Here is a 72,089-nt window from a genome sequence, read left to right on the forward strand (position 1 = left end):
TTGCTAATGTGGTGCCGGTGCCAAAGAAGGATGGCAAGGTGCGAATGTGTGTAGATTACTGAGACCTGAATAAAGCGAGTCCCAAAGATGACTTTCCACTCCCGCACATTGATGTTCTGGTAGATAACACCGCTCAACACAAGGTGTTCTCATTCATGGATGGATTCTCAGGTTACAACCAGATTAAGATGGCGCCTGAGGACATAGAGAAAACTACGTTTGTGACGCAATGGGGCACTTTCTGTTACAAAGTAATGCCATTCGGTCTAAAGAACGCCGGGGCAACGTACCAGCGTGCTATGGTGGTTTTGTTCCATGACATGATTCATCATGAGATAGAAGTATATGTGGATGACATGATAGCCAGATCTCATACTGAAGAGGAACATCTCGATCATTTATACAAACTATTCGAGAGGTTGAAGAAGTACAAGTTGAGATTGAATCCGAACAAATGCACTTGTGGAGTAAGATCCGGTAAACTCTTAGGCTTTATTGTCAGTGGTAAAGGAATTGAGGTTGACCCGGCTAAAGTGAGAGCTATTCAAGAAATGCCAGTTCCCCGTACGGAGAAAGAAGTCAAAGGTTTCTTGGGACGCTTGAACTACATTGCTCGATTTATCTCCCACTTGACCGCTACCTGCAAACCCATCTTCAAATTACTGAGGAAAAATCAAGAGATGACATGGAATGATGAATGCCAAGAAGCTTTTGACCAAATCAAGAACTACCTCCAGGAACCTCCAATTCTGATACCACCAGTTGAAGGAAGACCTCTAATCATGTATTTGACCGTGTTAGAAAATTCAATGGGGTGCGTATTGAGGCAACATGACGAGTCTGGTCGAAAAGAGCATGCCATATACTACCTTAGCAAAAAGTTTACCGACTGTGAAACAAGATACTCACTGCTCGAGAGAACTTGCTGTGCTTTGGCCTGGGCTGCTCGCCGACTAAGACAGTATATGTTGAATCATACCACTTTGTTGATTTCTAAGATGGATCCCATCAAATACATATTCGAGAAACCTGCCCTCTCCGGAAGAATAGCGAGATGGCAGATGATCTTAACAGAGTACGATATCCAGTATACTACCCAGAAAGCAATCAAAGGAAGCGTGCTAGCTGATCATCTGGCTCATCAAGCGGTGGACGATTACCAATCTATGAATTTTAAGTTTCCAGATGAGGATGTCATGCTTGTCACTGACCTAGACCGGATGAAGGACCCGAATGGGGATCCCGATGGACTATGGTTTTTGATGGGTCCTCTAATGCATTGGGCAATGGTGTTGGTGTGGTAATCATTTCTCCCGAGGGTTACCATACGCCTTTCACTGCTAGACTATGTTTTCATTGTACCAATAATATGGCTGAGTATGAAGCATGTATTTTGGGACTCAAGGCTGCTATAGACCGGCGGGTCAGATTTTTGAGTGTGTACGGAGACTCAGCATTAGTAATCAGTCAGATCAAAGGAGAATGGGATACTAAACATCCAAATCTCATCCCTTATCGAGAGCAGGTAATGACATTAATCCCATACTTTGAAGAGATTACATTTGAACATATTCCACGAGAAGAGAATCAGTTGGCAGACGCATTAGCTACCATGTCATCTATGTTCAGAGTCAGATGGGACGGTGAAGCTCCCAGGATTACCATTGAGCGACTAGATGAACCAGCATACTGTTATGAACTTAACACTGAGAAGGTACCGGAGAAACCTTGGTTCCACGACGTAAGAAGATATTTAGAAGCTCAGGAATACCCTGAAGGGGCATCCATCAATGACAGAAAATTCCTGAGGAAGTTCTCCGCTAAATTCTTTCTGAGTAACGGAGTATTATACAAACGTAATCATGATTCGACTCTGCTTCGCTGTGTGGATAAAAAGGAAGCAGAAAGGATTATGGAAGACATGCATGACGGTATTTTTGGGACTCATTCTAATGGACATACAATGGCCAAGAAGATTCTGAGATCAGGGTATTATTGGTCTACCATGGAAGCGGATTGCCACCATCACTCCAGAACCTGTCACAAGTGTCAGATCTATGCGGACAAAGTACATGTGCCTCCTGCTCCATTGAACGTGTTGACAGCTCCTTGGCCCTTTGCAATGTGGGGCATCGATATGATCGGAGAGATTAAACCTACGGCTTCTAATGGATATCGCTTCATTCTCGTCGCTATTGATTACTTCACGAAGTGGGTAGAGGCAGCCTCCTTCGCTTCTGTCACCAAGAATGTGGTGGCACGGTTCATCAAGAATAGCCTTATTTGTCGATATGGCATCCCTGAAAGAATTATCACTGACAATGGTACCAATTTGAATAACAAGATGATTACTGAACTCTGCACGCAGTTCAAAATAAAGCATCATAATTCCTCTCCGTACTGGCCAAAGATGAATGGCGCCGTGGAGGCTGCTAATAAGAACATCAAGAAGATCATACAAAAGATGACAGTAACGTACAAAGACTGGCATGAGATGTTACCGTTTGCTCTTCACGGTTATCGCACTTCAGTACGCACTTCGACAGGGGCAACTCCTTTCTCTTTAATCTACGGAATGGAAGCCGTTTTACCAGTGGAAGTTCAGATTCCCTTCTATAAGAATCATGAAAGAGGCGGGCTTAGACGAGGATGAATGGATTCAGACTCGGCTCGACCAAATAAACTTGATTGATGAGAAGAGACTTGCGGCTGTTTGTCACGGGCAGATATACCAGAAGCGCATGACCCAAGCATTTAACAAAAGGGTCAAGAGACAGGTGTATCAGGTAGGCGACTTGGTGATCAAGCGTATCACTCTACCACAAGGTGACCCCAGAGGCAAGTGGACTCCCACATACGAAGGACCATTTGTGGTTAAGAAGGTATTCTCCGGTGGAGCCATGATACTTGCTATAATGGATGGCGAGGACTTCCCGCATCCTGTGAACGCGGACATAGTTAAAAAATACTACGCATAAAAGAGACCCGCTAGGTCGACGTACCTAGGCAAAAGTAAGGGCATCCCGGCGAACCAAAAGGGTTCGGGCAAAAGTTAGGGATAAATATATAAAGACGTATACCCGGCAAGTCGAAAACCTGAAAAGGCGGCTTGGGCAAAAAGGGGTATCCCGGTGGACTGAAAACCTGAAAAGGCGGTCCAGGCAAAAATTAGGGATTAAAGCGTATGACTATGTCCCGTTCTCTGCCACCTTCACCCAAGTTCAAGGGGCTGAACAAGCCAATCACCTCTATCCGACAGCAGGAGATGAGATGCTTGAAGACATGATGACAGTAGTGGAATTAAAATAAATAGGACTTTCTCTGCATGGCTTTCTCTTTGTTGTCTTGACAATTTCCTCTTACTAGGATTTCTGTCTCCTTGTACACAAATTGCCTGTTTATAGGCCCTCTTTCAAAATCAATACAATTTTATCCCCAAAAAAGATGCTTTTGTTTTCACTTTTTCTGTTTTGATTGCATAAACGTCCATTGATTTAATTTGAATTGATATATGCATTTGAATATGATCAATGTTTACAAAAATACATGCCTAAAATAGAAATAGCGATTACTACAAGACTTCAGGACCAAGGAGAAGGTCTAACCATGCTTTCCAATGAATCCGTTGCTAATTCGATTCCCCGGCAACGCCAATTATTCCCCAGAAGAGGTCGGCACCACCATACCGAAAGGTCATCTCTTCCATCCCCAGCCAGGCTCTGTTGAGTGTTTCCACCATCAGACAGAAATCAAGTATCCCCCAGCTAAGGAAGGGCCATCAATACCAATGTCTCCGACCAGCAGACTGGGATCTATCTCCCCAGTAGAGTCCCCTGGAAGAATGTTTCAGACGCCTAATGCATTCATTACATCATTTCATATTACATACCTGCATACAACGCTCACATTTACTTCATTCCGCGTCATACACTTTACATCATTTCATGATATATACATGCATACACATGCATACCAGGTTCGCGAGCATAAAACATCTCATGCATCATGACAGTGCATAACACTAACTTTATTTTTCAGGTCAATTATCCTCCTGACATAGCCAAAACAAAGGTCCATTCAGACGGACATCCTCATCAATTACATTCAAAATTCAACTATATCCCTCAGATACTGCCTAGCGTACGGTATATTCCGAGGTGTAGTCTAGCCCCATCCCAGATATTCATTGCAAATACCGCATACACAAATACAGCCCAACGTACGGCTCATTCTGTAACTCCAATACGGTCTAACGTACGACCCATTTGGACCTCCAGCTCAGATACGATCTAGCGTACGATCCCTTCTGATCTTCAACAACTCAAGTATGGTTTAATGTACGACCAAGTTAAACCTCCATCTTCTCAGGTGCTACCTTCGGACAGGTACATTCCTGAATGGTAGTCTAGTATACGGCTACTCCCTTTCTCAGGTGCTACCTTCGGACAGGTACATTCCTGAATGGTAGTCTAGTATACGGCTACTCCCTTTCTCAGGTGCTACCTTCGGACAGGTACATTCCTGAATGGTAGTCTAGTATACGGCTACTCCTTTTCTCAGGTGCTACCTTCGGACAGGTACATTCCTGAATGGTAGTCTAGTATACGGCTACTCCCTTTCTCAGGTGCTACCTTCGGACAGGTACATTCCTGAATGGTAGTCTAGTATACGGCTACTCCCTTTCTCAGGTGCTACCTTCGGACAGGTACATTCCTGAATGGTAGTCTAGTATACGGCTACTCCCTTTCTCAGGTGCTACCTTCGGACAGGTACATTCCTGAATGGTAGTCTAGTATACGGCTACTCCCTTGCTCAGGTGCTACCTTCGGACAGGTACATTCCTGAATGGTAGTCTAGTATACGGCTACTCCTTTTCTCAGGTGCTACCTTCGGACAGGTACATTCCTGAATGGTAGTCTAGTATACGGCTACTCCCTTGCTCAGGTGCTACCTTCGGACAGGTACATTCCTGAATGGTAGTCTAGTATACGGCTACTCCCTTTCTCAGGTGCTACCTTCGGACAGGTACATTCCTGAATGGTAGTCTAGTATACGGCTACTCCCTTTCTCAGGTGCTACCTTCGGACAGGTACATTCCTGAATGGTAGTCTAGTATACGGCTACTCCCTTTCTCAGGTGCTACCTTCGGACAGGTACTTTCCTGAATGGTAGTCTAGTATACGGCTACTCCCTTGCTCAGGTGCTACCTTCGGACAGGTACATTCCTGAATGGTAGTCTAGTATACGGCTACTCCCTTTCTCAGGTGCTACCTTCGGACAGGTACATTCCTGAATGGTGGTCTGGCATACGACTACTCCCTTTTCAGCAGATTCAGCCTAACGGACGGCCCATTCTGCAACTCAGAGACGATCTAGCATACGATCCATTCTGATCTTTCATCCCCATCAAAGTCATCCGCCTAACAAACAACTCACTCTGGTATCCAGACACGGTCTAACATACGATCCATTCTGATCCCTTATCCCCAGCAGTATAGCATACTCTGACTCCCCAGCGAAGTCAACAGCATAATGGAGGGTTCACTATACGGTCTGATGTATGACCCGGTGTGACACCCATGTCTCTAGATATCGTCTAACGTACGACACAATCTGGAAATCTCCTCAGCAAGTTTCTTGGATGGCATCTTTAAGCCCATCTCCGTCAAGACAAATGGACAAGTGCAAATTTTTGGGGCATTCTAAGTGTTCAATAATCTTTCACCTCCAGACCACGAACGGCACATGCCATTCTACTCTCTCGGTTCGAGAATATTGAACAGGGGCAGCTGTCATACCCCAAAATTTGCCCGTTGGCATTACCAAACATTTTCCAAGACCCTCTGACTTGTTCTGCAAGGCACTGATATCAAATGGACAAAAGCCCACTCACAACAGGCCCAATCCACAGGCGGCCCAAAACAGCTGGCTCGCTAGGCGAGCAGCTTCTTCGCCTAGCGAACATTGCATCATGCCACTCGCCCAGCGAAGCGTTGGATCCAGGAAAAAGCCCAGACCTAGTTTGCTCGCTAGGCGAGCAATTCCTTCGCCTAGCGAAGCTTGCGAGAATTTGAATCTTTGGACCTCATTTTAAGCCCACTAGGTCACCATTACCACTACTATAAATACCTACTCCTCTGCCACGAAAAAGAACACACACAAACGGACAGAGACGGACACAGACACACAGAGACGGACGAAGACGGACGGAAACACGCATCCAGAGGGAGGAAACCCTAGCACCGAAACCCTGCTGATCCAAAGAGTTCAGAAGGCGGAAACCCTGAAGGCCGCTTACCCGCTCCGAAGCTACCGCCGCCCAACTCAATCTGGCTCGCCAATTCAAGGTTGCAACTCGATTTGCAAACAGGTTTGCATCATTATTATCGCTTTAGTTTCTTAATTGGCATATGATATCACTTTAGGGTCTTAATCTACATATGATTATCACTTTGTGTTCTTATTTTGCATGTGGTACCGCTTTAGTGTCTTAATTTGCATGTGATATCGTTTTGTACTCTCATTTGGCATATGGTACCACTTCATGTTCTTAATTTGTGGAGGATATTATAATTGAATTCATAAACATTTTGAAGTTTTGCATGAGAATTTAAATGTGCTTGAATATTGTGAAATTGAACCATATAATTATGTGTTGGATGCCATAAGCCATGCTGCAGGTTGAGGTCATAATGTTCTCAAATTTCAAACCCGTGGCCGCTCGCTAGCTCATCGCTAGGCGAGCCCGCAGCGAGCCTTCGCTGAGCCTTCGCTAGGCGAAGCAGAGGCGACCGGGCCAGGGGCTGCTTTGCCTTTTTGCTGCCCATTTCATGTTTACCTGATGATGATTCTGCATTATTTGGCTTAAAGTCCTGGCTGTTATATTTATCTTATGGTGCAATTTCCAATTGTATTTTACCTCGATGCTTTAATCCGTGTGTTCATGGTGTAAGGGCTAGCATACTTCCGAAGAAATAGCCGGCTAGGTACTCCGCTTTATGCATGGGAAGCCTTCATGGAGAGGGATTCTAAATTATTTCACTTGAATGTGAAGATTCATATTGATTGCCTAATTAATTTTAATGTAGTGATCCTTAATGTGTTGATTTTAATGTATCGATTTAATGCGGTATCACCATAATTACCTAATGAACTTAAAACATGGACTTTAAATAAATGATATCGGACCTCTCTTTATTACCCCACGATTACAATATTACGGTCATGTCCCGCGAATATGGGGATATCCTTAGCAAAGACCCTTCGGTAAAATCATCATAGTCCCTCGGACGTTGCCTTCGAAAGCACGATTTTGTTCCTCGATGACCCTTCGGTGTAGCCTACGGTTAAATGATGATAGTCCCTTCGAATGCTAAGGTATCCTCACAACTGTTGCCTTCAATGACCAGCCGATGACCCTACGATGACCCTTCTACATCCCCAGGATAAAACTACTTACTTCTCAATAGTAAGGACAGTTTTACCCCCATAAGAATAGGAAATGCCCGGAAAGACCTCGGACAGGTACAACCCTTAATTGCTCATTCATAACAAAAAAAATATACTATTCACACCTCACACATTTCAAACATCCTTTTTAGAAAATCACCACTTAGCATACATCCGTACTAGGATCATTGCCAAGTTATATTTTTCTAAACTATTTGCAAAATTAAACGAGATAATCACTTTGTATACATTCATGCTAGAATCATTACAAAGTTAAATTCTCATTTTCAAAACCTTTTTATACATTTTTCAACCACCTTTTTCAAACTAAAAAACATAAATGATTGAGCAATTAAGAGCCCATGGATAACCATGGATACAAAGGGTGCTTACCCCTTCCCTTTGTATAAAGTACCTCCCGAACCTAAGAATCTAAATTAAGGTCTTTCCTGTTCTTTTCCGCCTTTCCTTATGGGATAAAAGAAAAGTCGGTGGCGACTCTTGCTAACCGCGACATTGCGATTACAAATCCAATAAAGTCCAGTTCACCGTATGACAGTTAGTAACAAACTTTCTAATATAATTTCTAACCTTTCTAAATTTGGAAAGACATCTACGAATGAAGCATTCATCTTCTTCGCCTCATGTGTGCAGTTCCTCTTGTTAGAAACCTCATATATCATTTCAAGAGTACCCCACATTTCATTGATTATTGTTTCCCACAATTCAATATCAATACTTTGAATAAAAACTTTGAATCTAGCTTTCTTTAGTTCAAAATTAACACCATTGAGTGATGGATGTATGTTTAGGAAAATCTCTTGTTAAAAAAGGTTTTGGAATTCATCTTCCTCCTGAGACTATTAGTCTTTAAACATAAGTTAGACTTTGATGCCACTGGTTAAACTGTGGGTTTTAGAAAAATGATAGTTTGAAAACAAATTGTTAACATTTTAAGAGTTCAAAAATATTTTATAGTAACATATTAGAAATAGCATCAGAAAGTAAATATGCGGAAAATAAGATTAAGGGTAAGAGAAATAACACCAGAGAATTTTACAGGTTCAGCCAAGAATACCTAATGACATCTCCAAGATCTGACTTGAGAGTGAAGGTGATAAAAATACAAAATAATGGGTGGGGGTTAAAATGTGTATGTTAATTCTTTTTCTACTTTTGAAAACCAGCTTCAGAATCTGAACAAGTTTAGAGTCTGAACACAAAGTTAGTTTGTAGCGGAATGAATAACAATCAGAAGCAAGTAGAAAAGCAACACACAAAGTTTATCCTGGTTCCTCTTCTAAACTGAGATAGTCTAATCCCTTTTTCCAACAAGATATTTTTACTATAATTAAACTGATTACACTTTGCTCAAGCAAACTAGCAAGAGACTTCATCTGCTCAATCACACCTGAAAGAGACTTCCGCTTAAGCAATCCAGCAAGAGACTTCTGCTTAAGCACACAGGAAAGAGGCTTTCACTGCTCAAGAAAACTAGAAAGAGACTTCCACTGCTCAAGCAAACTAGCAAGAGACTTCCTCTACTTTAAACAAACAGTTTAGTAGAAATGATTACAACTATATTTTAATGTAAAATCAGAAGTATAGAAGTGTTACAACAACCACAATGATTCTTACCACTTAAGATTTCTAAGATATACAAAGATAAGAAATCTTAAGAGCTTGTGCAATAAACAGATAAAACTTTAGCTCAAAGTTTGTACTAAATACGTTCTGTTAGATTGTTTGATAGTTGTTAACCTTCCTTCAAATATCTAGCTCCTTTTTATAGAGGCAGAAAAAAAGTCATTTGAAAGTAGCTTGCACAAGTGATCTTTGAAAACCACAAGTTCCAAGAGAGAGACGTTGGAAGATGAATCCTGTTAAGATCTTCAACCAATGTGTAATAACATAGTCCACTACTTCTTTATCATACTAGGTATAAACCAGACGTTGGGGCAAACTAAAGAAGTCACATCAACTTTTCTTGAGCCTACACTAAGAGACTTTAGTTGACTTTTCCCATAAGTCTGATGTTGATAAGATAGGTCTGTGCTATGGAGACAAAGTACATACCAGAAGTTGAACACCTTAAGTTGAGGTCTCCAAAGTCTGAGCTATCACTAGAGGTAGGGTTACCATGATCGGATGATGTTCCTTCAAAAGCTTAACTACACGTTCAAAGTCATTAGATTATGATCCTTTAGAATCTGAGACATTCAGCTTCTCTACATATGCTTTCATCAGGGTCAATTCTGAGTTGAATTTAAGCTTATGATCCTGCACACTTGAACATATGTTAGTATATCCAATTGTTCTTTAAGTACTTTATTATCATCAAAACCCAAGGCATGTGAACAATTTTGTTCCAATAGAGAATATTGAGTAATGTTTAGGATCTTTTAGTAGGTTAATCTCTCGAACCCCTTAATACAAGGAAAAAGAAAGTTTCATGCTAACTTCCAATCAAACAAAGAACAACTGACTAAAGCGGTTAGTCTTCTTTCCAAACGGAAGACAAAAACGGTTAGTCTTCCTTCCAAATAAAAACTTGAAGCGTCTAGTCTCCAAGATAAAATGATATTTTATATGGAGTTATCTCGAACCAAACCGGAGTTTTGAACATTCTATCCTCTGAACCAAACCGAGGTATTGAACAGGCTAACCACGAACCAAGTTGAGATTTTAAACTAGGTTGATCTCGAACTGAACCAAGGTTTTGAACAAGCTAACCATGAATCATAGTGAGATTTTAAACAGGGACGGTCTCGAACCTAAGATGAGATTTTAAATCGGGTTGATCTCGAACAAAAGTAAGCTTTTACACATGAAGAACTTATGAACTGAAACAACGACTTAGGAAACTAAATCTCCAAACAAAGCTTTTAATTAGTTTAGATTTGAACCCAAACAAACACTCCATTTAAGGATAAATTATTCAACCAAAACAAAAACACTCCTTGGTGAATTTACAATAACACCATTTCCAGAATACAAAATTCCTCACCAATCACAAAGAAATTTTTGAAGCGCTATGACTAAATTAAAGTGAGAGAAAGTATAAAATATTTTTAGAGAGAGTGAGGAGTGAGATAGAAAACTCATGTTTCTGGATGTAAAAATGTGAAGGGAGTGGCCTTTATTTATAAGTTAGAGGTTGGTAAAAGAAAGTAAAGATCTTTGGGCCAAATAAATGTTCCAATCGATTAACGCCTAAGCCCAACCCAATGGGAGCCCTAAATAATTGATTGCAAAGGCTCAAATGGAAAGAATAGATTCAGAGACGCGACCCTTCATTATACTATCGCAATTGTTTATGGATAAATTTTGCACTCAAAAAATAGATTGGTTAAAAGTTCCAATCGATTAGACAGCTCAAAGACTTCTCCAAAACTATTATGACAAGTCCTGATCCATCTAGCACAATTTCAAAATATTTTTGGGATGTTTTCTATTGTTCCTTTGATTGGGTTATTTTTTTAGGCAACTTGTTGAGCAAGATGTATTGACATGTTTTATGATATCCTAGTCCAGGCGTTGTTCATACTGCTCATACCGAGTTTTGTTGTTTCGAGTAATTGGCTAATTTCCGTAGGAAACTTGTCGAGCAACATGTTCATCACATGTTGTATGACAACTTGGCGTGAGTTCTACACTGATTGGATTCCCATGCACTTCAGATTTGTTTCAAGATTTGTTCAGTCCAAGTTTCTGCTAAAGTTGTTTGACATAAAGATTTGTTTGTAAGCAACTTGTCGTGCAATATGTCTGCGACATATTATGTGACATCTTGGCGCACAGACTTCTCTTACTACACTAAATGTTTGCTTCAGCATTTGGTTAGAAAACCTGTATTAATTATGGTAAGATGAGAGTTCACTTTTGGAAGAAGCTTATTAATCCAAATCAATTTGGAAAAGATTCTATTCAAATAAGAAGATTTGATTTGATTGAACTTACATTAAAGAATAGATGAAAATTTGATTTGATTGGATTTATTTGATAATGCCTTGAAGGAAGATATGTTTAAGATTTAGTTTATTCAAGATAGACCTGATAATGGATATGCAAAGATATTGATTGAAGATTTGTTATTAGCCAGATCACCGACTTCGAATTGGTATTGAGCAATGTCCTCAATAGTGGACTCACTAGTGTCACCTGCAAATTTAGTAAACTCGGGAATTTTCCAACCTCTTGAGAGTTCAGTTTACAAGACATATTCAGATAACTTAGAAATAAGTTTTGGCATATGAAGACCAACATTAAGACCATTTTGAGTTAGGATTTTTTCAACCATATTGGTTATGTTATTTTGCCCCCCGTAATTGTTTTGTTTGGACTCTTTCAACTAGGTGATTTGCATCTTCGTTCCTGTTTACCAACACCCTATCTTCGACTACCTGATCGCTCGACTGGGTGAGTCGAGAATGGGATACAAACTGCAAGTGCACAGTTCTATCGCGTAGTTTTAAAAGATATCGATCCCACAGGGACTTATGAATCGATATACCGTTATCTAAAGTTACTACGTAAATCTAAGGTGAAGATGTTTGATTGTTTGGGGAAAAACTAAGAGCTAAACTAATGTCTAGATTAAATATTAATAAAACGGATATCGGTATGTAATTCGTCAAAACTAGGGAATCAAGTCTTTGTCGGTTTCTTGGTTTTAAAATGAATCGTTTCGGTTAACTTTATTGGTTAAAGGTTCTATCTCAAACTCTCGCTCTGTTGAATAAACCATGATTTTATATTAATGTTGCTGTCACTTATAATTAAGTCAAAAACCATATTTTGAAAACAATAAAGTTGCAGAAACTCTTTTCAAGAAAATACTGACCGTTTTAAACACCCTTATCTCAAACTCTCGCTCTGTTGACTTAGGTTATATAATTAAATCCAAATGCTTAACTCTCGTCCTCACATTCAATCTTTAAAAATACTTTTTGGAAAAGGTCAGAATTTAATTAACTCTAAAACTTGCTCTCGCCCTGATCTAGAATTAATGCCTAACTTACACTGTCCAGTTAAAATCTCAAACTCTCGCTCTATTGATTTTAACTTCTCTATGTCTTTTACTTTTGTAAAAAATCTTGTTATTAAACCTGTAAGTTGAGACCATAAAAAGATTGATTTTGATTTTAAGTTTAGATAAACCGACTCAGTCTCGATCCCTTATTCTGCTTACTTTACATACCGATACCTAGGCAAATTAGCCAGACATGCTAAATAAACAAGAATTTATATCATGCATAAACAGACTCATTCCAGGCAGGCAATATGAATAAACAATAGAATAAAACATACAAAATTAAATAGCAATTAAAGAACCTGAATGCGTAATACAATGGTCTTGAACACTCCACCACAAGCCGGTAGGATTTGTTCTTGGATTCTTCAACTAAACCGTAAAATAAATCAAGGAAATAAAACTCGAATATAACGTAAGGTTAAATCCGGTATAAAGCTGCACAGTAGTTTCCGGTGTAGAAACTATTATGCGAAAAATATCTAAAAGCTAAAAACGGGAAAGATAAATTGCAAGGGAAAAGGGAAAGTAAAGCTTGCAAAAGAAATAAATAAAATGAACAATGCTGGAAAGGAAGAAAAATAAGCAAAGGCGTGAAAGGAAAATTTGGCAGAGCTTTCGCAAAACTGAGCGTGCAAAAACTTGTGTCGACGGCAAAGAGAGGAGATGGCTATTTATAATAGCCTTGGTAACTGCCTTGCGTTTCCTACGAGTCTTCAGCATGGCTAAATACACGGCTTGAGAATAGGACACGAAATCCTCAACGTTACTTCCATTCTTCTGAGAGCGTAACTTGCGCCAAAAAGCTAGTGGACTGGTGTGACGCTCGTCACACCATGTGTGACGTCCGTCACAAGGCTACTTCGCGTGACGCTCGTCACAACCCTTGTGACGCCCGTCACAGGGGCAACTTGCGCTTCCTTTTGGGCTGGGCTTGGTCTTGGTTATTTGTTTTCTTTTTATTGCTTTTTACACCTCCTTTTCTTCCCTTTTTCACTTTTGCTTCAAAATGGGTACCTGATGTAAATAGAAAAGAAATACTGCATAATATCTGATAAAATGGGATAAATTAAAGTAAATGATAATATAATCTAATTAAATTAAGTCTTAAAATGTGATATAATTTCATGTTATCAAACTCCCCCATACTTAAATCTTTGCTTGTCCTCAAGCAAAATTCAGTATAGAACTTGTTAAAAGTTTTAGCCAGATGAAATTTCAAAGCACACCTCAATTCGTACTAGGTTGCGAATGGATTTTTGTTTAGGAGGATTTTGAGTTTAATCTTGACATCAACAACTACCGTTACAACTTAGATAACCCTACTTTTATGCCAATCAGTTATAAGTACCCTATGATAGCTATCCTGGTTCCTTTAGTCTTATTTTACCCGTTTTCATTCTAGCGAAATCACATTAAGCCCTTTATCTTTTCACGCACATAGGGGAGTAACCGGTTAGTGATTATGATCCGCTTTTAGCTAGAAGTTCTGGTACATAAGTCGGATAACTTCATTATTCAGTCCATTGCAAATTGCGGGGGATCGGACCGTAGTCCGCCCTACCGAGTTCAGTACCAGATTCCTACTGAACCAACTCATAATGGATCTTTCGTATTGTGCTTTTGCATGATCTGCAACCTTTAGATTAAATGATCTGGTAAGGATCACCTAATTTAATTAGTGCATTTCTTGATATCTTTATATATTTTAGGTTACTTTGGGGATCATTCACTTATATTCATCGGCTCTCCACGTAGTTTGCTATTAAGACGGTGCTGACTTCTGTATAAACTACTTGGGGTTGCCATAGAACTAAAAGTTCGAGGAATTGGTATAATAGGTACTTATCCTGATCTAACATATTGAGGTTCTCAGAGCGTTGTTACGGTAATGGTTTTGTTTTGATCTCACTCAAGTTTTATAAAGTAAGCAACCTTTATACTTATTGGGTGTGTTAAAATTTTTGTTATGGCTCAGGAAATTGAGGGGAATAGATAATAGAAAATTTTCACACTTAGGAACTTAACTTAAAATAAATATATATTATAATAATAATTTTTGTTTTTTTTTTTTTTTTCATAATAAGAAGGGGAAATAACAATGAAAGGGAAAATAACATACTTGAAAAAAAAAACTGAGAATGGAAAGAATATTGTTTCCCCCCCATACTTAAACTAAACATTGTCCTCAATGTTTTAAGGAAGTGAAATACAAGATGGAAAGGAAAAAAAAAGAGAAAATAACAACTAAGGCTGCCTTCCGCCTCTGGTTCTTGGACCTGGTGATCTTTGACGTATGTCTAAGTTGTCGAACCTGTTGAACAATTCAGTAAACCGCTGGTCGGTTATGGCATTCCGAGCGTCCTGTTGCTGTTGCATTTGACGCATCATCTGCATCATCTCTGTATTCTGTGCCTGCATACCATCGATAGCATCCATAATGTCATCGTTGGTCGCAGGCCTTCGTCGTCGACGAAGTTGGGAGGATGGGCCGGCTGCATTACTGGAAGGGTTTAGCGGGACTGATTGTTGTGTTGGCGGATGATCACCTTGTTCCATTTCTTCAAACTCATCTGTTTGCTGGTTTGTTTGTGAAGGCTCGGTGGTTTCAGGAGCGCTAAGATCGTAGAGGTGGCGGTCGGGGTTTGTGACATCAGTTAGGGTGGTATTGGGTAGCACAACACTCGGGACTGCTTGGTTGTTCACCATAAGATAATAGCCTCCGCCTACTCTGTTTTTAATCAGGCGGCTGGAGCGGCAATAGCTGATATCCATAGACAGGGGAGGTAGGGATTCTAAAGTTTGGAGTTTATCCCCTAGGTTCAGGCCAAGTGCTATGGAGGTTATTAATCCACCAATTATAAAGGGTTGCCGGCCTCTAGCACATAAGGTGCGGATATGATGAAAGAGAAAAGAGGCGGCGTTTACCTTAGTATCCGGTTCGAAAACGCACTGGAGGAAAAATAACTCCTTCGAGTTAACCTTACTGTTGTTTGGTCTTCCAAAAAGTGTGTTTTGCAGGATACGGAGAAAATAACGGATGGTGGGGTTATGGATGTGGGAGAGAAGGAGTTCTTCCCAGTTGTAGGTATTTATACCGGAAATTTTCTTAAAAAGATCGAAAACTAGAACTGTGTTCCAGTTTGAGGTTGGAGGGATTCTGGCATGCAGCAGACCTTCTGTGGGAAATTGTAGCATGGCACTCAATTGGCGTTGGGTTAGAGAGTACTCGGTGTTAAACATACGGAAGGTTGCCGTACCGGTTAGAAATTCACCTTCACCGGCGGGAGTGGTGTAGTCGTAAGAACTTAGGAATTCTAAGGTTAGGGAAGGGTAGGTGGGTTGGTTATGGGTGCAAAGGAAGGTTAAATCGGCTTTACGGAGCATCCACTCGATACCTTGGAGTAAGCCCAATTGTTGTAAACAAGTTAAATCGGGGTACCTGGTGGGAGCGACGCCTCGCTGTTGGAAACGCTCGAATTGCTCTTGCTGATAGTTGTCATCTCCGGATCGGAAGATGATATTTCCGAAATTTTGATTTCCCGCCATTGTGATGAATTTTTGAAGGGATGATTTGGAAAGGAAAAGAAGTGTGTTTGATATGAGAGAATTGTTTTGTGGTGAATGAAGGAGGTTTTGGTAGGTATTTATAGGAGAAGGGTTGGAAGGTAGAAAGAAAAAGTGGTTGAAAAGTAATTAAGTGTGGTAAATGAAAAATGAATGGGGAATGTAAAAAAAATCAAAGTGTAACGTTCGTCTCCAACGGCTCCTTAACGTTCACTTGTCTGAAGGGCGTTACGCTCGTCACAGGGGTGTGACGTTCGTAACAGGCGTTTTGCGTGCCGTTCGTCATGGAGTGTGTGACGCTCGTCACACCTCCTTTTTGGCAAGGCTTCAGTGGCGCTTCACAGAATTACTTTGGCGTATTTTAATGTTTTATTTTGCTTATGATCAGTTTAGTCTGCAGTTTTAATGCAATGTGCACGCTTACTTGCTTTGTATAATGATAATAGTAGGTAACAACAGTAGAACATAATAGCCATTGCATAATAAAATTAATTAAACAGCTTCAATAAAATTGATCATAAAGTATTACAGGGAAGGAAAATAATGAAATGAAACAGAAATAAACATGAATTCAAACAACATTAATGAAAAAAAATCTAGCCTAAAACTAAATAACTTAGAAAGAAATATAACTAAATTCCATCTATCTTCGGATCTCTGGCCGGAGGAGCAAAAGAGTTAACATGATGCCGTAACATACGTAACTGACTTGCCGTTCTGCTCATGCATTCTAGGATTTCAAGTCTCAAGTTATGGAAATCTTCCCTGAGGGCGTCTTGCTCTGACATCAAGGCTTCAATGACTGTTTTAATATCTGTTCCTGGCATATGATGTCGGAGATCAGGCATGACTGATTCTTCGGTCAGGACAGGCTGAGGAGGAGGATCAATATCATAGTAGCCGGAAGGTGTCTGAGGGTCAGACTCAGCAAGAGAGATATGGTCAACATAGTGCTCATAGTCGTCACAAATCTCATAATCCTGGATGGATTCAGTGGATCCAGCCGGAGTTGGGGTTTCATTCAGGTTATAGAGCCAGTTCCTTTGATTATGAACACTAGTTCTAGGATCGGGCATGGTGAATAGGCAGAGAACCTGGTTATCAATAATAAGCTCGAACTCATCAGACCCTATGTTTGCTATAAACATAGTGTTGAAGAGGAAGGGTATACTCATAGTAGTAATGCCACAAAAAGGGTTAAGGTCAAGCATAGGCTGACGTAGTCCAATAGCATTACCTATCATAGTGATCAAACCGCCTATTCTAATGGGTGCTCGCTCATCCTGGATAAGGTGGTCCAAATTAGCTAACATAAAAGTAGCACCGTTTACTGGACGGTTCTGGGAAGCACAAAATATGATGAAGAGTTCATCACGTGAAACTGAAGTACTATTTGGCTTCTTCCCAAATAAAGTGTGGGTCAGGATCTTATGGAAATAGCGAAAAGCCGGGTTATGTATGTTTCCAGAGAGAAACTCATGTTCTTCGGGCTCATCATTTCCAGTCAGCTTACCCCAAAAGTGTTCAAGCTCTCTATATTCAAAAAGTTCTTCCTGGCTTACAGTGAATGTATCAAAGGAGGTAGGAAAACCCAAAAGGTTGGTGAAGTCTCTAATATTAAATTGGTACTCCATATTGAACATTCTGAACTGGATAAAACCTCTGCTAATTCCTTTTCCATGGCTAGGTGGATAGATTAATGAACTAAGGAATTCTAGTGTGAGTCTCCGATAGGTGGTGAAATGTCTCAGGATAAGGGAGGTCTCCCATCCTATCTGATTCAGCAAAAACAGGACACTCTGTCTCAGTCCAAGGGCAGTCATAGCCCAATCATCAGCATATAAACTAGGTAGCATCTCTCTAGCGGCTAGTTCTTCAAACTTTCGTTTCTGAGCCATTCCTCTGAACTTGATACCCATACGATCAAAATGTCCCATCTGGTTAGTGTTAACTAGAGAAAAGAAACATGAGTTTAAGTCAGGATTTGGCCAAATGCCGAAAGAAGAAAAGAATTATTATTATTATATGTAGATATATTTTTTTCTTTTTGAATAAATCAATAATGAATACTAAATAGAAATTAAAAGAATAATTAAGAGAAAAATAGAGAAATGATAATAATAATAGAATAATAAAATAACAGATTAATTTGTGGGTTGTCTCCCACTAAGCGCTTTGTTTAAATGTCGCAAGCTCGACAAAGAAACTGTTAAATATAGTCTATGAGTCCTGGGGGCGTTTCGTCTAAGTGTAGAATTTGCGAATCCTCGTTGGTTTCCGCATAGTGATAATGTTTCAGACGTTGCCCGTTTACGGTGAACGGTTCTGTAGATTGTCCTTTTATTTCTACCGCTCCACTGGGAAAGATTTTAGTGATATGAAAAGGTCCTGACAATCTGGATCGTAGTTTTCCCGGGAATAACTTTAGTCTAGAGTTAAATAAAAGTACTGCGTCGCCTTGCTTGAAGACTTTCCTTGATATACGCTTGTCATGCCATTGTTTTGTTCTTTCTTTATAGATTTTGGCATTTTCATAGGCGTCTCTTCTGAGTTCCTCTAATTCGTTTATGTCAAGGATTCTCTTTTCACCGGCGGCTTTATAATTCAAATTTAAATTTCTAATAGCCCAATAGGCTTTATGTTCTAATTCTACCGGGAGGTGACAGGATTTTCCATAAATGAGCTTAAATGGGGTCGTCCCTATGGGAGTTTTATAAGCAGTTCGGTATGCCCATAAAGCTTCTGGTAATTTCAATGACCAATCTTTCCTTGAAGTGGCGACCGTTTTTTCTAGTATTTGCTTGATTTCTCTGTTAGATACTTCCACTTGTCCACTGGTTTGAGGGTGGTAAGGTGTTGCTATCCTATGTCTCACTCCATATTTAAGTAGTAGTTTTTCGAGTACCTTGGATATAAAGTGTGATCCACCATCACTGACTACTATTCTTGGGATGCCAAATCTCGGAAATATTATATTTTTAAAGAGTCTAGTTACTACTCGGGTGTCATTTGTTGGAGAAGCTATAGCTTCGATCCATTTTGATACGTAGTCAACTGCCACGAGTATGTATTTGTTACCGAAAGAGGATGGAAAGGGTCCCATGAAGTCTATCCCCCACACGTCAAAAATCTCTACTTCCAAAATACCTTTTTGTGGCATCTCGTCACGTCTAGATATGTTTCCCGTGCGTTGACATCTGTCACACTCCTTAATAGCCGCATGTACGTCCTTCCATATAGTTGGCCAATAAAAGCCAGCTTGTAGGATTTTAGAGCAGGTCTTGGATGTACTTGTGTGTCCACCATAAGGCGCAGAGTGACAGTGTTGGATTATATTTTCTACCTCTTCTTCGGGTATACATCGACGGAAAATACCATCGGGGCCTCTTTTGAAAAGTAAGGGATCATCCCAGTAATAGTGTTTTATGTCGTGGAAGAATCGTTTCTTCTGCTGGTAAGATAAAGTAGGTGGAACTATTCCGGCAGCTAAATAATTGACTAGATCAGCGTACCATGGTATGACAGATATAGCTAAGGTGGTTTCTACTTGCATGTCGGAGTTGTTCTCTTCCAAAGTAGCTATGAGTTTATCATACGAGAAATCATCATTAATGGATGTTCTTTCTGGTTCAAGGTTCTCAAGTCTAGAGAGGTGGTCTGCTACTACGTTTTCAGTTCCTTTCTTGTCCTTGATTTCTAAGTCGAATTCTTGTAGTAACAAGATCCATCTTAGGAGTCTAGGTTTAGCATCCTTTTTTGTTAAAAGGTACCTGATAGCAGCGTGATCAGTGTAAACTATTATTTTGGCTCCTACCAAGTAAGAACGAAATTTATCTAGCGCAAATACCACTGCTAGGAGTTCTTTCTCGGTTGTGGCATAATTCATCTGTGCTTCATCCAGGGTTCTGCTAGCGTAATATATAACGTGAAGCTTTTTATCCTTTCTTTGTCCTAAAACAGCACCTACAGCATAATCACTGGCATCGCACATTATTTCGAATGGTTCATTCCAGTCTGGTGTCTGCATAATGGGTGCGGAGATCAATGCTTGTTTAAGAGTTTGAAATGCTTTTAAACAGTTATCGTCGAATATGAATTCAGCATCTTTCATCAACAGTCCGGTTAAGGGTTTGGTTATCTTAGAGAAGTCTTTGATGAATCGTCGGTAAAAACCGGCGTGTCCTAGAAAGCTTCGTACTTCTCTCACGGTTCTTGGGGGTTGAAGATTTTCGATTACCTCTATTTTGGCTTTGTCTACTTCAATTCCTCTGTTCGAGATGATGTGTCCTAAAACAATTCCTTCTTGTACCATAAAGTGGCACTTTTCCCAATTAAGTACTAAGTTTACTTTTACACATCGCTCCAGAACTCTTTCCAGGTTTTCAAGGCATTCTTCGAAACTTTGTCCGTATACAGAAAAGTCATCCATAAATACTTCCATGATGTTTTCGAGAAAGTCGGCGAATATTGCCATCATGCATCTTTGAAAAGTTGCAGGGGCATTACACAGACCAAACGGCATTCGTCTATACGCGAAGGTACCAAAAGGGCATGTGAATGTTGTCTTTTCTTGGTCATCAGGGTGAATTGGTATTTGAAAGAAGCCTGAATAACCGTCTAAATAACAGAAATGTGAATGTTTAGCTAATCGTTCTAACATTTGGTCAATGAATGGTAAAGGGAAATGATCTTTTCGGGTTGCTTTGTTTAGTTTCCTATAATCAATGCACATTCTCCATCCCGATTCGATTCGTTTAGTTATAGTTTCTCCTTTTTCGTTTTCAATAACGGTTATGCCTCCTTTTTTGGGTACAACGTGTACAGGACTAACCCATTTGCTGTCAGATATAGGATATATAATACCTGCTTCTAATAACTTGGTTATTTCTTTCTTTACTACCTCACTTAGGATCGGATTTAGTCTTCTCTGGTGTTCCCTAGAGGTTTTACAGTCTTCTTCTAACATGATGCGGTGCATACAAATAGAAGGGCTTATTCCTTTAAGATCGGTGATGTGGTATCCTAGTGCAGTTGGATATTTTCTTAAGATATGTAGGAGTTTTTCTGTTTCGAGTCTTCCTAGATCTGCATTAACTATCACAGGTCGTTCAAGTTCTAAGTCTAGGAATTCATATCTCAGATTTTTGGGAAGTGTTTTCAAATCAGGGGTTGGTTTGTTAAGACACTGCGTAGGATCTGGTGTTATTGCTAGGCATTGTTTAGATTTGTCCTCTAAAAGATAGTCTGATGGTTTGACTTCTCCTGACTCTGCTTCTTTTATGCATTCATCGATGATATCCATGAAGTAACATGTATCTTCTATTGCAGGTGCTTTCAAGAATTGGGAAAGAATGAATTCAATTTTTTCTTCACCTACTTCGAAGGTGAGTCGTCCTCGTTTTACGTCTATGATTGCACCGGCAGTTGCTAAGAATGGTCTTCCTAGTATAATAGGTGTCGTATCATCTTCTCTAATGTCCATAATTGTGAAGTCAGTGGGAATGTAAAACTGACCTATGCGTACGGGAACGTTTTCAAGGATTCCTACAGGATATTTGATGGAACGATCTGCTAATTGCACAGACATTTTGGTCGGTCTTAATTCTCCCATCTCTAGTTTCTTACATATGGATAAGGGCATAACGCTAATTCCGGCTCCTAAATCGCATAAGGCTTTGTCGATGACAAATTTTCCTATGTGACAGGGTATAGAGAAGCTACCCGGATCCTTGAGTTTAGGGGGCATGTTTTGGATTATAGCGCTACATTCGGCAGGGAGTGTAACGGTTTCGCTATCCTCAAGTTTCCTCTTATTAGAAAGAATTTCTTTTAAGAATTTAGCATATGAGGGCATCTGCGTAATAGCTTCGGTAAACGGAATTGTAACGTTTAATTGTTTAAGGAGATCAACAAATTTTCTAAATTGGCCTACATCTTTGGTTTTAACAAGCCTTTGAGGGTAAGGTATAGGTGGTTTGTAAGGTGGTGGAGGTACATAAGGTTCCTTCTTTTTTAGGGTTTCCTTATTACTCTCTTCCTTTTCCTTAGGTTCACTTTCCTCAATGGATTTCTCAGGGTTTTGGTTTTCTATCCTTGGGTCAGACGGTCCTTCCACTTCCGTTCCACTTCTCAATATAATTGCATGAGCTTGGCTTCTCGGATTGGGTTGGGGCTGTCCAGGGAATGTACCAGTTGGTGCAGCAGTAGGTGCTTGTTGTTGAGCTACTTGAGATATTTGCGTTTCCAGCATTTTGTTATGGGTAGCCAGGGCATCTACTTTGCTAGCTAGTTGTTTAAGTTGTTCGCCAGTGTGTATGTTCTGGTTTAAGAAATCTTTATTGGTTTGTTGTTGGGAAGCTATAAAGTTTTCCATCATGATTTCCAAGTTGGATTTTCTAGGGGTATTATTGTTAGGATTCGGTTTCTGATATCCTGGAGGTATAGATGGGGCTTGATTTGGAGATTGTCCAGGTGCGTATAAAGCATTATTACTCTTATATGAGAAGTTTGGATGGTTCTTCCAATTTGGGTTATAGGTATTCGAATAGGGGCTTCCTTGAGCATAGTTTACTTGCTCTGTTTGGATTCCAGTCAAGAGTTGACATTCCGCAGGAGTGTGGCCTTGGATTCCACAGACCTCGCAATTCTGAGTTATAGCAACCACGGCTGCTGGAGGCGATACGTTTAAACTTTCAATCTTCTGGACCAAAGCATCCACTTTTGCATTGACGTGATCAAGGTTACTTATCTCGTACATGCCAGTTTTCGGTTGAGGTTTTTCCACTGTTGTTCGTTCGGTTCCCCACTGATAGTGGTTTTGGGCCATGCTCTCGATAAGCTGGTAAGCATCAGCATAAGGTTTGTTCATTAGTGCACCACCTGCAGCGGCGTCTATTGTTAACCTTGTATTGTATAAGAGACCATTATAAAATGTGTGAATTACTAACCAGTCTTCCAAACCATGGTGTGGGCAAAGTCTCATCATGTCTTTGTATCTTTCCCATGCTTCGAAAAGAGACTCGTTGTCTTTCTGTTTAAATCCGTTTATCTGGGCTCTTAACATAGCTGTTTTGCTTGGCGGAAAATATCGGGCAAGAAAAACTTTCTTCAACTCGTTCCATGTGGTGACTGAGTTGGAAGGAAGAGATTGAAGCCATCTTCTAGCGCTATCTCTTAATGAGAAAGGAAAAAGACGAAGTCGAATTGCCTCTGAAGTGACACCATTAGCTTTAACAGTATCAGCGTATTGGACAAATACGGATAAATGAAGGTTTGGATCTTCGGTAAGATTTCCAGAGAATTGGTTCTGTTGCACAGCCTGCAACAACGAAGGTTTAAGTTCAAAGTTGTTTGCTTCGATTGCGGGCGGAGCAATACTTGAATGCGGTTCATCTTGCGATGGAGCGGCGTAATCTCTAAGAGCACGAGCTGGTTCTGCCATCTCGGTTAAAGAAGGAAAATCTTTGAGATCAGGAAGGTCTATAGGAGGGAGATTATTTTCAGCACGATATTCCCGAATTCGTCGTAAGACTCGGAGATATAGTTCGATGTCGTTGATTCGTAAATAGAGCGGTTCGCCTTGAGAGCGAGTGCGTGGCATACAAATCAACGAAAGAAAGAAAATAGAAGAAAAAGAAACCTTAGTCTCTACAGCGTAACGGAAGAGTTACGATATCGATTGAATAAAAGTCCCCGGCAACGGCGCCAAAAACTTGATCGCTCGACTGGGTGAGTCGAGAATGGGATACAAACTGCAAGTGCACAGTTCTATCACGTAGTTTTAAAAGATATCGATCCCACAGGGACTTATGAATCGATATACCGTTATCTAAAGTTACTACGTAAATCTAAGGTGAAGATGTTTGATTGTTTGGGGAAAAACTAAGAGCTAAACTAATGTCTAGATTAAATATTAATAAAACGGATATCGGTATGTAATTCGTCAAAACTAGGGAATCAAGTCTTTGTCGGTTTCTTGGTTTTAAAATGAATCGTTTCGGTTAACTTTATTGGTTAAAGGTTCTATCTCAAACTCTCGCTCTGTTGAATAAACCATGATTTTATATTAATGTTGCTGTCACTTATAATTAAGTCAAAAACCATATTTTGAAAACAATAAAGTTGCAGAAACTCTTTTCAAGAAAATACTGACCGTTTTAAACACCCTTATCTCAAACTCTCGCTCTGTTGACTTAGGTTATATAATTAAATCCAAATGCTTAACTCTCGTCCTCACATTCAATCTTTAAAAATACTTTTTGGAAAAGGTCAGAATTTAATTAACTCTAAAACTTGCTCTCGCCCTGATCTAGAATTAATGCCTAACTTACACTGTCCAGTTAAAATCTCAAACTCTCGCTCTATTGATTTTAACTTCTCTATGTCTTTTACTTTTGTAAAAAATCTTGTTATTAAACCTGTAAGTTGAGACCATAAAAAGATTGATTTTGATTTTAAGTTTAGATAAACCGACTCAGTCTCGATCCCTTATTCTGCTTACTTTACATACCGATACCTAGGCAAATTAGCCAGACATGCTAAATAAACAAGAATTTATATCATGCATAAACAGACTCATTCCAGGCAGGCAATATGAATAAACAATAGAATAAAACATACAAAATTAAATAGCAATTAAAGAACCTGAATGCGTAATACAATGGTCTTGAACACTCCACCACAAGCCGGTAGGATTTGTTCTTGGATTCTTCAACTAAACCGTAAAATAAATCAAGGAAATAAAACTCGAATATAACGTAAGGTTAAATCCGGTATAAAGCTGCACAGTAGTTTCCGGTGTAGAAACTATTATGCGAAAAATATCTAAAAGCTAAAAACGGGAAAGATAAATTGCAAGGGAAAAGGGAAAGTAAAGCTTGCAAAAGAAATAAATAAAATGAACAATGCTGGAAAGGAAGAAAAATAAGCAAAGGCGTGAAAGGAAAATTTGGCAGAGCTTTCGCAAAACTGAGCGTGCAAAAACTTGTGTCGACGGCAAAGAGAGGAGATGGCTATTTATAATAGCCTTGGTAACTGCCTTGCGTTTCCTACGAGTCTTCAGCATGGCTAAATACACGGCTTGAGAATAGGACACGAAATCCTCAACGTTACTTCCATTCTTCTGAGAGCGTAACTTGCGCCAAAAAGCTAGTGGACTGGTGTGACGCTCGTCACACCATGTGTGACGTCCGTCACAAGGCTACTTCGCGTGACGCTCGTCACAACCCTTGTGACGCCCGTCACAGGGGCAACTTGCGCTTCCTTTTGGGCTGGGCTTGGTCTTGGTTATTTGTTTTCTTTTTATTGCTTTTTACACCTCCTTTTCTTCCCTTTTTCACTTTTGCTTCAAAATGGGTACCTGATGTAAATAGAAAAGAAATACTGCATAATATCTGATAAAATGGGATAAATTAAAGTAAATGATAATATAATCTAATTAAATTAAGTCTTAAAATGTGATATAATTTCATGTTATCACTACCCTGGATCTAGGTTGTTTGACTGGTTGGGGTGCAACTTGCTGTTGCACTTGGTTATTATGGACTAACTGAATTGGTGCTAGAGGAGCACTAGAGAAGTCAGCAATTTGACCCATTTGATGTGTTAATTGTTGGTAACTATGATTGGTACTTTGAATCAAAGGATTGAACACCGTACCAATTTGTCGAGTAAGCATGTTAATCATGCCATGGTTATTGTTATCCAGTTGTTACCTCACAGCCAAGCGAGAATTATTAGTTAAGAGTGGCATAACTTGAGGGATGTATCCCAATCCTCCCTGAGATTGACCCATTCGACCGTGTTTGTTTATAGCAGATCCTGATGTTATATTTGGATTGGAAGGATATGCAACATCCATTTCATTATTTGCGGACATTTATGCATTCGTCTGTAGGCCTACCATCATTGCAGTTAGCATGCCATATAGATATTCCCTACCTCTAGAGGAAGTGTAAAACTTGGAAGGAATGGACACCTAGTACCTCCTATAGTGGTTGGTGTAACCACATGAAGGAATGAAAACTAGTTTATTGTATTGGTGGTATCACATTTCTAGTGTCTCCATCAAAACTAGCGTCTAACTCACACCATGAGCAATTACTCCAACGGTTATTGAAGTGCTTGCACCTCCAACCGTCATTCCGATTGGTTGTTCTTTTGCATTTGGAGCGTTGTTATAGAAAAAAGGGACTCATTGAGGAGATGAATTCCTTGATGGTCTAGACATACTAACAAATTTTCAACTCCTCATACGCATAAACACTCAACCATTGACAATATTTAGATGTGAAGAACGAAAACAAACATAAAAGCACATACACTTTCTGCAAAAAAAATTTTTTTGCACAAAACGGTCTTACTAAGCGTGTCAAGTTGTTTACTGGTGTTTGTAGCAAACAATCACGAGTTTTAGTTCACTTGAGGGATCAAACACGAAAAATCCTATAGGACATTTTGTGTTAAACTTTTGAGAAAAGTGTACTAATCCTATAAGGTTTTTCAATGTAGAGATTCAAAGAAATGAATGACTAAATGCTTAAATGGACAAAGAAAATAAAGGAAAATATAACAATAAAACAATTGGATAAAAATGATTGAATTAAGAGTGGGACGCAAATTCATATATTTCCCACAAATTCTTTATTTATGTGACTTGGATGTGTGAATTCTAAAGAGATAAAATAAAATGTGAACCTTTATTAGAGAAACGAAATCTACTTATATACTATGTACATCAATAACCATCAACAACGATTATGTCTCCAGCATTCGACACATATCTTCTACGTCGGCGTTTCTCTTATGATATGTTTCCACATGTCTTTGGTTCTTGAGCCGCTCCAAACCGTTACTCTTGTCGAAAACGCCTTCAAGTTACCTGATCATATTTGTCTAAAACTCCACTTATCGAATTCGTAACTTGGTGTTGACAACATGTCTTAGCTACTTACACTTAGTATTTATACACACCTTGTATCTCGCATTCATGTAGAAAAGACTAAGTCGAAAATCTCAGGCTAACCGTTTTTCACCCTTCGAATGTCACCATTTGATACGTGGCATTCTCATGTGACTTCTTCTCTTAGCTCTCCTATTGATTCTTACATCCATAACTAATACTCTATGTTGGATAGTCAGGTTCTCTCCCGAAATAACATTGCAGTCCAAGAAAATTTTCCTATCAAATTTATGAATAAGAAAGACATTTATCTTGGAATATGTTACCCCACTCTTATGTCATAAGATGCTCATCTCTTTTTCTAAACCATGTATTATCTATAGTAAGATCAAAGGCCGACGAAAACTCCATGATGGATTTACACTCCACATTTACCTCCACGAGGTCATACCTCGTGTACACCCTCAAAACCTCTTGATACGCTCCCTACTTGTCCATTTAGCCCCTCCTAGAGAGCTTCTCTCCCTGGGGTATATCCTAAAGTAATCATTCTAAATCCTCCCAAAATTTTACTTTAAGGTGTTCTTCCAATCCAAACTGAGGTGCATAACCACTAATAATATTAAAGGTGTCTTGTTCCACTACAAATTTCAAGACTATGATTCAATCTCCTACTCTTTTGACATCCACGATATCTTTTTTCCACTCTTGTCCACAATAATCCCCGCCTCATTTCTCGATCTAACTTTTTAGGTGTACCAAAGCTTAAATCTCGCGTTCTCTAATTCCCTTGCATTTTCACCCGTCCACTTAGTTTCTTGTAGGCACATGAAATTGATCTTCCTTCTAACCACAATGTCCACTAAATTTTCCCGTGAGTGTGTGTATATTCCATGATCCAAAACCTACTCTCATGAACTAACTTCCTTACGGGATCGACCTAACATTCACGTTATTTCATAGTTGATTCATGTCATAGAGATTCGACAAAATTTTACGTTAACGGTTGACTGCCTAACACAATTCTCTTTTTTTATCCGGGTTTGGAATCGGCTATGCATAACAAAGCTAACCTAAACAATTGCATTTGAATAAATTTTATAAATCCATACAACTATGGTTATAAAAATACTCACAATCAAACTGCAAGACTCAGAATTTATATTTTATGGTGTATTCCAAACAAACTGCAAAACTAAGAATTTTGAATTCCCTGTAAATATGAGCAGCTCAAAGAAAGCCAAAAAAAATCAATTACAATCAAGCAAACAAACTAAAATTGGAAAGGAAGTAAATAAAAAAAAAAGGCTTAACTGATAATCCCATTCTTGTACAACTTTTCACTGCCTTCCACTGCAGAATGACTTAATACTGGCTGCCTTTTGAGTTGATCTCCTTCATCCAATGTCATAACAAGCCCAGCATTCCAATACCAAGGTTGAACATAAGGTGAATCACCAAATGAAGATGAATCAAGTATCACAGAACCCCAATCCTTAGTACCATTTTTTGCTTGCTTTAACCTTCTCCTCACCAACAAATTTCCCACGTCGTGTTTTTTCATTTCGGATACACTTTTCAGTATTGAAATACAAAGGAGAAGCATCAACACAGCGTCTTCTTCTGGCAATACTTCGACAACCATTAGCCTCCAATTAAGTAGAGCTGTTGCTTTTCCATCTTGGTTATCTTCTGTGAAACGTACTACCGTTAGAAAATCCTCATCCTCGTCCTCGTCCTCCATTTCTTCGCTTTTGTTCTTTGACTTTGTTTTCTTCACTTTATATTGCATTTGCCTCCCTTTCAATAACTTCACCTGCAAGTCATGATTAAAACTTATGTCAAGTTATTATGTAAGAAGGAAAAAATATCATACTTCATTTCCGAGTATATATTTAGGGACATCTCCACGCTACCGATGACTCTGGAGACGTTGAATTTGTCAAATTAAAAGTGAGACTTGATAATGATAGTGATGAATCCCACTGTATAATCAGTTCATCTTCTGTTGAAAAGCGCCACGCTGTTTTACATTGGTCTGTATGTTCCTTTGGTGTTGCAGTGGCCACAACTTTCTCTGTACTAGACAGAAACAAAAAACAAGAAAATATTTCAAATTTGCATGAACCAAATAGAGTAGTTTTCAAGTAGTAACATTTATATAAAACATACCAGGGGCTCTACCAATGGAACCAGCAACATAAGACCAAGATCCTTCGCGTATCTCTATTATCTTATCTTCCCATTTTACAGCTGAAGGAATTTCACCTCCTCTTCTCCAAAATCCTCCTCCTATCCTGCAGTTTAAACATTTGTATATGTGTAAACAGAAAGGCATCTCGATTCACAATACTAACTCTACCATCTACTCCTTCCGTTTCAATATGAACATCATTTTTACCTAATTCTAATAACAAAACACACCCTCCCTGCATGATCAAGAACTGTGCGAGACAACCAACGTCCTTCTTGTGGGCGATAACTATTCAGTTTTAGAAACACATCAGATATCATTGCCCCTGAATCATCCGTGACTCGATCAGGCACACATTTCAACAAGTATGGTGCTTGAACTGGTGGCGTTATTGATACAACGACATTCACCTGTTGACTAACTTCTTTTTCCAACGTTAGGGAATCCGCTCTCAATAAATCATTCCAGCGAAACGAAATGGTGTCTTGCCGGCTACTTCTTTTCAGACAGTTGCCACCACCATGACGGCGATATTCAAGCACAACTCCCTTAGTTCCAAACTCACAGTAAAGATTCCAGGCTTTTTTCCATGAATCAAAGGGGAAATTGGAGATGGCTTCATCTAACTTTAGCTCACTATGACACCTAATCATTCGGAGGCGTAAGAACTCACGGTTTGTATCCTTCTGCAATGCCTTTATTCTTGGCTTAGGCCTCACAAACACACACGCCTGCATTTTAAAAATTACATAAACTTCATGAATCTAGGCATAAGAAATCACTTTTTTTCCATGTTGTTTGCAGAAAACATTCAAAGTTGCAATTATAGTAAATGTATTAATTCCCTTAAATAGACTATTCTAAACTTAAAGAGTTTGATCAATAGGCCTTATGAGAGTAAAACACTACGAAACAAACCTCGAGTAATAACCGTGGAAGCAAGGACCTATATTTTGTATTGACATCTGTGTCTGATTCTTCCCACGAGACGGGGGACTTGATTGCAATAGCACCTTCCAATGTCAGAGGCACCTCTCCACCGGCTTTCTCATAAGGTTGATTGAAGGCTCTGTCCCATAATTTCTTGGTCTCTTCAAACTCCTTGTCCTTCACAGTTTCAGACAAAGTTGCAACCTTCTGCATATAACTCTCTAAAGCCAACGCTTTCAAATCTTCCATATATACCGTTGGGTAGCTCTGATGAGTCAACCACATCAACAAAATATCAGAAGTAGGTACCAAACGCGAAGAACATTCAGAAGCAAACCTTTGCATCATAAACAAGAACGCTTTATATCTCTGTCTCGCTGCTATCAAGTACACCAACTCAGACCTATACGGCTCCATAAACTTAGAACACAACAACCTTCGCTTCTCAACTTCCTTAAAAACATCATCCTCAGCAACCACGGTATCAGAATCCTGCGAATCAGAACTCGCTTCATTCTCAAAAGACTCAAAGGGGTATTTACTGTTCCATATTTCTCTGCATCGAAACAACGCATATTCTCTATTCTCTTCGTCATAGATAACCGCTCTACCAACGAGTTTCGAGAATCTTCTCTCACAATATTCTCTATAACTTACAGGGTTCAAAGTGTGACAGAACCAAATCCACTCAACATCAAACGGAGGAAGAATCATAGGAAGAGAAGAGTCAACCACCGTGAGATCAGAGATCAACGGCATCCATAAATCACGGTACCTACCAAAACGTGCCACCCTTAGACCATATTCATTTATTAATATTCATAAAAAAAAGGTGACTATACAAACCTTCGTATTGCTTCCACTGTAATATTTGTGTTGTGAAGCCATTGAGAATCGGCAACACTCTTCAAGAACTTGATATTACCTTTCGCTGCTGATACGAGATCGAGTTTGAGATTTATAGCGGCGATTTCTGGTATCTCGCCGAGACTTCTGGATGATGTGCTTGCGGATATTTCAGAATTCTCCGACATGGTTTTTTTGTATAGTACTAGTAGTTCAGTTGATCAAGTTATTTTTTTTGGTATTGGAGTGAGTTTGACGAAAGAGTTGTAGCGTTGAATAGAGAGAGAAACATCGTTGTTTTGTTTGTTTTTTTAATGAGGAAATCTTAGTAATAATGCAACTAACTGGTGAAATAAATTAATGAAGCAACGAGTTGGGTTCTTTTTGTTGGAACTTGGAAGAAAGAGAATAATAAAGTGAGAAGTAGAGAGGACAAGAATGCGACTTTCAGGATCAGATTCTCGCAGAGTTAAAAAAATTATGTTGGATAACCTTTACTTGATCTATGGGAGAACCCAGGGATTAGTCTTAAAGTTGTTGACAGCGTGAGGACACTTCCTATGTAGGAAGAGATGGTCCCGTATCAAAAGAATGAGACTCAGATTTAAGGTGGCTATGTTTAGACACATGTTAGGATCTTGTAGCTTACACCTGCCTAACATTGATGTGAAGTTGCATGTTAGGATAATACTCTATCGTAGCAATGCAATTTACAAGCAAAAGTAAAGTTATTACTAGTACCTCACTATTATTAAAATATATGTTTGATTTTTTTTTTTAAAATAACCATTTTTAAAAAAAATAATCAATAATTCAAAAAAAATACTAAAATAATTAGGTTTAGAAGAGGATGCGTCAGTTCAACTGGCGCATCCCCAAAACATTAAGAGGAGGCGCCAATAGCATTGACTCATACATTGGACTCCTCGTGAGGTGGCGCCAATGTTATTGGCGCATGCATTGTCCCTCATGAGGAGGCGTCAATTCTCCTGGCGCCTATGTGTGCCTTGTAGTGTGGGCGCCAATTCATCTGGCGCCTGCATGTTCTCTCATATGGACGTCAATCCCTCAGGCGCCTGCATGTCATGTACAATTGATGTTCAGTCTCTATAAATACCACGCCTTGGATGCAATATTTTTCACTCAAAATCATCTCCTAATACCATAATTTCTCTTTTCAACCACCATCACCTTCAAGTTTCTCTGTTTTAACAATGTCTGCATACATTCAGAAACGAAATGCTGATGTAATATTTTCCGCCGTTGCGGCTCCGGTACAGATTCGACTTTTGAACACAGATATGTTTGAACGTCTTAATTGGACGTTGTACAGTTGGTTAGAGGGAGAAATTGGAGAGGGTGAAAGGATTAGAAGAATATAATGGTTTGTGTCCACGTTCAACCAAAACGGAGAAGTGCGCGAATGGGTGGATATTAAGACCGACCAAGACGCTCGTAGGATGATGCATTACATGTTCATAATTGTTTTGATGGTTGTAATCGCGTATTTCTTGTATTGTATTTGTTATAATTATTTGTGTTATTGTTTATGTAATGGTACTTTCGTCACAGACGTCTAATATGAAATAAATTTAGTTTTTCATATATTGCAATAGAGGTACATGTGAATTTATCTGGTTGTGCTCGTTCCAACACTAGGACAGTTATTATGATTGTGACCTGGCTGACGGCATGAACTACATAGTCTAACCATTTTGTTCGCCGTGTCCATTTCGGTTCGAACCCGGGTGCTGTTTGGACAACCCTTTTTCTTCCTTCGCATAACTTCGTTGTGTCAGACGATGTCCCCTTGATATTCTAGCCAATAATCCTCTTTTGCCACTATAGAAAAACTAATTTTATAAATATTTGAAAGGCTAACGACTTTGTAAACTTCATATAGCAAGTAGGATGGATCTCTTCGAACCTTTAAGCATGTCGCAATTACATGGGAGCAGGAGGTACGAAAGGCTTGGAACTTTCCGCAGTCACACCAACCTCTATCTAGTTTGACTCTGTATTGTCCCATCGGCATACCCTCATTGTGATCCATGGACTCGGCAAAACTATACCAACCTTTAATGCGGTCAAAGACCGTAACCACATGTGTGTTTGCTTTGACAGCTTCATGTCTAATGAATTTCATTGAAGCATCACTGAACAACTGTCCAGATTGCAACACTGAACTCCATTTTGAGCGTCTGGTTTCAAACAGCACCCCTAGCCTGAAATATGTTGTCTGCACCAAAGCGGTTATAGGTAGGTTACGGTTGCTTTTGAAGATAGAGTTTATAGATTCCACAAGATTTGTTGTCATGTGGCCCCAACACTGACCGTTGTCGTATGCCCTAGTCCACTTTTCCAATGGAATACTATCGATCCACCGTACTGCATCTTCGCTTGACAATCTTATTTCCTCGTGGTAGTGTTTGAAAGAATGTTCTAATAATGTGTAACCTGCATTGACAACCTTCTTCCGCAACGTCTTATCTTAGATTTCCCGCATGAAATTTTGAGCAATATGTCTAATACAGAACAAATGCATTGAAGGAGGATTTTGCCAACCGTTATCAATGTTATTATATGCACTGATGATTGAAGGGTGCCTGTCGGAGATAAAACATAAGTTAGGTTGAGGTACAACGTGCAATCGGAGATTTCTTAGGAAAAAACTTCATCCCTCAGTAGTCTCCCCTTCAACTAGGGCAAAGGCGATTGGAAAAATGTTGTTATTCCCATCTTGTGCCACTGCCATCAGTAGCGTTCCTTTGTATTTTCCGTACAACCATGTACCATCAATTTGTATAATTGGTTTACAGAAAGAAAAACATATGATACGTGGTTGATACGCTCAGAAAAGACGGTGAAATATTCCATTTCCAACAGCACATGTACCGTCTGGTGTATACGCGGGCAATGTTTCCAACTTGACAATAGTCCCGGGAGCATATTGTTTTAGAGCCAACAGGTATTTTAGAAGTTGTTTGTAATACTCCTCCCAATTGCCAAACACTTTTTCAATAACCTTTGTCCTAGCTATCTATGCCTTCTCATATGATGGAGTGTACTCGTACTCTGCCCTAATATGCGAGATTATTATACTCACCTTTAATGACGGATTGTTGCCAATGACAGATAATATTTCATCGCATATTAGCTGAGAGCTTAATTTACGATGATCCTGCATTGGGTTTGTCAGCATGCATGTGTGATCTGGACCCGTTGATCCAATCTCCCAAGACTCGCTCCTCTTTCGGTACGAAGTTGACAACCTAAAAAGGCAGTGCTCATTCAGACAATAAACTTTATACCTCGATGCGTCAGTTCTGTCAACTCTGAAATCAGCTGATAATTGCATGTGGAATTTCTTAATGGCTTTTACACATTCCTCTTTTGTGCGAAATGTGTCTCCTTGTTTCAAAGATCATTGCATTTACACGTAAGGATTATACCATACATTTGATGAAGGTTCATCTGAACCCAAATTCAACCTTGTCATATGTTGGGGTGGACAATATACATGACTTGCTGGTATTGGCTCCTCTTCCTCATCAGCGTTCACCATTGAATCAACCATGATCTCGACTTCTTCTTCTTCGTCATCTGGACCATTCACCTCAGCTTGTTCGTCATCAGTCTCACAAAACACTTGTGACTGATCAATGAACTGAGACACCTGTTGTTGATATGGTAATATATACAACTCTATATCGTTGTAACCGGATTGTTCATGACTGACAAACATATGCTGAACATCGTCATCATCTCGAATCTTCTTCTGATAAAATTTAACCTGATTTTCTGCAAACCAAACCAGATTTTTGTAGATGGTTTGGCCCATATTAATGCACTGCAATTTCTTTTCTATTCTTTGTTTCATATGTGAAAATTTTGATCATCGATTTATTGTAAACCGAGTTACCTCTGTGTTTTGAAAACAAAAACCAAACAACTGATGATCAAACATTTCACCTTCAACATGGGCATTGATCATGTAATGTTGTGTGGAAGACATTTTGTTCAAATATTAAAAATCTAAGTTTCTTTACTGGAATTGAATGCATTTCTAAGTTGTTCATCTGCATAGCATAAATAGCGTTGCATTGATCACTTGATTTGTCTGTACAGACTTGACCATGCATGCAGTGAAAAGAATCCACATGCAGTGACAAGAGTGACAAGAACACATATGCACCTAGGGAATCCAGGAATCTCTAAGCCCTAATATTCCTAACAGGCGCTCATTCCCTAGGCGCCATAAAGCAACTTGGGCGCCAAGAGGAAGGGTGCCCCTTCACTTCAAATGAACTAAGGCGCCACTAGGAAGGGCGCCCCTTCCCATTCCCTACACTAAGGCACCAAGAGGAAGGGCGCCTCTTCCTTGCATATGAAGAATCACATGCAGGCGCGAAGAGGAAGGGCGTCTCTTCCTTTGCATGTGATTCTTCACATGCGCCTAGGACAAAGACAAAGCTAAGGGTAGTCTGCATTTTGTCATTCCATTGTCTTTTTTTTCCATTGCATGCAACCAATCCCATTATTCTTAGGTTGCAAACCTACTCACTCATTCATCTATAAATAGCCTTTCATATCAACAATATCAAATCATCTTCATCACTACTCATCTATATTCTTCTTTGTCACGCTATTTCTCTACCACACTCAAGCTCTACAACATCAAATCATGTCTTTGTTGACTATGGGTGATGAACACAGAGGAACACTCGAGAATATCTCGGCATTTGTATGTTATCTCTCTCTTTTTACTTATTCCGTTTTTTAGTCGTATACCTTTATTATCTATGTTTTTCTTACTTCTTATAGAGTTGTCTTTGTTGATTATGTATTTCTTCTTCTTATTACATTTCTTACTTTTTTGTTATTAGGATCTGAAGCGCCTTAGATGTTGTGTACATGAATATGTACCCCACAATCCTTTAATAGAACCACATATTAGAGGACGTGGAATTGGAAATCTACTCAACATTGTTTCGTACTCGGTGGACTACAAGTTAATTCTTGCTTTGTTGGAGAGGTGGAGACCCGAGAGTCACACATTTCACCTTCCGATTGGTGAGTGTATCGTCACACTTAAGGACATGTACATGTTGTCGGGTCTCCGTATAAATGGAAAGGCCGTGAATGGTAGAGTTAACCAAGACAACTCTATATGCAATGAATTATTGGATGCCCCTTTGTTAGACGACGAAATTGAGGGAGAAATATCCGGTCAAGCAATGGGACAAGGTATAAGTTTAAATACCTTAAACAATATTATGCCAGTATCGTATTGTCCGAAGATTCAACCGAGTACGAGAAAATAATAAAAGCTCGGTGTTATATTATGATTTTATTTGGTCATTTTTTGTTTCCAGAAAGTATAGGTAATTCTGTAAATATAATGTATCTACCTTTATTACGCAACATTAATAAGGTAAACATATATAGCTGGGGTTCAACTCTGTTGGCCCATCTATATAGTGCAATGTGTAAAACTGCAAAAAAGAATACCTGTACTTTTTTTTCATGTGAGTATTTGCTTCAAGCTTGGGGTTGGTCAAGAATGTTGTCGCTCGCCCCGATAAACGAGCCCCCATTTGTGTTCCCGTTTGCAACCAAGTAAGTCTAAAACTTTACCATTTAGTTAATTATATATTATAATTAACAGTAAATAATATTTTTAACCTAGGTGGTCAGTAAGGGGGATAAACTACAATAGGTGTCCGAAACACGCTATTGTAGTCTATCGCAATCTATTGGACCACATTGGACATGACGATGTAATACTCCTACACAACTATATTTTAATTTAAAAATACTTATCAAATTATTTTCCATCTAATCGTTTCGTATTGTTTTACAGTTTATCTGGAGGCCATATCTGGGTCTGGATCATGATGTGAACCATGACGATGCTGCAGTTTGGATAACGAAGACGCCGATTATCCGATTCACTACGGTGGAAATGCACCAAAATGACCGGGTCAAACTGCAGTTCGGCATGCTACAATAGATTCCAGAATCTCCCACGTGTTTGGGGGAATTGGCATCAAAAAAGGGTTGACACACAATGGGATCATTCTGACTGGAGAGACTTTGCAAAAGAGATGTGTCGTCAATTGAGGAATCGACGATAACACGTCTTAAACGAACCAGTCATCCATGGTGCAAGATCGACTCAACAATATATGGCATGGTTTAGGTCGGTAACAACTCAACAATTTGTATCTGAGCCGCGATATTTGATGGATCCACGCCAACTTGCTTCGTCATCGTACGCCCCACAACAATTCCCCACCCAACACCAATGTGAACCCACCCAAACCCAACAACCAACCACACAACATCAACCTACCACATACACATAACAACCAAACACCCAACCTCGCAACCCATTCATGCCATCCACCCAACAACCAACAATCCAACGTCGCAATCCATTCATACTGAAGGAGATTTGCCATCCAAGGCGCAGCGGAATATAAAAAATTTCTCCTTTAATGATCCTTACGAATGAGCATGATCAGTGATAGAATCGTTACCTCTTGTGGAGATTCAAACCTTTGGTGCAGATCTCTGACAATGATCAACCTTTGATACAGATCCACGGGGCGATCACGAACGTTGAACGATGACAATGTCTCTACTCAGTCCACACGAACGGATTCCTTCAATCGCAGTGCTAGCTGTTTGTGAGTGAAGGCTTTGAGTGAGAGAGAGAGAGATACGAAATTCCAACTCTTCAGTTGTGTTGTCAGGAGTATGAATTTCCTTACAAAGCTTCTGCACAAGAGCTCTATTTATAGAACCACTTGTGTGGGCTTCAAGCCAAAAAGCCCACTTAAGTGCATTTTGGCCTATATCTCATAATATGCCAAAATCACTTAAGTATTTGGTACCTTACCATATTTCGTATTCTGCTTAAGTACACCGTACCTTACGATGTTCCTCAATTATTCTATCTCTCATCAATCCGTCCTTTGTGTGTGACCCTATAGGTTTTCGCGGCGTTGGCAATTATATTAAATCATGCATTTAACATAATAAACAGTGAGCGGTATCTAGCAACACATCACTGCTACCCAAGTCACGAAAATGTCATGTGATCTGACAAAACCTCCTGTGATAATAATTATGTGTATAATTACCCCTTTGCCCTTATGTCTATATTGAACACAAGGTATAGACCGTGTCACCCTTGTCCAGTTCAATATTGGGCCCATAGACATTTATCCTGTTACGCAGGATTGGCAAATTCCATCTAGGACACTCATGTCCCTCAGCATGCTTCGTGGAGTACCCATCAACTGTCTTTATGGTCATCCAGTTACGGATAACGTTGGATCAGTAATAAAGCACTCAACTCTACATCTAGGATCCATAGTGGTTTCAGGTCGAAGAGTGGTATACACTATTATCACCATGAGAATAACTTATGACACTTTGCATAACTTTCTATATAGTATTCTCATAGCGGGTCAATCCGATATAAATATTACTCCTAATATTCATACCTATGTTTAAGACTTGATAACTCTTTATCCATGATCCATGAGATGTGATCATCAGTCTACAAACATAATAGTCTTAATGCTTTAATGTTATCCCACTTCACATTAAAGCTCGACTACGGATATTTTAAGAATAGTGTCCTTATGTTTAATGTGTTCTCATGATTAAGTCACACTTAATACATTAAACGGACTATCTATTCTAGGGACTTTATTAATCAACCATAATAAAGAAAATGCCTTTTATTATTAATAAATAATTCGATACAAGTACCAAAAGTATTGGCCTCTAGGGCTTACACCAACACATACCACCCACCCAAACATAATACTAAGAATCAAACCCCGCAACTACAACCGTCTATAGCCCAGATGATTCATATGGGTCATTCATCGTAGCCCCCCACCAATGACCACCCAAACATCCCATCAACATAAAACCCAACCATTGTTTAACTATAGTATGCCCCAGGAATCATTGCTTCGTTTCCAAAACGACTAAATGACCTAATTTGGGCAACTATACCGTCCCTAATCCACCCAACCTCAACAGCCTAACTACGATGACATGGGCACCGAACTCCATTACAGAAGCGTTGTTGGCCAGAGCCCCTCCGGATATTAGGAACAAATGATGACACATCTATCAAATACCGCTAGAACTTCCGCCAGACCTTCCCACCAGCCATCGCTCGATCAGGTTAGCACACAAAGACCTCAAACACCTCAATAAAATCGTGGGAGACCTCGGAGACAAACTAACATACCTGGATGTGGAACAGGGGGATGTTATAATCGGTTCGGTCATTAGTTTATTGTCAGTCCCAACGTAACCAATTATTACGTCATCAATAAATTTATTTTTTTCCATTACTATTTTTTATTTATTAAATAAACAAAATTAAAATTAAAAAAAACAAATTAAAAAAAATTACAATGGGTGTATGCGCCAGATGAATTGGCGCATACACCATGTATTGCACCTAGGCGCCAGGAGCATTGGCGCCTCCTCATGAGGGCCAATGCATGCGCCAATAGCATTGGCGCCTCCTCATGAGGAGTCGCGCCAATGCTATTGACGCCTCCTCTTAATGCTTTGGGGGTGCACCAATTCATCTGACGCATCCTCTTCTAAACCTGGTTATTTTGATATTTTTTTGAATTATTGGTTATTTTCGAAAAAAATTTGAAAAAAATGGTTATTTTAAAAAAATATCTTGTTCAAATTAATCATCCCTTACAATATCGAATTTAACCTACAATAGAAACATTAATATTAGAAAACTTGTTTTTTTAAGGTCGGTCCAAGAGTAAATTGAGCAAAGCAAAGACTTTTAGACGTCAAAATTTTAAGTTAAAAAAACTAAAAAATATTTTTGAAAAGTTTAATTTAGTTTTAAATATATAAATGAAATGTATTATATATATATATATATATATATATATATATATATATATATATATATATATATATATATATATATATATATATATATATATATATATATATATATATATATATATATATATATATATATATATATATATATATATATTAATATAGTTTAGATTTTTATTTGGTAAACGGACAATTGATAATGTCATTATATTTCACAAGTAATTCATATTATGTGTATATTTAAAAAGAAAAAAATTAACATGGTGTTTAAAGTAGATCTTGAAAAGACTTATGATCATGTTAATTGGGATTTCTTAGAATTTTGTTTTAAGTGAAATGAGTTTCCTCCCATCAATATAAAATTAACCATGCATTGTGTAACTAGCTCCTCTATGTTTATTCTTTGGAATAGGAGACGCCTACAAAATTTTGTTTCGACTAGAGGTTTACGGCAAGGTGAACCTCTTTCACTCTATCTCTTATTTATCTGCATGGAATTCTTGTCACAGACAATCATCATAGAAATCGATGAAGGCCATTGAAAACTTGTCAGGTTATCTCGTAATGGACCCCCTCTCTCGCATTTATTTTTTGTTGTTGATATTATTCTTTTCGTAAATATTTCAAACTCCCATGTATGGATCATTTATGATATTTTGAAACATTTTGTCATATTTTCTAGCCTTAAAGGGAATGTTTCTAAATCAAAAATATTCTTTTCCGCTACCACTGAGAGGACTAAAAGGATTTAATTGTCTTCAACATGGATATTAAGTAAACTCTTACTCTAGAGAAGTATTTCGGTTTCTCTGTGTTGCATGATATCTTTCTATGCAAGGACTTTGAGTTCCAAGAAAAAAAATCATCCAGAGATTAGCATATTGGCAACATAAATGGTTAAACAAGGCTGGTTGTTTGACTCTGGTAAAGATTGTCATGAACTTTATCCCAAACTATTATATGAAAATGGCTTGGCTACCTCAACTAACTTGTGATATTATTGATAGAATGGCCAAAAAAAATTTGTGGAAAGGTAATGCAAACTTTTTTGTGCATCTTGTTGGCTAGAATAAAATCACTATGTCCAAAAGGTTGGGTGGTCTTGGGATCTGAAAAGCAAGAGAGGTTAATACTTCTAAGTTGGGTAAGCTGGTTTGAGGTCTCCACCAAAATTGTGATTCCTATTAGTCCAAGTTTTGAAGCATAAGTACATTAATGAGGAAATGTTCCTCAATATGAAAAAGAACCAGAGTTAATCGGTGAACAAAGGTTACGGTATGCAACGGTGGACCTGAGCTTATGTTGCGGTGAAAGAGGGGTTAACTTATAAGATTAACACTCTAATGTTCAAGTCAGTATGAGAGAGAGATAAGTGAATGATATATGAATTTGAAATTGTGTCCCTGTAATTGGTGCATGTTTTATTTATATAGTGCACCGATTATAACAAATTATCATCTTTAAGGCGTGAAATATGGGGAGTCGCTGGATATATCTTGGCCCTATATATCATGCACTCTTCCCCATGGTAGTACGTCTACGTAGTAAGCGATTTTTATACAAATTATTGCTTTCTCTAGGTCGGGCCTACTGACTTTTTTAGTCGGTTCATAAAACTTTCCCCCAAGCTCTTTTCTTTACCTGTCAATGCGAGGTTTTTTATCGTATTTGGTCCTCGTCATCTTTGCATTTTCTTGAGACGTTGTTTTTTTCTTATTTGTCACTTGAAGAAAGTAGTGTCCATCATTAGTCAAAATCAAAAGAAGATACTTCTGCCTCCTGGGTTGACCTTATCTCTTCATCTACTATTTATATCTTTGTTCGAGAGGGTAGTCTGAATAACACCTTTATGGACGTAGGTCCTTCTTTGAATTGGGACGTATTGACCTCTGATGAAGATAAGAGAATTTGCAACGAATATGGTGAATGCGTCATTCTTTTCTATGAATGTATCTTCTCGACCCGTGTTTTCGATTGCCCTTCAACAAATTTGAAATAGAAGTTTTGAATCATTTGACGGTTTCCCCTTCACATCTACACCCCGCGAGTTAAGCGTATATTAAGATCTTCCAATATTGGTGTAAATGTCAAAGGGGAAAACCCTATATGTCCCTTTTCCTCCTTTTTTTCAAACTACAACATAGTTTTACGACCCAGACGTAGGGACATGGTTTGATTAACACGGTGCATGTTGTTCATAGCTTTGGAATGTTTTTGGAGAGTCTGAAGCACTTCAAAAAACGTTTCTTCTTAGTTGTTCCTTTTCATAAAGAGGCTCATGCAACAATGTGTAACGTAGGGACCGGGGTGGAAGACGGATGTATCAGCCAGTTTCCCAAATACTTGAACAAATGTCATTTTTTGATGGGGAATGGGTTGTACGTTTATAATACGGGCAATATATCTCAGAAGGAACTTTGTTTGAAGAGAATAATTGTTAATTTCGTCAAGGAGTTGGGTTATGTTAGGGTGTGACTCCTCGAGATGGGACTTCGTAGAAACGTCTCAAATGGCTTAGTGAAATGCGGTTGCTGATGGATGCTCGCACGAAGAAGGAAATGAAGGTTATTTTTGGTGATTTTTAGATATTTTTACCCCTCGTCGTCAATTCGATTGTCTGTAATGCTCTTACCTTTGGTAATTACTATTTTCATATTCAATGAAGAATGATGGAGCAATTCGCGAACTAAGAGTGGGAATCTGACCCACCTATGTAGTTACAGGTATTTCAAACACTTGGGTGCCAGTTAATGCTCCTTCTCCCTCGAGGTCTTCTTGAGGCATTGATGTGTGTTGAGTTCTCTGGCTCCTGCACTCTTCATGTGGAAGTCTAGCAATATAATTATCATGGGGGCGGAAAGGATCTTCATGTGAAATTACAACAATATAATTACCCTCGTAGGGCGACAAGGATTTTTTTTGGAAGTCCAACAATATGATTTAGTAGTAAAATCATAATAACTTGTTGCAAATACCATAATTTGTTATAAGGATTTTCGTAAACCGGTGATTTGCTCTACCACTTAGCTATAATAATATCTTAGATTAGTTGAGTTCCATATTCTAGGGATGAGCCATCCATTTAATTCGTCGAGCTTGTGAGCCCCATTAGGCAACTTTTGATATATATGATACAACCCCTCCCAGTTAAGTTGTAGCTTTCCGTAATAGGGGGACACTACGACTTATCGGAGTACTAAATCACCTTTATACATCTCTCTTCGAATTACCTTGGAGTTGTATCTCCTAGATGCTACCTGTTTTTCAGCGAACTCTCAGATGTGGGTGACATCTCTTGTTTTGTCCACTAGGTCGATATTACATTGGAGCCCTTCCTCGTTTTCATCTTTGTTGAAGTGGGAGCGTCACCATGTTGGTGTATCTATTTTGACTAGTAGCATGACGTCAGCCCCATATAATAATATAAAAGGAGTTTCCCTAGTGGTGGAATTAGGGGTAGTATGGTATTGTCGCATTACGCGAAAAACCGGCGGGAAAACGAAACAACAGAGCCGCCACCGTGCGTTATTTATCCCAAAGGAGGGAAAGGAAACGCTCGAAGTAAACCTGGAAAAGACATGGTCTCGCGACCAGAGATGCAAGGATCGGGAGTCGGTTATGCGAAGGGAAGGTATTAGCACCCCTACGCATCCGTCGTACTCGACGGGATCCACGCTCAGAAAGAATAGAAGAAAGGTTGCTAAATAACTGCTCAAACACTGCACACACACTGGACTGAAACACAGATGAAAGACGGAGGAAACGGGACTCGGCAGGATATCGCATCTTGGGCCTACGTAGTCTGTCAGACGCAGACATCAGAGTCGATGTAGTTCGGGACAGGGGAAACGTGCTCGCTAGGATGTCGCATCCTATGCATACGTATCTTCTCTAACCAGAGAAGAATCAGAGCACTCGTAGCTCGGCTAACGCACGCCAAACAAAACACAAACAGGAAACCGACTGCCAATCGCTGGACTTATGTCAGACTCCACACAAACAGGCAAACATGGAAACTGAATGCCAATCGTTGGACTTACATCAGACTCCGAACCAACAAACACACACAGGAAACCAACTGCCAATCGCTGGACTTACGTCAGACTCCAACAAGGAAGCAAACACAGGAAACCAACTGCCAATCGCTGGACTTACGTTAGACTCCAAACGCACACAAAGGGTTGAAAAAGAAAAAGGGCGCCCGGAGAGATCAACTCAATCTCCTGCCTACGTACCTCATCTGGTGTGAGGATCAGGGCGACGTAGTTCCCCTAAACAGGGAAAGAACTTCTGTCCTAACCAGAAACAAAGGGAGACACAAACTACTAGGGAGACTACGACTCGAGCCTAGAAGTTGTCATGCATGCGATCCCTATGTTAAGGTCTCTATCCTAACTTGCACAGGAAGCAAGCTAGCCTAAATAGCACAATCAAATAGACGAGCACAATAAAGCAAGCACACACTATATGCAAACAATTGGCTCATACAAGGTTGGGCTTTAGTCAAGGGGTCATGTCAACCTCGACAAACAAGCCACTGGAAAAGGGTATGATTAGCTCTTAACCCTAACATTGAGAGTTAGGGTGAAGTAGATGAAATAGGAAGTGAGGGTAAGACCTCACAGCTCTGATCCCTGGCCTGGGAGAGCTTGACTCAAGTAGAAGGTGTGGGAGTTCAGAATGTAGGAACTCTTCTCCACAGATGACTGACTCAACAGGATCTTGGGTTATTATCCACAATGCATCAACACAATGGTGTGAGCAAGGTAAATGACACACTGAATAGCAGGGGATGGATTGCACATCCCTTTTATCTGCCAATTGCCTCTTAAGAGGTCTTTACCTGCTTGGCATAACAGTAAACATTCACAAGCATTGCCTCTTAAGGAGGGCTTCAGACAGGTGCCTGCCCACATAACAGGACAGGTCTTCCAGACTACATGAAGTCAGAGAAGTTATACCTCAGTGGTTAAGCAACAAAGCAAAGCAAAGCAAAGTTCAAGTGAACTTAAAGCAACTTAGGTACCTGTGAAAAATCTAAACCAATCAGTTCAACTGTACAGACAAACAATCAACAGGCAATAACAAACAGACAGACAATGTTCACAATGTGCAAGCCACAAGGCAAACTCAAATGAGTTAGCATCAACCTACAAAACACACAAGTGTTAGTAATCAAGAGCAAACATCAATGCTCAAATGAGGAAGCATCATCAACTATGGACTTGGATGTTTAAACCTGAAATCAAAGCCCACATGTAAGCCACAAACCACTAGGTCAAAGCCTAGGGTCAAAGATGGAGAAAACAGTCAAAACAGAACCTCAAAATTGACACAAAGCAACTTCAAACATATATTGACATATCCTAAAAAGACTCATATCAAAATCATTAACCAAATGCATTTCATGATCAAGTGAAGTCAAAGGCATTTTCAAAGCATCCAAATGGTCAACATGAATGAAAAATCTCAATCAAAACAGAAATGATTCCAACAAATCTGGAAAAAATCATGAGCAATCTAGATATCCATAACATACATCACACAAAAAATTAGGAGCATTGGACATCATTAGGCATGGCAATCACATTGCATAAAACAGACAACCAAATGTGTGACACAAATTGTCACACCAAGTTAGCATAATCATAAAACAAAAATGAATCATGGGAAAAATCTCAAACCAAAGCCAAAATGTCACTCAACATGTCTAGAATCCATACACAAAATTTCAGAATCATTGGATAAGAAACAAGCATTTTATGATCAAATGAACAAGGCATGGTCAAACATGCATATGCATTCAAACACCCTAGGACAAATGATTTTTTCAGCCAAGCACAACTTGCAATTTAATGATCATAAAAAGTTAGACAGGATAAGGATCATATAGCAAAAAATTGGGATCAAATTGGTGCATTTTCCTATTTTATATGATTTTTGGAAGTGGATGAAAGATTTGAAAATTAAAATGGAGCCAAACATGGAAATAGGAGGGAAAGTGAGAAAAATAGCAAAGCATTTTGAAAAAGCCTTCGCTCAGTATCGAATCGAATCCATTTTTGAATTCCCAAGCACGCCACAACCAAAACGGCAGTGTATCAACACCAAAACCCTAAGTCTGGCGCGTTTTCAAATTTTCGTAGCTAATCATGATGTTCGTAGCAAAATGGTAGCGAAACCCTAGAAATTCTGGAAACAGCATGGTGTTCATGTGTGGAAGATGAAGATCATGAAGATCTTCATACGAATTTTCCAGATTTCAAAAAATGTTCCAGAATTCACGAATTTTTACACCAATCGGTTCATCATTCCACATACATTCAAGATCAAACATCAATTAACCATGGATCATCATATACAACTCAAATCGAAGCGAAGAAAAAATTTCATCCAAACTTGAATTGAGCATAACTTTGTGTATAGTGCACCAAATCACTCAAAATTTGTACCAGAATCATCACCATTCAAGGATCTACAAGAACATCACAATAATTTGCAAAATTAAAGAGATCGAAAACTAACCTTCTTGATGAGCAGAACTTGGAATCACGTGATGCAAGGCTTGTAAGGCTTCCAATCTTCTCTAGGATGCTTGTAGAGATGAATACTGGTGAGATTGAAGCTCAATTGCACACGAATCCAGCTCAAATTGCAATTGCCATGGAATCTTCAAGCTTTGCACATGAACAAATATGGCACGGTTTGCTTTGAATTCACGTCCAGTTCTACTCAAAAACGCTTCATGAACATGAATCAATCAAGAGAAAATGTTCTTGTGTGAAGAAATTGAGAAAAAGTTTGAGAGAAGATTTTGGATAATTTCTTGAATCTAGATCTAAAATGAATGCTAATAGTGGAAACAGTTATGATTAACTATATATACCACATGCTAATCATGTTTAGGAACTGTTTAGGCCAAATGCAAATGAGATTAATCAATTTTGAGGTGTATGTGCAAAATGTGTCTTTCACCTCCCATGCATGAGAAGCACGTGAACAGTGCCAAATTCTGGCCCAAATCCATTTAATCAATGTCCATGCAAGCTTTGGAAATGATTTTGTATGCCCATGATCATCCAAAATGATGTTATGCAATTTTCTTCAAAAATCTTCATGAATAAGCACATGCCCATGCAAAGGAAATTTATGCCATGTAATGCTATGCTTGGAAAGTACATGTCATGAGGATCAAAATGCAAAAAGAACCACTCAATTTGGATCTTTGGTTGAAAAGTTACGCTCATTTGAATTTTGAAACACACTTTGCCATGATTGGACCATATCTCCTCAACCACACATGAGAAATTCATGATCTTGGACTTTTTGGAAATGGGAGAGAAAGATATTCAACTTTAATGTTGGACAAAATTTCATTTGAAGCTTTCTTGATGATGTAAACTTGAGTTGAAGTTGGTCCAAAACCTTTCCATTTTTGGAAAGTTCAAATTACAGGTCACTTGCTATTTTTGGAAAGTCTTGATCTGACTTCAAATTCTTCAATGTTGATACTTGAAATGTCAAATGAGACTTGTTTGAACATGAATGAAGCATCTCTAACCACTTCCCACCTTCAAATCCACAGTTGACTTTGCAGTTGACTTCTGTTGACTTTTATGGGCCTCAGATGACTTGCACATGCACTGATGAGTTCTGAGCCTTCAACACTTGGCCAAGCTACTTCAAAATGATCCTTGGGTCATGTGAACTCATTGTACCAACCCTAGGGCTTTGATCTCATGGAAAATGCTTTTGTTGCCTTGCATAGTTGAATCTCCTGACCAGTCTTGCCTGATGAGATGTAACATGCTATGCAATGACAATGCAATGTTAATGACCTAAAAATGAAATGTATGTACAAATGGTAGGTGCAAATTTGAGGTACTACAGGTATGACCATAATACTTCGTGCAATTGCTCGACCCACAAAACTCTAGCCTCAACTAGTTTCTTCTTGATCTCTTTCAATATTACCTTGTTGGCCGACTCTGCTTGTCCATTTTCCTGTGGGTGAACAACAAATACAAATATAGTTTGTACCTGGTTCTCTTTGGAGAAATCAATTATGGTGATACTGATGAACTGAGTTCCATTGTTGGAGACAATGATTCTTGGTAAATCGAACCTGCACATGATTTTATGCCAATAAAAGCGAAAGTATCTATCTACCATTATCTTGAACATAACATATGCTTTTATCCACTTTGTAAAATAGTTTACTTCGATGATCAAGATTTTTTGTATGCTTGAAGATATGGGAAAATGCCCTAAAATATCCACTCCCTATTGATAAAAAGGCCAAGGGGTTGATACAGAGTGGGGAAGCTCAGATGGCACATGGTGTTGTTACACTTGGATTTTCAGCTACTAGAAAGTCAGTAAAGAATGTCAACGAAAGATATTTACTGTGAGAAAGAATTAATGAAATTTCCTTAAAAGAGAATTAATGATAAGTTGTCGATATACCAACGACGAAGGGTCGACCGAGCTATCGACACAGTGAGACGTGGTTTGGAGGATTCTCAAGGATAAATCCCCCCTGTCATACGGTGAACTGACTTTTGTGTTTTTGCTTTAGAAAGCAAATGTCGCGGTTAGCAAGAGTCGCCACCGACTTTTCTTTTATCCCATGAGGAAAGGTGGAAAAGAACAGGAAAGACCTTAATTAGATTTTGGGTTCGGGAGGTACATTATACAAAGGGAAGGTGTTAGCACCCTTTGTATCCATGGTTATCCATGGGCTCTTAATTGCTTGATCACTTATGTTTGTCTGAAAAAATGTTTGTGAACTGCTTAGGAAATGTTTTGAATAGAGAGTTTAACTTTGTAATGATTCTTGTACGAATGTATACAAAGTGTTCATCTCGTTTAATTTTGAAAGCTGTTTAGAAAAATATAACTTGGCAATGATCCTAGTACGAATGTATGCCAAGTGGTGACTTTCTAATAGATATTTTGCAAATTTGTGGGGTGTGAAAAATGTTTTAGGTTGTGAGTCAACAATTAAGAGTTATACCTACCCAGGTCTTTATAGGTATTTCCTATCCTTGTGAGGGTAAAACTGTCCTTACTATTGAGAAGCAAGTAGTTTTATCCTTTGGATGTAAAAGGGACATCATAGGGTCATCGATTGGTCATTGAAGGCAATATTTGTAAGGATACCTTAGCATTCGAAGGGACGATCATCATTTAACCGCAGGCTACAACGACGGGACTTCGCGGGACAAAATCATATATTCGAAGGCGACATCCGAGGGACTATAATTTATCTTATAGGGACATCATGATTTAACCGACGGGTCTTTGCTAAGTGTATCCCTACATTTGCGGGACATGACCATAATACCGTAATACCGTAAGGCAACAAAGAGAGGTCCAAGATCACATATTCAAAGGCAATATTTTACAATCAATTAGGCGATTAGGGTGAATCCCCCACATTATAATCAATTAGGTAATTAGGTCCACATTAAAAATCAATTAAATAAATAGGATGAATCTCCACATTAAAATCAATTAGGTAATTAGGATGAATCTCCACATTAAAATCAATTAGGTAATTGTCGCATTACGCGAAAAACCGGCGGGAAAACAAGACAACAGAGCCGCCACCGTGCGTTATTTATCCCAAAAGAGGGAAAGGAAACGCTCAGAGTAAACCTGGAAAAAGCATGGTCTCGCGACCAAAGAGAATGGGATCGGGAGTCGGTTATGCGAAGGGAAGGTATTAGCACCCCTACGCATCCGTCGTACTCGACGGGATCCACGCACAATAGGAAGGAAAATGGTTGCTAAAACACTGCTCAAACACACACACACTAGCTGAAAGAGACATAAGAAAACAAACAAGACTGACTCGGCAGGATATCGCGTCCTGGGCTACTTAGTCTATCAAGCATAGACATCAGAGTCTAAGTAGTTCGGACTAGGGGAAAACATGCTCGCTAGGATGTCGCATCTTATGCATACGTATCTTCTTGGACTAAGAAGAATCAGAGCATTCGTAGCTCGGCTCACGCACGCCAAACAAAACCACACAAAGGCAAACGTGGAATCCGAATGCCAATCGCTGGACTTACATCAGATTCCGAACCAAACACACACCCACACTGGAAACCAGATGCCACTTGATGGACTTATACCGGACTCCAAGCACACAACAAGAGGATACGGAATGCCAATCGCTGGGCTTACATCCATCTCCTGACACCACCACAGGAAGAAGAAGGGTCTCGATTGCAACTAGGGCAAGAGAAGGGGAAGGTCTCAATCGCAACGAGGGCGAGAGAAAAGAATTAGTGTTAGTTGTTAGTCAAACTCGACAAGACATCGCATCTCGTGCCTACGTATCTCATCTAGACATGAGAATCAGAGTTGCCGTAGTTCGGCTAAACTATTCCTGTTGGTTTGTGTTTTTTAAGTGGACGACGTCACTACGCAATCTACCGGATGCTCGACCTTTGGAGACTTACTCACCTGTAGTAGAAGGAGTTGACGTATCCTTAAGAGGGGATAATGTTTATTTGTGTTTTAGGAAAGCTCAAGCAAGAAAGGAAGTCTTATACGAAGGAACCGTGCTACCTTAATTGACATGCAAACGAAACTACGCGGAGTCTAGCAAACCTAGGGGATACAATCACACCACACAAACATATACAGCATGAAGTAAACACACCAACAAGGGGGCTCAAACATCAAGGCTAGGCTTTAGTCGAGGGGTCATGTCAACCTCGACAAACAAGCCTCTGTATCGGGGTGAGGTTAGCTTTTAACCTTGACATTGAGAGTCAAGGTGAAGCTGATGAAAGGTGAGTGAAGATGAGACTTCACATCTCTTATCCCTGGTCAGGGAGAGCTTTAGACAATGAAGTGTGGGTCCAGAAAGTGGGAACCCTTCTACACTTGCGACACTGACTCAACTGATCTTGGGTTTTTACTCACTATGCATCAACACATATGGTGTGAGCAAGGTGAGTGACTCACAGAATAGTAGGAGATAGGCTACATATCTCTTTTGTCTACCAATTGCCTCATAGAGGTCTTTACCTGCTTGGGGACAAAAGTAAACAAGCACAAACATTGCCTCTTAAGGAGGACTTCAGACAGGTGCCTGGCCAAGTAACAGGCAAGGTCTTCCAGACTACATGGAGACAAGAGAGTCTACCTCAATGCTTAAGCAAAGCAAATCAAGCTAGTTCTCAAAGAACTAAAGCGACTATGGTACCTGAAATCAATCAAATATAATCAGCATCCCAATCACAAAGTCAAAACAGACAAATTATGAACCAACAGACAACACAATCAATCACATGTGCAAAGCACAAACTCAAATGAAATGAGTTGGCATCCTACAAAACAAACCAAGTTAGTTCATCACAATCAAATAAACCAAACTCAATCAACTTGAATTAAACTCTCCAAAGCATTTTGCTTCTTAACCTGAAAAAACAACTCAAAGGTGAGAAGTAAGACCACTAGGACAAGCCTAGGGTCAAAAGGAGGTGAAAAATTCAAAACAGCAAGTTAAAATTGATCAAAGTCAAGATTTAACAAATAAGAAGAACTTCCAGTTGGTTTCACATCGAAACTATGCACCAAATCCATTTCATATACAAAACATGTCAAACTAGGCAAGATTGAAACACATTAGAGCAAACAGAATGATCACAATCAAACCAATACCAAAATAGCTCAATAAATTCCCAGAAAATTCAAGCTTAAACAGAGCACATTCAATGAGCACCATATCAAATTTCATGCTATTTGGACCAGGGGAAGTATAGAAATTAAAATCAACAAATCATGGTATACAAAAACAAACCCAACCAAGGCCACAAATCATGTATCAATTTTAGGCAAGTGTAAAACAGAAATGGCATGATATAAATGAACCACTCCAAAGCCAAGATGAAGTTAAACATGTTAAGAAACAATCCACAAAATTTCAGCTTCATATGACAAGGTATGAGCATTTCACAAGCTATGTAAGTCGATCACTCAAGAAAAACCCTAAAATGACTAAACAGCAAACAAAAATACCAATCAAATAGGAAATGGATCAACAAATCCTACAAAAAATCCAGGTTAAACCTAACATACAGATGTAATCACATGCAAAAATTGAGAGCAAATGGCATTCACTAAGCATGGAAACAAAATTCAAGAACATGGCATAACATAGTGTGACGCACATTGTCACACTCAACTTGAGCACATCATATCTCTCTAACCAGGGACTCAAAATTAGCTAACTATATATCAAAATCACCAGGAAAGAGTCAAGAATGTGCATGTAAAATTTCACACATTTTGGATAAGGCATCATTATTTCATGAAGGAAATGGTAAAACATACACATGAAGCATACATGACCAAAGGCATTAGGCAAAGTCAAAACATCAGCCAGGCACAACTTTGACTATCATACCTAAAAAAAACTAGAGAAAATTTGGAGATGAACACAAAAATCCTCACTCAAATTGGATCATCCATGAATTAATTGTGATTTTTTGAAGTTTGGTGATGAAATGAAATAATTATTTAGTGATTTAAATGAATTAAAGTAGCAGCGTGGCAATTTCGTAATTAAACGGAGCCAGGGGCAAAACGCCCCGTTTCACTAAACGCAGTGGCGTCACGTGATTGGTCAGAAGCGGCGGTAAACACGAATTTGAAACGAAGGCATGGCAAAGCGAATCAAACGCGAAAACTGGACGTGTTCTGCAGCTTGTTCATCGCGTTCTTGATCAAAAATCATCACCATGACCAAACTTTCATGAAAATCAACATGCCATATATGGTTGGAACCGGCGTTCAGCAAGGATCACAAATATGAACATGAATTCGTCCAGAAATTTACACACAAAAAGATTCGATCGAAAGATGTTTTGACATACAAACTTTAGATCCAAATTTCTTGATGAATATTGGATGAAATCGCACGATTCAAACGTCATTCTACTCTATGTTCAATGCTCTACCTAAACCACATGTTGATTTCAAGAATCAAAAGATTCGAAATCTCACCTTATGATGAAGCAGTTCTTGATTATGGTGTTTTTGAAGCTCCAATGGCATAAACAGGTACTCTATGATGATGTAGAAGGTGTGTGTAGGTGAGAATTCAGCTCAACAATGCTCCAGTTTCGCGAAATCCCTAACTGTTATTGGACACGAGTTTGCTTCAACAGTGAGAATTCTCAATGATTTTCCACTTTCTTGCTTCAACAGTTCTTCTATTCTACCTGCAAGTGAAGATCAAAACCATAGAAAGCCAAAAGGATGATGAATTCTTGATGAAAGAGTGAAAAAAATGTGAAGGAAAATGGAGAAAATTGAGAGAATTTGTGAATTTTGGAGTTTGGATCTGAGAAAATGAAATGTGATTAGGAGTTTCTGTTACAATTATGCCTTTATACCATGTATTAATCCAAGTGTTAATCAAGTTTAGGCAAATTGGAAATGATTAGTGTAATGCACATGCTAAGCAAAGTGGCCAAAATGCCCTTTTCAATTGTAGCCAATGCATCAGTACAAAACTAGTTGGAGCAAGTCATATTTGATGTTTGTAATGTGTAGGAAAAGGTCCCAAGTGCAAATGACATGTAATTTTGAAAATCACCTTTTCACACCAAAAATGCAAATTAGTCCACTTGAAAAATGCCATTTTGCTATGATGATTTTTGATGAAATGTGATGATGCATCATGAAAGTACATGTCAAATGTGACTTGCTCAAAGAAGAATCACCCAATTTGGCCTTTCCATTCAAAAGTTATGGCACTTTGAATTTCAACATTTTCTGAAAAAGATTTGACCATATCTTGCCAACCACACATGAGAATTTCATGTTCTTGGACTTTTTGGAAAGGTGAGATAAAGATCTTCAACTTTCATGTTGGACAAAATTCCATTTGAAGCTTGTATGATGAAGTAATTTTGAGGAGAAAAACTTTCCATTTTGGGCAGTTGAAATTACAGGTCACCTGCCATTTTGGGAAACTTTTCCTCTGACTTTATTTTCTTCAACCTTGATCTTTGATATGTCAAATGAGACTTGTATGGACATGAGTGAAGCCTTTCAAACCATCTCCCACCTTCAAATCCATAAAATCAGGCACAGTTGACCATAGTTGACTTTCTAGGGTTTCAGATGAAATTCAGCTTGACTGATGACTTCTGAGCATCCAATCTTTGGCCAAACCACTTCACAATGATCACATACTCATATGAACTCGATAAACCAACCCTAGGGATTTGTTTCTTTGAGAAATGCACTTGCTTGCTTGATTTACTGATTCTCCTGACCAGTTGACCTAATCTGTCTGAGGACTTGCACTTGGGCAAATGGACAATGCAATGTTATGCAATGGACTTTGTTATGTTAATGACCTAATGATGAAAATATATGTACAATGGGTAGGGTGCAAATTTGAGGTGCTACAGCTACCCCTATTCAATCAACTGGGAACCCGAATGGATGAGAGCAACGGCTGTCAGAGTTTCAGGGTAAACAGGGATTGAATACCAAGAACCGTAGAAATTTGCCCACTGCTGGGAATTTTTTGTTTTCTTTCTCTTCAGAGGGTAAAGCCACATCCAGACATCGACACACGATGAATGGGATCAGAAATCATCTCAACTAGATGCCAACGGGCAACTAGGAAAAACTCAACGTTTACCAAGACCAACAGAGAGGTAGGTCAACTCTACTAGGGACGACCAGGAAAGGATACAACCATACGTCAGAGGACATAGTGGGAAAAACCCAACGTTTACCGAAACCAACGGAGAGGTAAATCAGCTGGGGACGACCAGGAAAAACTCTACTGGGGACGACCAGAAAAAACTCGACGTTTACCAAGACCAACGGAGAGGTAGCCAGACATCAACGGACGACGGATGAACTGGGAAGACTCGACCAGACGTCATCGGACGAAAGGGAGAAGCTCGACGTTTATCGACACCAACGGAGAAGGAGACCAGACATCAACGGACGATGGATGAACTGGGAAGACTCGACCATACGTCATCGGACGAAAGGGAAAAGCTCGACGTTTATCGACACCAACGGAGAAGGAGAATCAACTGGGGACGACCAGGAAAACTCGACCAGACGTCATCGGACGAAAGGGAGACAACAACCGGAAACCGAATAGGACGTCTATTGGGGATTCTGGCGGGGAATCGACCAGACATTAATGAATGACTGGGAAATAGGGTATACCATCAGACGTCAACGGACGAATGAGAAAAACTCGACGTTTATCGAAACCAACGGAGAGGTAAATCCGCATGGGGAAGGGTACAACTAGACGTCATCGGACGACTAGGAAAAACTCGACGTTTATCGACACCAACGGAGAGGAGGAAACTCTGAGGGGAACCCTATGGTATTACCAAATGATCTGTAGGGAATAAGCAACTAGACGTCATCGGACGACTAGGAAAAACTCGACGTTTATCGACACCAACGGAGAGGAGGACTTTCTGGGGATAATGAACACAACCAAATCATCAACGGATGACCGGGAAAAACTCGACGTTTATCGACACCAACGGAGAGGAGGATCAACTGGGGACGACCCTGTGGGGAAAGATATCAACTATACGCCAACGGACGCATAGGAAAAACTCGACGTTTATCGACACCAACGGAGAGGAGGACGACGTTACGAACATCGAAAGATGATGTTTACCGACATCAAAAGAAGACCAGACACTTACGCATGACTGGGAAATCACCTAAAGATGGTGTTTACCGACACCAAAAAAGACCAGACACTTACGCATGACTGGGAAAGCACCGAAAGATGGTGTTTACCGACACCAAAGAAACAACACACGCGGGTGCTGACAGGATACTGACATTTACATGTCCGGGCAAGGCTAAAAACTTGCAAGGGCCTCACTGGGGAGAATCAATCTTCCTTTCACCAACGGATGAGGAAATAAACCTCTGTGGGGGATTGTCAACACCAAACGTTGACCGAAGCAACTGTAGCAACCATGCCGTACCAATGAACAAAAGTCCGTTTTTGCCAGGGATTCGGTCTGATGGGTTTCGAACACATGAATGCATATGTTTGAATTTTTCTATGGCGTAATGCTCCATATTGAATGGAAATGCTATGCATTTTTGAGGATGCCATGATTACTACATGCAAAAATGCAAAAATGAACTCCGGCTGGGGAGCCAAAGGATCAGATACTCCAACTCTGTGGGGAGACTCTGTTTGAAGAATACTCTGCGGAGAGACTCTTATTGGGGGAGTGCCTTACGGAGAAAGCACCGACTTCTCACTCATGCTGGAGAGAACAACACTGTTGGGGAAAGAATAGACTCCGCTGGGGAACATCCTTCTCAGGACCCAATCCACTTGAGGATTCCACTCAAAGCAACCCTGCCACTCTGCTGAGGAACACCAGGCGACTACACTGGTGAAGATAAACCAAAGCGATTGCACAATACAACTTCGCTGGGGACATCAAACAAAGTAATTTGCTGAAGAGACTACTCGCTGGGGAGTAATAGAGCTTTGCCAGGGATAACCAGGCGACTTCACTGGGGAAACCGACCAATCCACAGGTAAGATACTCTGCTTTGGGGAATAACTGCTACTCCGCCGGGGACGACCCACTCCAAATCCTCACATAGGATAGACTCAGCTGGAGATATATATCCTTCTGCCACGGAAAAAACTCCTCAATCCACAGGTAGGATAACTGCTGGAGATATATTTCATTGAAACCCGCTCCACTCGGGGACTAGTTGGGGAAAACCTCTGTTGGGGATGAAACACTTCTCTGCTGAGGAAGAACCAAAATTCTGGCGGGTAAAAACACACATCAGACCCTGTGTCGGGAAGAAACATCCACAACCCTGCTGGGAAACAAGCGCTCCCGACCATGCTGGGGATGGCAATACTATTTCAAACCCGACTGCTGGGGAGAGAATAGACTCTGATAGCTCTCAAACTTGCTTGGAGAGAAAATGTCTGCTGGGGAAACGTCCTCACAGATGACAATCTGCAAAACAGCCACAATCAACATGCCCCGGGGATACATGGACAAGATACGCTCAAGTGTCCTCAACATTCAAAATGATTTTCAAATGTGTTATCTTTCTGCAAGTTATTGTTAAGCCTTCATGTTTTTATATGCAATGTTTATCAAAAATTCGGACGTTTTTGCAAACAAAACAGTAAAATAAAAACAAGAGAGCTATTTATCTGAATAACGACTTTTATTGATTGAAAATGTGCCTGAAAAGGCGAATACATTGGGAGGCAATTCCTAGAAAGAGGTAATTGCGCACAAAAAGGAAAAAATATATCCTAATGGCAATGTGAACACGGCATCCACTATTTCCCAATCCTGTTATAACTCACAGATCATCAGTTTTCCTCCCAACTCCTTGCTTTCTAAGAAGAATGACTGGTCCGATCACATCTTTCGAGATGGCAGACGACGAAGCGCGATGAAGTACAGATAACTCAGACTGTAGTCTTCGCTTTAATCCCTCTTTTGGCTGGATCGCCCTTTCGGGTTTTCAATCCACCGGGATACCCATTTTTGCCTAAGTCGCCCTCACGGGTTTTCGACTTACCGGGTGTACAAGTTCTTTTCATTTTTATCCCTAATTTTTGCCCGAACCTTTTCTTTCTGTTTTTTTGGTTCGCCGGGATGCCCTTTTTTGCCTGGACTCCTTTATTCTTTTTGTCCAGCGGGTCAATTTATGCGAAGTATTTTTTGACTACATCTGAGTTAACAGGGGACGGAAAATCTTCACCATCCATAGTTGTAAGCATCAAGGCTCCACCGGAGAAGACCTTCTTCACAACATACGGACCTTCATAATTAGGAGTCCACTTGCCTCTGTTATCTGTACCGGGAGGAAGGATCCTCTTCAGAACTAGATCACCAGTCTGAAATGTCCGAGGACGCACTTTCTGATCAAAGGCTCGCTTCATCCTTCTCTGATATAACTGCCCATGGCACACAGCTGCTAGCCGTCTCTCTTCGATAAGGCTTAACTCGTTAAACCTTGTTCGAATCCACTCGGCTTCGTCCAGCTTGACATCCAATAATACCCTCAGAGAAGGGATCTCCACTTCAACAGGTAGGATTGCTTCCATACCATACACAAGGGAGTACGGGGTTGCCCCGGTTGACGTACGTACTGAGGTACGGTACCCATGCAAAGCGAAAGGCAGCATCTCATGCCAATCCTTGTACATAACGACCATCTTCTGCACAATCTTCTTGATATTTTTATTAGACGCCTCTACAGCACCATTCATCTTTGGTCTGTAAGGAGAAGAATTGTGATGTTCAATCTTAAAATCTTTGCAAAGCTCTTTCATCATCTTGTTATTGAGATTCGAACCATTGTCAGTGATGATTCTTCCAGGAACTCCATAACGACAGATGATTTCTTTCTTGATGAACCGGGCAACCACTTGTTTGGTAACATTAGCATAGGAAGCTGCTTCCACCCATTTGGTGAAGTAGTCAATCGCAACCAGGATGAAGCGATGTCCATTCGAAGCAGTAGGCTCAATCTTCCCAATCATGTCAATGCCCCACATGGCAAACGGCCAAGGCGAGTTCATGACATTCAAAGGGCTTGGTGGTACATGCACCTTATCAGCATATATCTGGCACTTATGGCACTTCCGAGCGTACTTGAAACAATCGGATTCCATAGTCATCCAGTAATAACCGGCTCTCAACAGTTTCTTCGACATTGCATGACCACCAGCATGGGTACCAAACAAACCCTCATGCACTTCCTGCATCAACATGTCTGCTTCGTCTCTATCCACACATCTGAGCAAGACCATGTCAAAGTTCCTCTTGTACAGCACATCATCCTGATTTAGATAAAAGCTTCCAGCTAGCCTTCTCAGGGTTTTCTTGTCATTCTTCGACGCACCTTCAGGATACTACTGAGTCTTGAGGAAGTTCTTGATATCAAAATACCACGGTTTCTCATCAACCACCACAGACTCGGCTGCAAACACATACGCAGGCCTCTTAAGTCGATTCACCGCAACGTGTGGCACATGATTCCACCAATGAACTCTTATCATGGAAGATAAAGTAGCTAAAGCATCCACCATCTGATTCTCATCCCGCGGGACATGATACAACTTCACCTTCTTGAAGAACGTCAGTATTCTTCTGGTGTAATCTCTATACGGGATCAAATGTGGCTGGTTCGTATTCCAATCTCCATTGACCTGATTGATCACTAGAGCGGAATCTCCAAAGATGTCAAGCATTTTGATCCTCAAATCAATGGCTTCTTCTATCCCCATGATACAAGCCTCATACTCAGCTTCATTGTTGGTGACATCAAAAGTCAATCTGGTAGAAAAGGGTATATGAGCACCTTTCGGATTGATCAGCACTGCACCAACACCATTACCATTCACATTCACAGCCCCATCAAACATCAGTGTCCACTTGTCATCAGGATCCGGTCCTTCCTCGACAAGAGGCTCTTCACAATCTTTCATCTTAAGATACATGATGTCTTCATCAGGGAATTCAAACATCATAGGCTGATAATCATCGATCGGTTGTTCGGCGAGATAGTCTGACAAAACACTACCTTTGATAGCCTTCTGCGACGTGTACTGGATATCGTACTCTGTTAAGATCATCTGCCAACGGGCAACACGTCCGGTGAGAGCCGGCTTCTCAAAGATGTATTTCACTGAATCCATCTTAGAAATCAATAAGGTAGTATGGTTCAACATATACTGCCTCAGTCGGCGAGCAGCCCAGGCCAAAGCACAACAAGTTTTCTCAAGCTGTGAATATTTGATTTCACAGTCGGTAAACTTTTTGCTAAGGTAGTATATGGCATGCTCTTTTCGACCAGACTCGTCATGCTGTCCCAATACACACCCCATCGAGTTCTCGGTAACTGACAGGTACATTATCAAGGGTCTCCCTGGAACGGGAGGAATCAGGATTGGAGATTTCTGCAAATACTCTTTAATCTTGTCAAAAGCTTTCTGACAATCATCATTCCACCTGATTGCTTGATTCTTTCTGAGCAATTTGAATATTGGCTCACACGTGGCAGTTAGGTGAGATACAAACCTTGCAATGTAATTCAATCTCCCTAAAAACCCACGAACCTGCTTTTCTGTTTTCGGTTCAGGCATTTCTTGAATAGCTTTGACTTTTGCTGGATCAACCTCAATCCCTTTCTCACTGACAATGAAACCCAACAGCTTCCCTGATCTCACGCCAAACGTACACTTGTTTGGATTCAGCCTCAGTTTGAACTTGACCAATCTGTCAAACAACTTCTGCAAATTAACCAGGTGCTCCTCTTCTGTCTGCGACTTTGCAATCATATCATCCACGTACACTTCAATCTCTTTGTGCATCATGTCATGAAAGAGAGTCGTCATTGCCCTCTGATAGGTAGCACCGACATTCTTCAGCCCAAATGGCATCACCTTATAGCAGAACGTGCCCCAAGGTGTAATGAATGTCGTCTTTTCCATGTCCTCTGGCGCCATCTTAATCTGACTATAGCCCGAGAAACCATCCATGAAAGAGAATACCGAGGATTGAGCCGTATTATCCACCAATACATCAATGTGAGGTAATGGGAAATCATCTTTCGGACTCGCCCTGTTCAGATCCCGATAATCGACACACATTCTGACTTTGCCATCCTTCTTCGGCACGGGAACGATGTTGGCTACCCACGGTGGGTACGTTGTCACTGACAAGAAGCCCGCATCGAACTGCTTCTGAACCTCTTCCTTGATTTTCACTGCCATATCAGGACTCGTTCTACGAAGCTTCTGCTTGACCGAAGGACAATCATCTCTGAGAGGTAGTCTATGAACCACAATATCAGTATTCAGCCCCGACATATCTTGATAAGACCAGGAGAATATCTCCACATACTCTCTCAGCATCTCAATCAACCTGCTCTTGACCTCTGGTTTCAAAGCAGCCCCGATCCTGATATCTCTTCTGGCGTCCTCAGTACCCAGATTCACAATCTCCAACTCCTCCTGATGAGGTTGGATGACCCTCTCCTCCTGCTTCAACAATCTAGCCAATTCTTTCGGGAGTTCACTGTCTTCCTCACTCTCCTCTTCAGCTTGGTAGATGGGATTGTCGAAATCATACTGAGCCATAACAGATTTGTTCATAGTGGATGCCATAAGGTCACTTCTGCATGTTAATGCTTTATTTTAGAAAAAGGGTTCAAGAAAGTCACAAAAACAAAAACATTGCCATTTTTATTTTTTTGAAAAATGAAAAAACAAAAATAGAAAGACAGGGATCACAAAATTGTTTGCAAAACGTCCTTTATTAATGATAATCATTGAAAACATGAGGCCCTACAATGAACCACTACGTCTTGGGCAGAACGTAGGGTTTTGTGCAGAATGAAAAAACAAAAGAAAATTACTCTATCTGAAGAGTAACTTGGACTATATCCTCCGCAGTCCAGTTGTTGATCACTTCCCCCGGTGCACTCGGGCGAACCCAGCAGTCGAGATCAATGTCACTGTCACTGTCTTCAACATCAGCTGCGAAGACGTCACCGTGGTTCACCAGCCCTGCGCTGGTAAAGGTACTAGGACCTGCTGCACCCTGCTCTGCTCGGAGAGGCTCATATCCAATGCCAAACTTATCCTCCTTGACAGGCAAGTCCACCATCTTGCCCCAACCTTCAGCCTTACCGGAATCAACAACCTCCTTAGCCTGCTTGTAAGAAGTAATTGAAGCACCTGGCTTCCTCTGTTCGGCATACGCCACCTTCTCAAGAGCCACGGTCTCAAATTCCTGGCATAAAGTCTCGTGGATCTCGCCATCCACCTCGACATATTTGAACGAGGATAAATGACTCACCAAGATATCCTCTTCACCGCATACGGTCACAATCTGACCATTCCAGACGTATTTGAGCTTCTGGTGGAGAGTCGACGAGACCGCCCCTGCTGCATGAATCCATGGATGTCCCAGTAGGCAACTATAAGCAGGCTGGATGTCCATGACATAGAAGACGATGTCAAACTCCTCAGGACCTATCTTTATGGGCAAAGTGACTTCCCCAAACACAGAACGTTTGGATCCGTCAAAAGCACGAACTATAAGGTCACTAGGCGTCAGCACCACCCCTTCAACAGGTATCTTCTTCAAGATTTGCTTCGGCAGCACATTCAACGAAGACCCGGTGTCAACCAGTACGTGAGACAGTACAGCCCCCTTGCACTCCATAGTGATGTGCAAGGCCTTGTTATGATTCCTCCCCTCGGGCGTCAGATCAAGATCTGTAAACCCCACGCCATGTCGGGTACTCACGTTAGCAATTACACCCTCAAGTTGGTTGACTGAAATCTCCTGAGGTACATATGCCATATTCAGCATCTTCAGCAAGGCGTCTCGATGTGCCTCAGAGCACAGCAGCAGAGAAAGAATAGAGATTTTGGAGGGAGTTTGGTTGAGTTGATCCACAATTTTGTAATCACTCTTCTTAATGATGCGCATGAACTCCTCCACGTCCTTTTCGAACGAGCCACCAGGCACATTCGTTTGAGCAGGCGCTTCATCAACCACGGCCTGTTTGCCCTTAGCTCTAGTAGATGCCTCAGCATTGGCATCCCTCAACGGTTGAGGCGCAAACAACCGACCGCTGCGAGTAAAGCCTCCTGGACCACCCACATTGTCCACAACTGGACTCACAACCACAGGAGTTTTACTGACAGGCACATTAATCGTCACGGGCGCTTGATTTAAGGGTTTGACCCGGTTCTCAGCCCTTCTATTGCTTCGGTAGGCGTTATCATATGTCCAGGGAACAACATTACTATTCACAGCCCTTCTGACCGAAGCAACAATTGTTGTTGGAGTATTGCCAGAAACTGGTGCAGAAATGGTAACTGGATTACCACTTGTTGTAGACGCACTACCAACAGCCCTCGGCCCACGTCCTTCAGACGGTTTGAAAAATATCGTGACAGTAGACACTGCCCCACGATCTTTACTATCAGCTCGACCAAACTGGACACAGCCCTCATCAATCAGACGTTGAATACCAGCCCGCAACAATTCACAACCATCGTCTGACTCTACACAGCCCACACAGTCTTCATCACATCCCGGATGAACACCACTATTCAACATACGGCTCTTGACAACCAGCAACAAAGTCTGAATTTCCTCAACCCTGTCAACCAGATCTTCAGCTTCACTTTCAACACAATTTACCCGGTGAGCACCATGCGCCGGCATAGGATTGTTAACAACGTTAGGCACAGGAGAGAAATTGATCGCCTTGGAATCGATCAAATCCTAGACTTTGTGCTGAAAAGCCCGACACTTCTCAATATTATGCCCTGGTGCTCCAGAATGGAAATCGCACCGGACATTAGCATCATACCCAGGTGGCAAAACAGTTGGCGGAGCCATAGTTCTCAACTCAACGAACCCTAATCTGAGCAACTCAGGCAGTAGTTCAGCGTAGGTCATTGGCAAAGGATCAAAGCGTCGCTCGGGCATCCTTTGCCTTGGCTGATACGGATGTTGTGGCTGTTGTTGTTGTTGCTGTTGTCTCGGTTGTTGCGGAGGTTGACGTTGTTGAGGTGCAGGAATCGTCACTGCAGCAACCTGTCTGTAATGATTCTGATTTCTGTTCTGAGCCCGGCGGTGCTGAACAACATTAGTCTCTCCTTCTCTACGGCGAGGTGCCCCAGAGAAAGGTTTCTTGGATGAAGAGGAACCAACATCACTGATCTTCCCAGCCTTGATCAAGCTCTCAGTCCTCTCACCGCAGATCACAACATCGGAGAAGCTTCCAAATGGGAAACTCCCCATTCGGTCCATGAAAACACCCTGATGTGTGCCAATAAACATATCTGTCAACTCCCTTTCCAGCATAGGGGGTTGAACTCTTGCAGCAAGTTCACGCCACCTCTGGGCGTACTCTTTGAAGCTTTCATTATTTTTCTGGCACAGACTTTGCAGCTGAGTCCGGCTCGGTGCCATATCCATGTTGTGCTTGTACTGTCTGAGAAAAGCTTCTCCCAGATCCCTCCAACATCGGATAGAATCCCTTTTGAGCTCCATGTACCAATCCAAAGATGCCCCAGATAGACTATCTTGGAAAAAGTACATCCACATTTTATCGTCATCTGTATATGCCGAGATCTTCCGATAATATGCCTGCACATGAGTGTGAGGGCAAGAAGTACCGTTGTACTTGTCAAAGGTGGGTGCTTTGAATTTATGGGGAATTCTCAGACCTTCCACCAACCCCAGATTTGTTACGTCAAAACCAAGAGAGTTCTGACACTCCATTGCACGAATCTTCTCAGCCAGGGCGTCGACCTTACGATCCCTATCCTCAACTCTGACAGCATCCTCATCTTCACTCAGCAATGTGAACATGTCCTCTTGTCTGTCGACAAGCGGAGCTGGATGACGCACCGGAGCCCGGGTAGCTCTGGCGTTGACAGTCTCTGCAGCAAGAGGTTGTCCGTTGATTCTGATACCCCTGAGTTCATCTCCCACAGCATAGTCATGAACGGGAGCAACAACAACATTAATATTCTCGGGCACGGGAATACCAGCAGGTGAACCACGGTTAGACGCCTGAATAACCGTCTCTTGTCTCTGAACCAAAGCACGGAGCTCCTCCTGACCTTGAGCAACCCCTTGCATCATCGTCATGAACTGGGCCATGTTCGCCCTCATCTCAGCTAATTCAGTCTGAACCTGATCCATGCTTCTGCGTTGATTGAGTCTGGTAGAATACCGGTGTGGTCGCTGATCAGCTATCCTGTCTGACACAGGAACCAGAGTGAGAAGTCGGCACAAGAACACCTGTTATGCAATATGATATGAGTATGATGCTAATGCATATGATGCACATGAAATGCTCATTCTCAGGCATTCAAAGAGCCTAGTTCATCTTCGAAAGATGGCAACCTGCAGCAAAACAACACAGGAGATACAGAAACAGCATACAATTGAGCTCTGAGTACGGAGTGAAACAACAATCTCATCTATAAATGAGAAAGAGGATCATACAACAAAGATCCAAATATCCAACAAAGTACAACAAATGAATCCCACCCAACAAGCCTGGGGGTGATTCACAACATAAACATCAGAAAGTACAAGCTAAGACAAATGACTTCCAGGAATGAGTGTCTTCAAGTAGTGACATTGGTCTATCAACAGTTCACACTCTGAACATTCTGGCAAGGGAGTAATCCTCTCCTTCAACTGTCTTCTAAGCTCGACAACCTCTGACCCAAGTTGGGTCTCTGATGCAAGTCTCTGGTCGACTTCCTTCTTCAACTGGATATCTTTGCCTCTGAGTTGCTTCTCCAAGTCTCTGATCTTCTTCAGATAACTGGCTTCAGCTCTCTGCAATCTCAAACACTCTTTGTGCTCTGCATCCAACAAGGTCTCCATCTCTGAATAAGATCTCTTCTTGCTCCTTACTCCACTAATATCTGCATTCTGAGCATCTCTGAGTTGATGAGTCAAATTCAGCCTATCAGCTTTGGCTTGATACAACTCCATCTGGGCATCTTGCTCTTTCTCCTTTAGACGGCGATTCTCCATCAGGGCTTTCTTATACTGCTCAGCAGGTACACTATCAGCAAGGATCAAGGGTGGTTGCACTTGCAACGGATTCATCCTATCATAGGGCAACAACAAAGTTTCCACTCTCTTCTTCACCCAATCGGTGTAATCAGGCATAGCAATGGCGAACTTCTTCCCTAAGACAGATCCATCTCTAACACCAATAGACTTCCAAGCTCTCCCAATCTGCTCCAATCTAACAGGGTCGCTTCGCTTCTCAAAATACACACTCTCAGCTATCTCAGCCTCAAGTGGCCTTCCACTCATCACGAACCCTAACTGGCGAAGAGAAAGAACTGGGTTGTAATTGATGCAACCCTTGGTCCCCACGAGTGGCACGTTCCGGAATTCTCCACAACTCATAATAACATCCCGCACGTCCATCCTGTAAGACTGCCATCTGATATCATATGAAGTAAGAGACATCACCCTCTGAGTCCACCTATAAGTGCTCTGAGCGTCAACAAACGGTCCGCTGACTGGCAGGAGAGACATGAACCATCTGAGCAGAAGTGGGAGACAGCATCTGATAGCTCCACCCTTACCATGCCTACTGTGAATAGCATAGTACGTGTCAGCTAGCAGAGTAGGAACTGGATTCCCTCCCATGAAGATGCAAACTGCAGCATAGTCAACAAAGTTGGGCATACTCGGAAACAGGACGATCCCATAGATCATAACAGCAAGCTGGGCATAAAAAGCTTCCCAATTCCCCTTATCTGCTTCTCCTCTAGCAACTCTCAGCAGAAACTTCAAAGGCAGTCCAACTGTATCCCCACTGGTCTTCCAACTATCACTGATCTCTCTAATACTCAGATGAAAAGCCCTAGCAATAACCCTGAAGTCAACTTCCTTTGGTACGTCCAAGAAAGGAATCTGATGCTGAATAGGGACACACAACAGAATGGAGTACTCCTCGAGAGTAGGCGCCAACTGATAGTCCTGGAAAGTGAAACATCTAAGCTCCGGGTCGTAGAACTGAAGAAGAGTCTGCAACGGCACTGGATCGACTGCCATCTTCAACAAAGTCAACAGATCCCCATACTGGTCACTGAACCCCTTCTGATGATCACTGGTCACAAGGCTACTCAACTCAATCAGAGACGTCAGAGGCTCACGATGAAAGCTATAGGAACAGGTCTTCCGCTTCGGCTCTGGGACTGTTGCCATCTCTATCAGTGAACCAAGCTCTGGAATGTACCTGAGAAATGATATGCATGCAGGGATTAGTTTTTTCTCTTTTTTTTTATTTTTTTTTATTTTCTATTGCATTTCTTTTGAAAAACATAAACATGCTATGATGCACATGATGCAGACACGACTGGCAAGCTGTGCATCTCTGAACACAGGATCGAAGCTTCGGCTCGAACTCTGATCACAAACATCTGAAACCCAAAGTCAACTGATCAACTGTCCTCTGAACCCAATCTGAGAAACTGAGTCACCAACAGAACCCTGAGTCACCATCAAGTCACCATCAGTCACCAACAGTCACCGTCTGTACCTGTTAAAATGATCATTCCCTCCCCACTCACGGGTGTCATCTAGGCCAGGGTAAGGTCGAGAGAAACGCGACATAAATAACCTTTCGCAGAATATCATCATATACACCCGAAGTATGTAACGATAATATCCCACCAGGGTCTGAACTGCTCGTGATGTCAATGTTCCGCTAAGTGGCGCATACCACCCGCTTCCCATGAATCACTCTATTCCTAGGTTTCCTAGATTGCACTCATAGCCTGGGTATTGGGCCTTTTACCTCGAGTAACTCCCACCCCAAACAGAGAAACACAGCCAGCACGGCAGATGAATATGAATGAATGCAAACATTAATGCAAACAATAAATGCAAACAATAAACAATGAATGCAATAAGTAACACAGCAAAAAGCAACCAAAGCCCTAACCTAGAGAGCGCTAGGAGAGACTCGCTTAGGGAAGATGGACCAACAAGAGGTCAACTTCTCTTGTCCCCAGCAGAGTCGCCAACTGTCGCATTACGCGAAAAACCGGCGGGAAAACAAGACAACAGAGCCGCCACCGTGTGTTATTTATCCCAAAAGAGGGAAAGGAAACGCTCAGAGTAAACCTGGAAAAAGCATGGTCTCGCGACCAAAGAGAATGGGATCGGGAGTCGGTTATGCGAAGGGAAGGTATTAGCACCCCTACGCATCCGTCGTACTCGACGGGATCCACGCACAATAGGAAGGAAAATGGTTGCTAAAACACTGCTCAAACACACACACACTAGCTGAAAGAGACATAAGAAAACAAACAAGACTGACTCGGCAGGATATCGCGTCCTGGGCTACTTAGTCTATCAAGCATAGACATCAGAGTCTAAGTAGTTCGGACTAGGGGAAAACATGCTCGCTAGGATGTCGCATCTTATGCATACGTATCTTCTTGGACTAAGAAGAATCAGAGCATTCGTAGCTCGGCTCACGCACGCCAAACAAAACCACACAAAGGCAAACGTGGAATCCGAATGCCAATCGCTGGACTTACATCAGATTCCGAACCAAACACACACCCACACTGGAAACCAGATGCCACTTGATGGACTTATACCGGACTCCAAGCACACAACAAGAGGATACGGAATGCCAATCGCTGGGCTTACATCCATCTCCTGACACCACCACAGGAAGAAGAAGGGTCTCGATTGCAACTAGGGCAAGAGAAGGGGAAGGTCTCAATCGCAACGAGGGCGAGAGAAAAGAATTAGTGTTAGTTGTTAGTCAAACTCGACAAGACATCGCATCTCGTGCCTACGTATCTCATCTGGACATGAGAATCAGAGTTGCCGTAGTTCGGCTAAACTATTCCTGTTGGTTTGTGTTTTTTAAGTGGACGACGTCACTACGCAATCTACCGGATGCTCGACCTTTGGAGACTTACTCACCTGTAGTATAAGGAGTTGACGTATCCTTAAGAGGGGATAATGTTTATTTGTGTTTTAGGAAAGCTCAAGCAAGAAAGGAAGTCCTATACGAAGGAACCGTGCTACCTTAATTGACATGCAAACGAAACTACGCGGAGTCTAGCAAACCTAGGGGATACAATCACACCACACAAACATATACAGCATGAAGTAAACACACCAACAAGGGGGCTCAAACATCAAGGCTAGGCTTTAGTCGAGGGGTCATGTCAACCTCGACAAACAAGCCTCTGTATCGGGGTGAGGTTAGCTCTTAACCTTGACATTGAGAGTCAAGGTGAAGCTGATGAAAGGTGAGTGAAGATGAGACTTCACAGCTCTTATCCCTGGTCAGGGAGAGCTTTAGACAATGAAGTATGGGTCCAGAAAGTGGGAACCCTTCTACACTTGCGACACTGACTCAACTGATCTTGGGTTTTTACTCACTATGCATCAACACATGTGGTGTGAGCAAGGTGAGTGACTCACAGAATAGTAGGAGATAGGCTACATATCTCTTTTGTCTACCAATTGCCTCATAGAGGTCTTTACCTGCTTGGGGACAAAAGTAAACAAGCACAAACATTGCCTCTTAAGGAGGACTTCAGACAGGTGCCTGGCCAAGTAACAGGCAAGGTCTTCCAGACTACATGGAGACAAGAGAGTCTACCTCAATGCTTAAGCAAAGCAAAGCAAGCTAGTTCTCAAAGAACTAAAGCGACTATGGTACCTGAAATCAATCAAATATAATCAACATCCCAATCACAAAGTCAAAACAGACAAATTATGAACCAACAGACAACACAATCAATCACATGTGCAAAGCACAAACTCAAATGAAATGAGTTGGCATCCTACAAAACAAACCAAGTTAGTTCATCACAATCAAATAAACCAAACTCAATCAACTTGAATTAAACTCTCCAAAACATTTTGCTTCTTAACCTGAAAAAACAACTCAAAGGTGAGAAGTAAGACCACTAGGACAAGCCTAGGGTCAAAAGGAGGTGAAAAATTCAAAACAGCAAGTGAAAATTGATCAAAGTCAAGATTTAACAAATAAGAAGAACTTCCAGTTGGTTTCACATCGAAACTATGCACCAAATCCATTTCATATACAAAACATGTCAAACTAGGCAAGATTGAAACACATTAGAGCAAACAGAATGATCACAATCAAACCAATACCAAAATAGCTCAATAAATTCCCAGAAAATTCAAGCTTAAACAGAGCACATTTAATGAGCACCATATCAAATTTCATGCTATTTGGACCAGGGGAAGTATAGAAATTAAAATCAACAAATCATGGTATACAAAAACAAACCCAACCAAGGCCACAAATCATGTATCAATTTTAGGCAAGTGTAAAACAGAAATGGCATGATATAAATGAACCACTCCAAAGCCAAGATGAAGTTAAACATGTTAAGAAACAATCCACAAAATTTCAGCTTCATATGACAAGGTATGAGCATTTCACAAGCTATGTAAGTCGATCACTCAAGAAAAACCCTAAAATGACTAAACAGCAAACAAAAATACCAATCAAATAGGAAATGGATCAACAAATCCTACAAAAAATCCAGGTTAAACCTAACATACATATGTAATCACATGCAAAAATTGAGAGCAAATGGCATTCACTAAGCATGGAAACAAAATTCAAGAACATGGCATAACATAGTGTGACGCACATTGTCACACTCAACTTGAGCACATCATATCTCTCTAACCAGGGACTCAAAATTAGCAAACTATATATCAAAATCACCAAGAAAGAGTCAAGAATATGCATGTAAAATTTCACACATTTTGGATAAGGCATCATTATTTCATGAAGGAAATGGTAAAACATACACATGAAGCATACATGACCAAAGGCATTAGGCAAAGTCAAAAAATCAGCCAGGCACAACTTTGACTATCATACCTAAAAAAAACTAGAGAAAATTTGGAGATGAACACAAAAATCCTCACTCAAATTGGATCATCCATGAATTAATTGTGATTTTTTGAAGTTTGGTGATGAAATGAAATAATTATTTAGTGATTTAAATGAATTAAAGTAGCAGCGTGGCAATTTCGTAATTAAACGGAGCCAGGGGCAAAACGCCCCGTTTCACTAAACGCAGTGGCGTCACGTGATTGGTCAGAAGCGGCGGTAAACACGAATTTGAAACGAAGGCATGGCAAAGCGAATCAAACGCGAAAACTGGACGTGTTCTGCAGCTTGTTCATCGCGTTCTTGATCAAAAATCATCACCATGACCAAACTTTCATGAAAATCAACATGCCATATATGGTTGGAACCGGCGTTCAGCAAGGATCACAAATATGAACATGAATTCGTCCAGAAATTTACACACAAAAAGATTCGATCGAAATATGTTTTGACATACAAACTTTAGATCCAGATTTCTTGATGAATATTGGATGAAATCGCACGATTCAAACGTCATTCTACTCTATGTTCAATGCTCTACCTAAACCACATGTTGATTTCAAGAATCAAAAGATTCGAAATCTCACCTTATGATGAAGCAGTTCTTGATTATGGTGTTTTTGAAGCTCCAATGGCATAAACAGGTACTCTATGATGATGTAGAAGGTGTGTGTAGGTGAGAATTCAGCTCAGCAATGCTCCAGTTTCGCGAAATCCCTAACTGTTATTGGACACGAGTTTGCTTCAACAGTGAGAATTCTCAATGATTTTCCACTTTCTTGCTTCAACAGTTCTTCTATTCTACCTGCAAGTGAAGATCAAAACCATAGAAAGCCAAAAGGATGATGAATTCTTGATGAAAGAGTGAAAAAAATGTGAAGGAAAATGGAGAAAATTGAGAGAATTTGTGAATTTTGGAGTTTGGATCTGAGAAAATGAAATGTGATTAGGAGTTTCTGTTACAATTATGCCTTTATACCATGTATTAATCCAAGTGTTAATCAAGTTTAGGCAAATTGGAAATGATTAGTGTAATGCACATGCTAAGCAAAGTGGCCAAAATGCCCTTTTCAATTGTAGCCAATGCATCAGTACAAAACCAGTTGGAGCAAGTCATATTTGATGTTTGTAATGTGTAGGAAAAGGTCCCAAGTGCAAATGACATGTAATTTTGAAAATCACCTTTTCACACCAAAAATGCAAATTAGTCCACTTGAAAAATGCCATTTTGCTATGATGATTTTTGATGAAATGTGATGATGCATCATGAAAGTACATGTCAAATGTGACTTGCTCAAAGAAGAATCACCCAATTTGGCCTTTCCATTCAAAAGTTATGGCACTTTGAATTTCAACATTTTCTGAAAAAGATTTGACCATATCTTGCCAACCACACATGAGAATTTCATGTTCTTGGACTTTTTGGAAAGGTGAGATAAAGATCTTCAACTTTCATGTTGGACAAAATTCCATTTGAAGCTTGTATGATGAAGTAATTTTGAGGAGAAAAACTTTCCATTTTGGGCAGTTGAAATTACAAGTCACCTGCCATTTTGGGAAACTTTTCCTCTGACTTTATTTTCTTCAACCTTGATCTTTGATATGTCAAATGAGACTTGTATGGACATGAGTGAAGCCTTTCAAACCATCTCCCACCTTCAAATCCATAAAATCAGACACAGTTGACCATAGTTGACTTTCTAGGGTTTCAGATGAAATTCAGCTTGACTGATGACTTCTGAGCATCCAAT

The 72,089-nt window shown here is 40.4% G+C and overlaps 1 protein-coding gene and 1 pseudogene across 2 annotated transcripts; one reads left to right on the forward strand and one right to left on the reverse strand.

The window, feature by feature from the left end:
• The first annotated feature begins 23,004 nt into the window (after positions 1 to 23,004).
• LOC127099072 (uncharacterized) lies at positions 23,005 to 23,104 on the forward strand (annotated as a pseudogene).
• A 4,984-nt stretch (positions 23,105 to 28,088) lies between these two features.
• On the reverse strand, positions 28,089 to 31,549 carry LOC127096840 (uncharacterized). 2 transcript variants are annotated; one of them, XM_051035378.1, is made up of 6 exons: positions 30,919 to 31,540; positions 30,061 to 30,847; positions 29,350 to 29,873; positions 29,121 to 29,245; positions 28,865 to 29,025; positions 28,089 to 28,764 (listed from the first exon to the last, which is right to left on the reverse strand). In XM_051035378.1, the coding sequence occupies exons 1-6, from the start codon at positions 31,104 to 31,106 to the stop codon at positions 28,258 to 28,260; spliced, it is 2,292 nt and encodes a 763-aa protein (XP_050891335.1). In that variant the 5' UTR covers positions 31,107 to 31,540; the 3' UTR covers positions 28,089 to 28,257. The 2 variants fall into 2 exon arrangements, with proteins under 2 accessions (XP_050891335.1, XP_050891336.1); XM_051035379.1 differs by lacking the exon at positions 28,089 to 28,764 and having other exon boundaries at positions 28,865 to 29,030; positions 30,919 to 31,549.
• Between the last annotated feature and the right edge of the window lie 40,540 nt (positions 31,550 to 72,089).

The sequence above is a fragment of the Lathyrus oleraceus genome, chromosome 6, assembly GCF_024323335.1.
Source record: "Lathyrus oleraceus cultivar Zhongwan6 chromosome 6, CAAS_Psat_ZW6_1.0, whole genome shotgun sequence".
Classification (NCBI taxonomy): domain Eukaryota; kingdom Viridiplantae; phylum Streptophyta; class Magnoliopsida; order Fabales; family Fabaceae; genus Lathyrus; species Lathyrus oleraceus.

Bases quoted from the DNA above. Each gene is read 5' to 3' on its own strand.
- LOC127096840 (XM_051035378.1), bottom strand. From the start codon at position 31,106: ATGTCGGAGAATTCTGAAATATCCGCAAGCACATCATCCAGAAGTCTC. The intron at 30,848-30,918 runs GTTTGTATAGTC...ACGTTTTGGTAG, and splicing joins ACAGTGGAAGCAATACGAAG to GTACCGTGATTTATGGATGC. The intron at 29,246-29,349 runs GTAAAAATGATG...TTTAAACTGCAG, and splicing joins TGTTTTGTTATTAGAATTAG to GATAGGAGGAGGATTTTGGA.